Raw genomic sequence first — 68,824 nt, 5'->3', positions numbered from 1 at the left:
TATAAGGCACTTTGAACAATGGTTTCCCACTTGCTCTGAGCCTAAATTTGAGACAAGATTGAGAATCCCGGTGCTTAAGTGAGCAAAGCAGATACTTATTTGACCCTAACATACTGGATCTTAACTGACCATAACATAAAAGTGCCTTTATGGATATCACACAACCTAGATGACAGTATTCTAGATGTCTTGTAGACAAAGAGAAACAGATCCAACTCTCTCTGTGGACGTGGGACTTTTGGTGATGTCCCTGTCTCTTTGTCTCTCTGCAGGCTCTGTGACGTCCGTACACTCTCAGCCGTGTGAGGGGCAGGTCCTGCTGCAGGTGCCCAACCTCTCCCCTCCTCCCCCACTCCCTCCCCCCGCCCTCACCCTGCCACGCATCGCCCCTCCTAGGCCCAGCCCCTCTCCCAGGGCTCTGAGACGACAGGTGGGTGTCTGCTGCACACACACACACACACACACACACACACACACACACACACACACACACACACACACACACACATACAAACACACATTTGATTTCTGTGTTTTATACATTCAGTGTTCTATGCATATGCCTGAATATAAGCAATGACAATTTTCCATTGTGTGTGTGTGTGTGTGTGTGTGTGTGTGTGCATGTTTGCCTGTGTGCCTGTGTGCGTGCGTGCGTGCGTGCGTGCGTGCGTGTGTGTGTGTTCCAGGTGGCGGTTAAAGTGGACTCTGTGGAGTCTCAGAGTTGTGACCCCAGAGAGCAGCAGCAGCAGCAGAAGAGACCAAACCCCTCTCCAGGCAGTGCCCCCCTCCCCCTGCCCCGCATCCTAGCCCCCCTCCGCGACCTCCAGGCCTCCCCCCGCCTGCCCCCACGGCCCTCCAGCCTACGCAGGCCCAGACCCCCATCGCCCCCTTCCCTGAGTGACCCCACAGATGAGGAGGTACGCTACATCACCAGCTCCGCGCGCCAGTGGTGGGGGGGCCAGGAGGGACAGGGGGGCCGCAGTCACTCCCTCTCCCCATACGCCACCCCCCACTCCCTCCATGGTGACCCCGCCTCCCTGAGGAGCAGAGGGAGCGCACTTAGTCTGCTAGGGGCGGGGCTTAAAGATCGTGACCTCAGGAAGGGCTTCAGCGTCGACACGCACGGCTTCCTGGACATGCCTTCCTGTTGCCCTGACGACCTACGCCGACACTCCATTGAGATCTGCCCTCCCCCCCGGTCTCTGGAGGACGAGGTGTTTGTAGAGGGGGGGTTGTTTATACAGCGGGGGTCGCCTGAGACGGCGGCTGGCAGGGGGGACCCTGTCAGGATCCAGTCTGTAGGGGGGGGGCACAGAAAGAAGAAGATGAGCCCTCCATGTATCTCCATCCACCCCCCACCTGAGAGAGACCTCCCAGCCCCCCCAGAGGTGTCTGACTGCAGCATGTTGCTGAGACGCAGGACCCCCTCATATGACCAGCCCCCGCATACACACACGCTGGACCTCGCTGACACACGCACACTCACACCGACACACACACACACACCGACACACACACACACACCGACACACACACGCACGCCGACACATACATGCACACCGACACGAGCAATCACGCCAACACACACATTCACATCGTTACACCCCCATACCCCAACTAATACACACACATTCACGCACAGTCTGCCACACCCACACACCCTAATTCACACTCACACCCCTAGTCACCCACACACCTTACCTCTCTCACACACACGACACCCATCTCTCTGCAGTGAATACATGCCCCTCCCCCAGTTCACCTTCGACCAACCAGAACCCAGATACTTGAGTGGCCTGTCAGCCGTCCTATCAGACAGTGATCCAGCCACACACCCCTCTCCCTTTGACAACAGACTAGAAGGCGGGGCGGGATTTGGCTCGATGAACAGGAGGACTGCACAATGAAAACAGAGCATAGTCTGAAAGAGGAAAGCTGTTGGTCAGAAGGCCCTAAACCTGGTCTAACAAGGGTGTGGCCTGATGAGACGAGGAGCGGTTTTGGAAAAGAGAGGGACCAGTTCAGTCCAGTCCTACTAGACTGAGCTGTAATTATGTGGTGTGTTGAGGACCCGAACCAGAACCAAGCACAGCACACCAGAACTAAAGCCACCCATTTCCGTAGCCAAAGTATTTCTTGACACTCTGTCCCCACGTGAGCCAATCAGGAAGCAGCGTCTGGCTGATGACCTCTGACCCTAACAGGAAGCGGTTGTGATGCGAGCGTGAAGGGACTGGTGGGATATGCAACTTCAGGTTTCCTACAGGAGCTCTGGTTCTCCCCTGCTCCTGGATCACATTGATCAGAGTGGAGGGGAGTGTGTCACGTGTGTGTGTGTGTGTGTGTGTGTACATGCATGCATGCATGCACGCCTGTGTGCAGATGTGTGTGTGTGTGTTTATGTGTGTGTATATGTGTGTGTGTGTGTGTGTGTGTGTGTGTGTGTGTGTGTGTGTGTGTGTGTGTGTGTGTGTGTGTGTACACTTACACATTTGTCTGTTCAGATCCACCTTGTCATGGATTGTTGGCCATGTTATTTCTTCTGCACAGACAGGGAGCGGAGCAGGGCAGAGTGGTGCCTGTGTGTGTTCTGTGTATCTCGCAGTGTAAATAATAAAGAAAATATTGTATTGGTGAGATAAAATAGCTCTATCCATATGCACATATTTTTATAGAGATCTATAACGTTTTTTGCACACTACGATTTGAATTTCAAGTTGGTTGTTTTCCTCTGTTGTCCTCTTGTGAATGTACGTTTTGTTTTTTTACGGAACAGCAGACGGATCGGCTGAGGTCTTCTCAGACCTGCTGAAGACGAGAGGCGTTTTATTTTTCTATGGGGAGGAGGAGGAGGTAGAGCGTGATGTGTTTCTGTAGCCTGGTCCCAGATCAGTGTGTGTACGGCATGACAACGACAGTTGTATGAGTTGATTAAAGCTCACACAGATGTGAGATCAGGCTTGTGTTTCTGTAGATCTAAAGAGAACCAAACTCACCATCTGTAGCCAGAGTGCAATAATAACAGTGTTGATCTGTAGGAACAACCACACCATGTAAAACACATGACTCTACTTGTGTTCGTAGATAGGACTATTTCAATTTAACATCCATTTTTTGAAATGCTGATTCAAAGTATTCGATCCATAGTGTGTGTTATGTGCTAGCTAGTTGACCCTCTGTGTGGGTGCAGTTACGTAGAGGTGACCTAGGCTCACCCGTGCTGTTCTACCCCTGTTAGTGGGTCAGTAACCTGCATCTCTCCAGCACCCCATAGATAAGCCATACTCAGGTCATACCCATCTCTAAGACCACCGTCTCTGAGACCCCCATCTCTAAGACCCCCATTTCTAAGACCACCGTCTCTGAGACCCCCATCTCTAAGACCCCCATCTCTAAGACCCCCATCTCTAAGACCCCCATCTCTCAGACCCCCATCTCTCAGACCATCTCGAACTTCATGAGACCCCCTTCTCAAACCATCTCTTACACCCCCAGCTCTAAGACTCTTATCTCTAAGACTCCTATATCTAACCTCTACTCAGACCCCCATATCTAACCTCTATTCAGACCCCCATATCTAACCTCTACTCAGACCCCCATAGCTAACCTCTTTCAGACCCCCATATCTAACCTCATTCAGACCCCCATATCTAACCTCTACTCAGACCCCCATAGCTAACCTCATTCAGACCCCCATATCTAACCTCATTCAGACCCCCATATCTAACCTCATTCAGACCTCCATATCTAACCTCATTCAGATCCCCATATCTAACCTCATCAGACCCCCATATCTAAGATCCCCATCAGATGTCCGTCTTTTATCCCGTATAGTAATGTTTCCCATAGCAGGTCAGGGCTAATCTCACTAAATCAAGAGATTAGAGATTCTGGGTCCAGGGCTCAAGACTGGGTTGTGGCCAGAAACGTGGTATTGTTTATTTGGTGGGTTGCTAAGATATTTGGACAGCCTTTAGATGGGTGGGTGACAATGTGGAAATGGTTGTGGAAGGGAAGCACTGCTGTCTATAGACAGAACCCCATATTTAACCCCCACAGCCCCCATCTCTAACCCCCCCAGCACCCTACCCGCAGTATCATCTACCCTCTAACAGAATCCCGTCACCCTCAGCGGTGGACAGGCAGTATGCATGCTGAGGATCTAAATATATCCGAAAAAAATACATGAGAAAATATATTATATCAAGTGTTTGTTATTTATTGCTAGAGAGACGTTGCCTGTTTCTCCTTTTCTACCCTGTTTGATCTTGTTGAGGAAAACAGAGGAGTTTTGATGAGATGATGACAATGTCCACAGGTCAACGTGAATGACCTTTCAACCCAGAAGAGGTGCCTCCAGATTTGTGACACTTCTGGGTCGTGTTCAACGCGAAACAGGGGAAAATATTTTGAAACGAAACAAAACGGAAGAAGTTCTTCTACCTGAGTTTGTCCTATAAGACCACAGCTTTTATTTTTGCCCATAGAGATGGATAGACTACGCACCGGCTATCTAGTTTTTATAACTCTATGGTTTTGCCCTTCTGAGCACAACCCAGGTGGATCACTGTCCTGATTTCTGTTTTTGTTTGTACTTGAGACACTGTTTAATTTCATGTGTTTTCCTGCAGAGAAAGTTAATAACCTTATCAGCTATTGTCCTCTCTCTGCGGTTCAATATCTGATTTAGTACAGACCCCATCTCTATTGCCATATGAATCAATACAATTTGGTAGAAAAAAATGATAATAGTTGAAGTGGTTCACATAATTATTTGAACCTTCAGATGTTTTTTTGAGGAAACAATTTTTGACTATTGCATGTGTTGAGAAAATATTTTAAAAAGACATCTGGATGTTTTTGAGAATTTTTTGATATTTCGATTTTCAAATGTTTCCATTTGTAGATTGACTACCTAATTGCACTGGCCTCTGTTTGATTGGTATCTGATGTAATACTGATTAAACAATCCTCCTATTTATTGTCCAATGCAATACTTTATGGGTGACGTGTGTCTACTATGTTATAGGAGGATTTTCATGCCGTTTTGTAGGGAGTAAAAACAGTTTGTCAGAACAAACTCGATTTCCAGGTCTGACTTTTAGACCTGACTCCTCCTCTTGCTATTCTAAACATGGTAAAAACCCACCACAAATGAAACCCTAAAGGTGATTTCTATGAAGAGGAATTGGTGTATATTGTATCTCAATAGGAAATCAACCCTGACAATGGTTTATGATGATGGATGGTGGTTAGGAGTATGTATGAGATTGACATCTAAGGCGAAGCTCAGTGCTCATATCTGATGACTGACTCTGGACATGAGCGACTGGGTGTTTCTAAAACAGCATCAGACTCCAGGACAGGCTATCTGTGGTGGAACCCAACCTTTGACCTATCAGAAGCCTTGTCTTTTTAACCCTTCCGTGACTGGCCCAGACATTTCCCCAAAGCCTTTTATGGAGGAGGAAGAAGGGGAAGAGGAGGAGGAAGGGGAGGAGGAAGAGGTGTGTTCTGGCTGTCATAGACAAGCAAACTGTCTGCAATAATTTCCCACTGGTGAACCCAGAACAGTGAAGGAAGGGAGGGTGCAGGTTTTAAAGGCTATAACAATAGTACTTTTTACATTGTATTGTTGCTGATTATTGTGTAATGATCAAACATTGTCCTGGAGGATGTTCCCTGTCATCTAAAAGATAAAACTTTTTTATTCCTGACAGAAAGTATCCGTTGTGTTTCTTCTGAGAGTATAAGGAGTATACTCTGTGTGTGTGTGTGTGTGTGTGTGTGTGTGTGTGTGTGTGTATGTGCAACTAGCAATGTGGCTGCGGTGTCAGGCCCGGAGAATTGTTTCCGACTGTCTTTGAAACAGAGAGTGGATACAAATACAACTTACATCCAAATGAACCAATTTGAGCCTTGAGTTTACCGCATGACCAGAGGAAACCTGACGACCTGAGGGGTTAATTATTATTTATATATTTTTACTCAAATAGATACTCAGTACAATAGCCGTCACTAATCAAACTAAAAAAACTAACGGTCGCCGGCACTTGCAAAATAAGTGTATGCCTTGACAACAAAAAACTCAGCTGACAACAAAAAACTCTGACAATGTTATAGGAGGATTTGCTGCAGGTTTATTTTAAGTTCAATGAAAACGCAGTTTAAATGTAAACGAAAGTGAAAGTGAATTACGGTGCAAAAGCAGCAGATACAACAGGCCCGTTTGAGAGAGACGCACATTTCAGAGATATTCAGAGGCGGATAAAGTGGCTGATTTCAGGGCTCGAGAGTCTGATTATTATTCTACCGTTTGGGGTAAGCCTACTTCCTCATTAAATAAGGCCTGTCTCTAGCGCGCATTAAGCACACGTCTGACGCAGACACATTCATGTTTGTAAAGGCTTATTTCAAAAACGACATAAGATTTTGAAAACAGGCAACACCTCTAAGTGGATCAGAGTCTTTAATATCATCAGATTGTATGGATCCTGAGGGAGTCATGAGATCCTGGAGTCATGAGCAGCAGGTGAGTAGAGAGTCTGTCTGTAGAATAAAACCTCCAGGTTCAGTTTCACTCCATTAACGATCATTAACACAAATCACATCCAAGACTATGACCAGTCATACAGTTGGCTGCAGACACTATGTTGTTCATGATATCCCTGGAAATAAATCATCCCATTATGTGCCATACATATCGTCAAGCTTTGATGAAGCAAAAGTGAGCCTGATACATAGAGTTAAGCAGGAGAGAGTGGAGTCGTTTGCTGCCAGCTGTCTGTCTATGAAGAGTGACCGATAATTGGAGCCGCCATTAATATTTAAAGGGGGAGTCTGTCCCCCTGATATAAGGTGGGAAGGTTGAGTTAATTTAGTGTGTTGCTATCTAGAGTGTACACTCCATTGAAGCTCAGAAGGGATTATAATATGTATTTATTTTATTATATTTCATCTGCTTAAACATGTTTTTTAGTAGAAATACTGCAATTGCAAGTGTATATCTTGTTTCTATTTAGATAAGCTTTACCTTAAGAACATTATAAGTGTCTTTGTGTATACTTTAGTAGGGTTAAACAGAGAGTGGAGTCTCCTGCTCCCAGCTGCCTGTATGACCTGCACTGCTTTCTACTGTGAGAGCCACGTCAGGCAGCACTACACCGTCCCAGCCCTGCAGAAACACGCCCTGGCCCAGGTCACTGGAGACGGGGGACACAGAGGCTACCATGGCAACACTCAGAAGACAGAGTCAATTTAGGATCTTAAAGGTCCAGTAAGTCATTTTCACCCAAATATCAATGCAGAAGACATTGAATTCTCTGGGCAAAACTGTGACACATAGCAAATGTATTGAATAGCGATAACAGAAACTTTATGAAGTGCCAGTGAAGGAGAGCACTGTAAAGGCAGAACATATACTAGTAGGGCAAGAGGAGTAGAGGTCAGGAGGGTGAGAGATTATATAATAATATCTGCCATTTAGCTGACACTTTTATCCAAAGCAACTTACATTGCAGTGAGTGTCAGTATATATGGTCCCAACTTTGGTTTTACTGTAGTAAAACCAAATAAACACATTTCCAGCCACTTTCTTTGCTGTATCACTTGAATTCATTGTTGCAAACACAATTATGGATATGAGATAGATTATTTTCCATTAAGGGATTCTTTTTGGTTATAAACCAATTTTGTAGTGTGACTGAGATGATGGATGTCCCATCCCCAAGTCTCCGCAGGCCTCAGGGTTGCATTCCTGAGCAATTTTGTTCCTCTCCATTTGCTCAGTTTGGAATGACAATTTGATCCACACCGTGTGTAATTGATTCCTATGCAAATCAGAGGCCCACAAAGATCTGAATTCCAAAATTGCATGAACTACTATCCTTGCATTAAGATGGACTCAATTCAACTTATTGGGTGATTTGTTGATGACATTTTTGCATTTTAGCTCATTTTAAGAGTGTCATAGCAAAGGGTCTGGGACTACTTATGTACATGAGGTATTTCTGTATTTCAATTTTAATAAATTCACTGAAATTTCAAAAAACCTGTTTTCGCTTTGTCATTCTGGGTTATTGTGTGTGGACTGATGGCAAATTCTTTTAATTTAATCCATTTTAAATTGAGTCTATAACACAACAAAATGTGGAAAAAGTGAAGTGGTCTGAATACTTTCCGAAGGCACTGTATATTCAAATGCGAATGTACGCAGTACATGGACTCTCCACCTACTATATTCAACAAGAGACGCTTTTTGACAGCTGGCACATTAAGATGTATGGGCTTTTCACTCAGTTTACTGTAACAGTGGTCAGCCTAATTGTTTGCAAAAGTATCGCAACAGTTGACCACGATGTTGACAATGTGTTTTCAATTAAAAGCTTGTATGGTTCAAATAACACTCCCTTCGCGCGCTTTGCAAGAAAACGAAAGTAAAAGTAACTTCGACAAAGACACGACGCAGAGAGAAGTCGGGGTAACTGCGCCCTTTTTAAACTTGAAGATAAAATTAAGTGCGAATTGGGGTTAAGACAGGCTCAACGGCCTGTTAGCCGTATAATTGAAGGTACGTTTTTATGATTATTAAACGGGGACATTTGTGTCGCCTGGTATACCATTATTTAAAACAATAACGACGTCGTATGTGACCAATTAAAATGGCGACCTAGGATATCAAGTTCAAATGTTATTATGAGACAATTATTATAAAATGTACACATCCAGTTAAAAGTAAACTCGTGTGAGTGTTCAATCATGAGATCCGTTTAGGTTTAGGTAAACAATCGCCTTTCATAAGTGATTTGTGAACCCAGAGCAAACGGTAGCTCTATTTCGTTCGGTCTCTACAATAGGAGGATCCTCTACTATGGTAATATGGTAATACTATGGTAATATTAGCGACACATGATTATTAGGCCTAATTTCAAACCAAGGAAATAATAAGCATTAATTTCAAGCATGAAGTTCAGTATGACTGCATCGATACTACAATTTATAGTATACAACAGGGGTACTCAATTACAATCTGAAGTTCCAGTAAACAAAATGTCCAAAATGGCGAAGGTCCGGATGCAAGTCTTCGGTATCATACCGTAGAGCGGTGGAGTGACACACCGCAGTCGTCCATGTTATGACTGAGGCTGGATGTTTTTCTATCAAATGTTTTGGGAAATACTCATAAAACATTGAATGAAACAAATTAAATGCATTTGAATGATTTACAAACAACTTATTTATTTTGGAACTGAAAAGTTTCTGTGCAAACACAGGGTACTCACCTTCTATTTGCCATGCCGTCTTAAAATAAATGTAATGATGAATTACATTAATAAAAGTAATGATTCCAACAAAAAGGATGAATGAATTACATCTACAAAATTATGTAAATAAAGTGCACGTTTTTGACAGCATTGCAGAAGAACAAAAATGGTTGCACAGTCATATTTATGCAAAAAAATCACTGTGGGTCAATGTACATTTAAAAGTCACTTTGGGCCTGGCATGTCCCTAAATGAAACTGAAGTGCACATTTTCTGGAGAGGTCCACGAGGTAACTAACGGTATGGTTACTTTTCGAAGTCATCTCAGATGGCGAGAGGTACGCCCGTCTGTGTCTGCCCGTCTCCGGGTGCCCGTCTGTGTCTGCCGGTCTCCGTGTGCCAGTCTCCATCTGCTCGTCTTCTGGCTGTTTTTAGGAAATTACGATATCTGCGTATTTTCACGCGATTGCATCAGACGCAACTCTAGAGGCGGGGTTTACTTCCACCCTCCGAGAGCGAGAGAGAGAGAGAGAGAGAGAGAGAGAGACGATCTCGTGCTTCTCGTGCTAGGAAACGCTGCCCGCCCGGACGATCGCACGTCTAATTCTGAAATTAATTGATTGACTTTGGTATCACCAAGACCTTTACTGTTCGGTCCGTATTGAGCCTTTGCTAATAGTCCGCTAGGAGTCGGCCTATTAAGCACACCTGGTATACAAAATGCATTGTATACGTCATGAATTGCACCATTTTCCTTTTTTTTTTTTTTACATTTATGGCATTTAGCAGACGCCTTTATCCAAAGCGACGTACAACAATAGATTTGTTTACGTAAGTGAATCTTCTATCCAACAGTCAGCAATCATAAGACAAAGTAATCAATGCTCACACCAGGGGCCATTGGCAGTCGTAATGCCAGTAGGCTAAACATTTTTAAATTATTATTATTATTTTTTTTTAAATATATTTTATTAGCAGGAGAGAACTTGTACAGGGGGCAGCAGGGGAGAAGAGGTCTCGGGGTTAGGGTTAGTATAGGGGGGGTAGAGAGGGTGAAGCGGTCTTTAGGAGGGACTGTTAAGATGTTGCTTGAAGAGATGGGTTTTCAATCAAATGCGAATGTACGCAGTAAAGGTTTTGTGGACTCCTACTTTTTTGGACTCTCCACCTACTATATTCAACAAGAGACGCTTTTTGACAGCTGGCACATTAAGATGTATGGGCTTTTCACTCAGTTTACTGTAACAGTGGTCAGCCTAATTGTTTGCAAAAGTATCGCAACAGTTGACCACGATGTTGACAATGTGTTTTCAATTAAAAGCTTGTATGACTCAAATAACATTCCCTTCACGCGCTTTCCAAGAAAACGAAAATAAAAGTAACTTCGACAAAGACACGACGCAGACAGAAGTCGGGGTAACTGCGCCCTTTTCAAACTTGAAGATAAAATTAAATTGGAATTGGGGTTAAGACAGGCTCAACGGCCTGTTAGCCGTATAATTGAAGGTACGTTTTTATGATTATTAAATGGGGACATTTGTGTCGCCCGATATACCATTATTTTAAAAAAATAGAGGTTTAGGGTTAGTATAGGGGGGGTGAAGCGGTCTTTAGGAGGGACTGTTAAGATGTAGCTTGAAGAGATGGGTTTTCAATCGACGGAAGATCAGAAGTGACTCTGCAGTCCTGACCGTTGTGGGAAGCTCATTCCACCAGCGGGGCGCCAGGACAGTGAAGAGCCGTGAGCACCAGACTAACATATTTTCATCTGCCCTCCCTGGTTTAAATTACGAATTGACAATTGTGTAAACAATGCAATTACTGTGAATAAAAAAAAAACGAAATACTGCAATATCACACTGTACAATGATATTGATTGAGATAAAAAAAAGGTTTTATTTTTTTCAACCTTTAGGGGGCAAATTATTATGATGTAGCTTTGATAAAATATTTTTCTTTTACTTTGGTCTTTTGTCTTACCAGAGATTCCCCTGGGTTTTGAACTTAATAGTCTATGTTACTAAGTAACAAATCATCAGGAGTTACTGTCAACATATTGGTTCTGAGTTTCCTCTAACATCACCTTAAACCTGCTAAACCAGCTATCTTACTACTAAATGTACAGTACAATAGGCTATTTGTGCCTCCAGTTTGAAGAGATTGATTGTGCAGAAACAGTGAATCAGGTTGACTTGTAAATCTGTCTGGTATGTTTACAAGTGTTAGAGATGGGTTAGGATAGTGTTAGCCTGCTAGAAAGAGACTCTGTTTACATGTATGTGCTTATAAGCTTATAAGATAAATCTTGCTAAGATAAAGGTAAACTTCACAGTATTTTCTACTGTAAATACCATGATGTAATTCTAGCATGACCTCATTATTTGAAATATACTAGAGTAGACTGTCACTGTCTGTTTCCACCTGCTCCACTTACAGCTTATCAGATCCACTTATAAGATAATAATATATGCCATTTAGCTGACGCTTTTACCCAAAGCGACTTTCATTGCAGTGAGTGCCATGCTCTACCAACTGAGCCACAGGGGACCAGCAACCTCCCACCCAGCCCTCTCACTCTCTATATGTATGTTTACAGACTGTCTGAGTGATAACTCTGTGTGACCAGGTTGTAGTCCTGAGGAGAAGATCAATATCTAACATCAGACTGGATCCTGAGGGAGAATGGATCCTGAGGGAGACCCTGGAGTCATGAGCAGCAGGTGAGAGAGAGAGAGAGAGTATGTCTGTATAAACTCTATAGGTTCAGTTTAGATCCAACTAACAATTCTATAACGGTACTCGCAATGACATATTATCAAATGATTATAAATGTAAATTTTGCCACATGCTGAAATGCAAGACCTTGTAAGATGGGATGCAATTTATATTATTTGTTGCACAGCGCCAAGCAGGAGAGAGTGGAGTCTCCTGCTCCCAGCTGTCTGTCTATGAAGAGTGACAAGTCTATGGACCTACCAATATACTTCAAAGGAGGAGTCTGTCCTGATATAAGGTGAGAGAGTTGTTAATAAGATGTCTTCACTAGGGGTGTGCACATGTGTTTGAGTACACAAATACTCTTACCTGGACTCACTAGCTTTCAGCTTGCCCCCCACCCTCCCCCTCACCCCTCACATCCCTAGTATTTGCTGTTGAGAAATATTTGTTTTATCAAACATTACTTCATGACCAAACACATTACCCTGTTTAGGATAACAGTATTTCTGTATGAATTACAGGATCAAGCAGGAGAGAGTGGAGTCTCCTGCTCCCAGCTGTCTGTCTATGAAGAGTGACAAGTCTATGGACCTACCAATATACTTCAAAGGAGGAGTCTGTCCTGATATAAGGTGAGAGAGTTGTTAATAAGATGTCTTCACTAGGGGTGTGAACATGTGTTTGAGTACACAAATACTCTTACCTGGACTCACTAGCTTTCAGCTTGCCCCCCACCCTCCCCCTCGCCCCTCACATCCCTAGTATTTGCTGTTGAGAAATATTTGTTTTATCAAACATTACTTCATGACCAAACACATTACCCTGTTTAGGATAACAGTATTTCTGTATGAATTTCAGGATCAAGCAGGAGAGAGTGGAGTCTCCTGCTCCCAGCTGTCTGTCTATGAAGAGTGACAAGTCTATGGACCTACCAATATACTTCAAAGGAGGAGTCTGTCCTGATATAATGTGAGAGAGTTGGTGAAGCTGCTTTGTCAGACTTCTGCCACAACAAGATGTCTTCACTAGGGCTGTGAACATGTACTTGAGTACACAAATACTCTTAGGACTCATAATCGATTAAATGGTGAAGTGCCTGGACAAGATAGCACCAGCTGCCAAGATAGCACCAGCTGCCAAGATAGCACCAGTCACCTACGTAAAAATGAACTAACTTTCAAATACCTTCTCCGCTGGCAAGACAGCTGTCTATGGTTGCAAACACATTGTATATCGTTGTATGATCAATTATCCAACCTGTGTTAGGACCAAGCTCAAATCTCTTTTTTTTATTTGTTTTTTGCTGAAATGGTTGTGCCCCCTCAGAAATGTAATGTGCCCTGTTAGTTACTTTACTCTGGCACCGGGCCTGGGACAAGATGATCTTTCACATCACTAGTATTCACTGTTGGGATTTTTTTTTTTTTTTTTTTTTTTAAATCTAACATGACTTTAAAACCAAACACATTACACTGTTTAGGATAACAGTATTTCTGTATGAATTTCAGGATCAAGCAGGAGAGAGTGGAGTCTCCTGCTCCCAGCTGTCTCTCTATGAAGAGTGACAAGTCTATGGACCTACCAATATACTTCAAAGGAGGAGTCTGTCCTGATATAATGTGAGAGAGTTGGTGAAGCTGCTTTGTCAGACTTCTGCCACAACAAGATGTCTTCACTAGGGCTGTGAACATGTACTTGAGTACACAAATACTCTTAGGACTCATAATCGATTAAATGGTGAAGTGCCTGGACAAGATAGCACCAGCTGCCAAGATAGCACCAGCTGCCAAGATAGCACCAGTCACCTACGTAAAAATGAACTAACTTTCAAATACCTTCTCCGCTGGCAAGACAGCTGTCTATGGTTGCAAACACATTGTATATCGTTGTATGATCAATTATCCAACCTGTGTTAGGACCAAGCTCAAATCTCTTTTTTTTATTTGTTTTTTGCTGAAATGGTTGTGCCCCCTCAGAAATGTAATGTGCCCTGTTAGTTACTTTACTCTGGCACCGGGCCTGGGACAAGATGATCTTTCACATCACTAGTATTCACTGTTGGGATTTTTTTTTTTTTTTTAAATCTAACATGACTTTAAAACCAAACACATTACACTGTTTAGGATAACAGTATTTCTGTATGAATTACAGGACCAAGCAGGAGAGAGTGGAGTCTCCTGCTCCCAGCTGTCTGTCTATGAAGAGTGACAAGTCTATGGACGAACCAATATTCTTCAAAGGAGGAGTCTGTCCTGATATAAGGTGAGAGAGTTGTTAATAAGATGTCTTCACTAGGGGTGTGAACATGTGCTTGAGTACACAAATACTCTTACCTGGACTCACTAGCTTTCAGCTTGCCCCCCACCCTCCCCCTCGCCCCTCACATCCCTAGTATTTGCTGTTGAGAAATATTTGTTTTATCAAACATTACTTCATGACCAAACACATTACCCTGTTTAGGATAACAGTATTTCTGTATGAATTACAGGATCAAGCAGGAGAGAGTGGAGTCTCCTGCTCCCAGCTGTCTGTCTATGAAGAGTGACAAGTCTATGGACCTACCAATATACTTCAATAGAGAAGTCTGGTCTCCTGATCTTAGGTAATAGTTGAAATTAGAAGCTGTGACAGACTGCAACCAGCTATTGGAGGGACAATATACACATCTAAGACCTTCTAATTTTCTCTCTCTCTCTCTCTCTCTCCTCCCGTGCGTGTGCAGTGAGTTCAGTGCCAGTCTGCTAACTGAGGATCACTACAGATGCTCTGTGTGTTCAGAGGTGCTGAGGGACCCGGTCTCCATTCCCTGTGGACACAGTTACTGCAGGCAGTGCATCAGTACATACTGGGCCCAGCCCGGCCCTGCAGGAGACTATGTGTGCCCCCAGTGCAGTAGGAGCTCCAGAGCCCGGCCTGAGCTCTCCACTAACGCAGCCTTGGCCAGGATGCTCCAGGCTCTCCAGCAGGCAGGCTTCAGTCCTGCCCTCCCTGCTCTGGGCTACGCTGGCCCTGGGGACGTGGCCTGTGATATCTGCTCTGGCCAGAAGCTGCGAGCGGTGAAGACCTGTCTGACCTGCACTGCCTCCTACTGTGAGAGCCACATCAGGCAGCACTACACCGTCCCAGCCCTGCAGAAACACGCCCTGGCCCAGGTCACTGGAGACGGGGGACACAAAAGCTACCATGGCAACACTGGGAAGGCAGAGAGTGTCAAAGAGGTGATGTGATTAACAATGCTCTATTTTGAATGAAACACAGTTGTACTGATTGACTACATTAAGAATAACTGAACTGACTGTATGTGTGTCATGTTTTCTGCTAAGGAGAAGAGTACAGAGAGTGAGACTGAGGAGGAGAGGGAGAGCGTCGGCAACGCTCTGAAGAGGGAGCGTGTCAAAGAGGTGATAAACAACACTATGTTGTATTTGAAATGAGCCTGATTTGATTTCCATAACTTCAAGCATGTGATGTATGTTAATTTCACTCTAGGTTCTGAATTGACTTTATTTTTTGCCATGTTGTTTTTCAAGGAGAAGAGTATGGAGATTGACAATGAGAAGGAGGAAAAGAAGAGGAAGAGGGAGGAAGATGATCTTTTGGAAGTGCTTTGTAAGACGGAAGACGACTGTTCACAGATCAACATCTCTAAAGACTTGGACCAGAAGAACGTCTGTAAAATAAACACAAACTTTGAGCAGCTGATCTCTAAACTCAAACGAGTGAATGAGAACTGTGAACTCAGTGAAGTGATTGCTGAGCTGAAAACGAGAATCAGTGAGTTGGAGCATACAAACTCTGAGCAAAAGAACATCTGTATAAACTTGGAACAGGTGAACTGTAAACTCACCCGTGAGAACTGTGAGCTTAGTCAAGACAATGCTGATCAGATTAAGACCATCTCCAAGCTGAAATTTGACCTTCAGCAGCTGACAGAGACTGATAACAAGAGTAGATTCCAAATGATTGATTTGAATAAAACAACTGAGACTGAGATGGGCCAGAAGAAGCAGTTGAGAAAGATTCTGAAAGTTAATCAGTTAAATTCATGGGAGAACGATGAACTCAAACATGATCTAAATCAGCTCATTGGAGAGCATGATGACTTTTTATCATTTTTGGAAAAAGCACATTATGGTTATGGACCTGCAAATAAGAGTGAAACCATCTCTACAATGCCCTCTGATCCTCAGCTGAAGAGAGAGAGCGAGGCTGAGACTGTGAGAGCACACCTAGAGGTGATCAAGGGAGCAGGTCGGTATCACTTGAGTGACTACACTGAATACACTTATGTTATTAGTACGTTTTACTGTGTGTTGTGTGTAAATTGTTTGATTGATCGATTTGTCGGTTGTGTGATTATGGAAGTGTTGAAAGCAATGTCAATTCTGAAATGAATAATTGAAACAAATAATTGATCACGTGTTCTTTGTCAGGCTGGGTTGAGGTGCCGGCTCTAGGTCGTCCCATTCACCCTGGAATGCTGTATGACTGTCGTTCCGAGTCCCTCAAACCAGGTAAGACAAATAGCCCATCCCCATTGGGACGACCCTGCAGACCACTTGTCTGTTGGTTGGATGTCAATGCACTATTTTGACTTTGTACTTGCCACTCACAATTTGACAGGCCATCGTAAATAAGAATTAATTCCTTAATTGACCCCCCTGGTTAAATAAAGATCAACTGCAGACTCTGTGATATGACATAGCCACAGAATCGCGACTGCCTGCAGAGATGGGTCGTGTAAAGCAAGACACAGCAACCTTTTTGTTACACAATTGTGGTGTTGCACTGCCATGCTTGTGCACTGACAGAATTACTAGTTTGCTTGGGTGAATCTTAAACATCTCTAAATTCATTCAACTTTCAATGGTGACGTTGTAGTGACCTACAAGGGAGGAGAGAGAGAGACATTCACCAGGGCATCTGTGCCTTTAAGAGTGAGGGTGGTGGGCGGAAGTGTATGTGTTTTGGTTCCGGGTGCACTGTCATGCCCGCTCGGTGTTGTTGTTAGTTGTATTTTATGTGGAGAGTAAACAGACTCGACTTGCCTTCGCCTCCTTGTCTCATTGTTTATCACACCTCCACAACGTCATATCGTGGAGTCTACTGTACGTCAAAATAAATAAAACTTTGACAGGAGTAAGTCTGATCCAATGACATATCATATCCTATCATAGCTTTTGTTTGGAATGAAAATACAGTGCCCTCCATAAGTAATTGTACAGATCAAACAATTAACACAAGGTTAAAGAACAGATTGTCAGCTTTTATTTGAGGGTGTTTGTATAAATATTGGTTTCACCATTTTGAAACGACAACACCAAAAGTTATGGGACAATAGGCTTAACGGGTGTTTCTCCCACCATAATATAATTGGTTATTCTTTGTGATTTTGCTTTCTCCTTCATCCCGGAAACGTTTTTTAATGTTTTTATTAACAATTGTTTTTCAGCTATATTAACGACTGGTCACGTTAGGCATGTTACTTGTACTAGTACACCTGTCTAATATCAAAAATATATATTTGATCACGTTCAACAATCTAGCTTATATAGCTATATTTACAGTACCCTATGGAGCTTTCTATACAAGCTTGCTATGTTTGTCTCCAGATATTTTCAGTATCATGGTATTCTTTGATTATAATGCAATCACTTTACCAGTGGATTACCGAAACATACTGCCATAGCAACTAGGGAGTTTTCAGGGCCAAAAAGTCTCCAGATTTCATTTGAATTGAGCAAGTCACTAAGTTACCATGTTTGAAATGTCATGCCCAAGTCATCTCAAATTCTCTGAAGATACGATTACTTAAAATGACTTTGTGATGATTTTTAGCATGACATTTCAAACATGCTAACTTAGTGCATTGACTTGCATTGGGTTTTGGTTAAAAATGTGAATAATTAGCTATTAGTTACAGTGAACCAAATATGTGATTTTGTAATTTGGCTGAAGTATCCCTTTATGGCAAAAATACCTCAAAACAAACAACTGAAGATAGCTGCAGTACAGGCCTGGCAGAGCATTACCAGGGAAGATACCTAGAACCTGGTGGGTCAATGGGTCGCAGACTTATGGCAGTTATTGCATGCAAAGGATATGCGGCAAAATACTGAACATGAACTCCTTAACTTGGAAATAATATGAATTTGACCAAATTTCCCCCTCAAATAGGGGGACTGTGTATAAAAAATGTTATTTCTAAATGGTGAAACCAATATTTTGACAAATACCCTTCAAATAAAAAGCTGACAATGTGTACTTTAGCCTCATATTAATACGCTGGTAAAGTGATTGCATCACAAAGCTGTCTATAGACAAACATAGCCAGTTTGTATTAGAAGCTCCATAGGAGACTAGTAAATATAGCTATTTTAGCAATTTTTTGAGCGTGATAACATATTTGTATTTGATAATGGAGACATGTACTGATACAAGTAATGTGGTTAACGTGACTAGTCACTAATATAGCTGAAAAACATCTTCTTTTTTTTTAAATGCCCAGTTTTTCACACTGTCTCTGTTTCTGGCATGACGCGGAAAGCGAAATAATGAGGACTAGTTTGATCAAGTTTGACAGCCAAATATCTGCATTATCATGCCTGTTTGGGTGTTTCCAGTGACGTTCCTCTTTACCAGCATATTGTTTGATTTCAAATCCAAACTATTGGAGTATAGAGCCAAAAGAAGAAAAAAACTTCACTGTCCAAATATGTACAGAGGGCTATGGAGGTGAAACTATGTATAACTTGCCAACTATAAATTAAACCTTAGCGGTATCACTTTACAATGAGAGAACATTAATGCAGCACTTAACTTGTATCCTCAGACTCCTTGTGGAACTCAGACAGTGTGATCAATGGTAAAACATCCCTTCCATTCACCTCCACTGAGACCCAGTTGATAGAAAGAGACTCCCTGCATGACAGGTTCAGAGTTCTGGGCCTGGATCACCCAATCAGAAACAACTTCCTGTCTGGACTGGTGAAGGTGGGAGGAGCTGCAAAGTATTTAAACCATCCACTCCTGTTAGAGGAAGACTATCTGTCAGACATCAGCGATGTGGCTCTGCAGTACAAGAGAACGACAAGACTGGATCAGCTGACTCCCTGCCTGTTACAGAAGCTGACTCGTCCTGAAGTGATTCAGCAGCAAACAGCCACACATGTGGTCGTGGCTGTGACATATGGAACTCAGGCCTTCCTCCTCTTTGAGACAGACTGGATCAGAGACCGTTGTTTTGTCCTTAAGATAGTGAAGGAGATGATGTCACTGTGCACAGAAGAGGATGGAGCCACTAAACTGACTGATTCTCTGGAATTTGATGACACTGATCTCGTCTGTAAGTACTATAGAGATCATGGAGCACAGAGAGAGGTCAAAGGTTACAGACAGATAGTTACTCTGTGTAAGTCCCTCCCTAAGCTGCTGGGGCGCAGTGGAGAGAAGGCTGTTCCCCTGACAGTTTGGCTCTGTCCTCTGAAGAACCTGCACCCTGCAGCAGCCTGCGTGAGGGAGATCAGTGTAGGCCTGCAGGACTGGGTAGAGAGAGAGATGGTACGCTGCAGACAAGCAGAGAGGAGGTGTAAGATGATTGTTCAGTTTAAGGCTGGGAGTGGCAGTGAGAGGGTTATCAGAGATGCCAAGGAGCTGAAACAGAGAGCTGAGGAGGCCAGAGCCGAGCTCCAGCAACACGTAGCCCAGCTCAGGAAATCTCTGGTGTCTGTGAGGTCTGGGAGAGAGGAGGAGGGAACCGTGATAGAAACGCTGGTTGGACTCCACTCTGTGGTCACATCTGTACATAATTTGTACAGACACATGAATAAAATAATTACAGTAGATGATAACCTGACATTGAATTGGCTGTTGTGATATTTTTAGTCTGGGTGAATGATTGTGTCCACATACTATGAGGAACCTTTTTAGATAAACATTGCCTACACTTTAATCTTGGTGTTTCTGAAAGCTGGTGTTATTCTGGCCTTAGATGTGGCTATATAGGTTTAAGTTTGCGCTATAGAGACACCTCACTGTCACATAAACCTCCCACCACCTGAGGTGGCAGCTGTCCCTGTGCTACCCAGCTCAATGAGACAGCATCGCTTGTGTTCACCAAGAAATGGAGAAGAGTATAAGTGGTTGGCCGTTCCCTCTTAGATGTGTTTGTAAACACACCTAAAACTGAATAATTTTAAATGCTGAGCTAAATCTGTTACACAGGAACGTCTGAGGAACCAAATGACGGCACACAGAGAAGGTGGTGGAGTTTAGCCCGAAGGCGTAATAATAATATAGGAAAAAGGGTAGGGGAGAGAAGGATAATCCAAGTGGGTCGTCGGGGTCCGGTCCGGGGTCGATAGCGGGAGGTCCAGTGATCGGGAGAGAGGAAAGGCGCCATGGGGTAATCCGTGGGGAATAGTCGGGGTTCGGTCCTAACCTACAAACTGCAAGTATACAGGTTTTGACAATAATAGTTTAATAGGGCTCTGAAGCATGCTGTCAAAATGTACAGTAGTTTGTTGAACTGGCTTCCGATTCCGACATTGAAAATCCTATCAGGATTTATTTGAGAAGAGCTAATATAGGTTTTGTGTAACAGAGTTTCTTGCACGTTTTCTTTTCCTCACTCACTGTGAGTATGTAACTTTGTTTTGGATAAAAGCGTCAGCTAAATGGCATATATATATCAAGGGAGGAGGAAGTGCTTGGTAGAGGGAACACAGGGATCCCGCATTGACAATTATTTCCTCAGAAGTATGTCAAGTCAGTCGGTTGAAGTCCAGCGGCAGGAAGTAAACCACAGTTCGCAGGACATCAGCACCCCTGAAGTAGGTCCTAGCACTGAAGAAGACAGAGAGACCAGCCAGCCCAAAAGGGAAAAGATTAGTGCCCAGAAGCCGAGAGTTAAATGGCCAGGGGCTTCAGAAAACAGGGTATGGGAAGGTATCAACAGTGACTTGAGTAGGATTTTAGACAAGTTGAAAGGTACTGCCGAGAGTAAACTGGAGAAAATGGGCGATATTATCTATGATTATGGAGCAGAAAGATTTGGCGTGTCCGAGAAAAAGAAGAAGACAGGTACTGAGGTAATTAAATCTAGGCGCCAACAGGAAATGGATAGACTTATCAGGGAGAGAAGACAGCTCAGGAAACAGTGGAGGAAAGCTACAGAGGCTGAGAAGGAAGGGTTAAATAGGCTGCAGGTAGATGTGAAGGAGAGACTGGCAGTGTTAAGAAGAGCAGAGAGCATTAGGAAAAACAGGAAAAAGAGAGAGCGAGCTAGAACAGCATTTTACAAAGATCCATTTAGATTTGTGAAATCGTTATTTAGTAAGGGGAAAAATGGTAGCCTTAGGGCTCCAAAACAGGAGCTTGAGGGACATCTGGAGGAAGTGCATAGAGACAGAGAAAGGTCTAGACAGCTACCCCTCCCCCCTGACATTCCACCTATTGGAGAGATAACCAGTCAGTGTGACGATAGCCCACCTAGGTGGAAAGAGGTACAAGAGATAGTAAGGCGGGCTAGGGCGTCTTCAGCCCCAGGGCCCAATGGAGTCCCTTACAGGCTGTACAAGAGTGCGCCAGATGTGCTGAGGTTCTTATGGACATTGATGAAGGTAGTCTGGAAGAAACAGGTTATTCCTAGGGCATGGCGTAGAGCAGGGGGAATTTTTATTCCCAAAGAAAGAGACTCTGTAGACATTAGTCAGTTTAGGCCTATAAGCCTTCTTAATGTGGAAGGGAAGGTTTTCTTTAGTGTGGTGGCACAGAGGTTGTCTAGTTACTTAGTAAAGAATAGCTTAATTGACACTACGGTGCAAAAGGCTGGAATTCCAGGCTTCTCCGGGTGCTTGGAACACACCAGCATGATTTGGAATCAAATTCAGACAGCTAGACATGAGAAGAAAGACCTTCATGTGGTATTTTTGGATCTGGCGAATGCTTTTGGGTCAGTACCGCATAGTCTGTTATGGGAGGCGTTTGACTTTTTTAAAGTGCCAGACAGTATAAAGAGGTTAGTTAAAGCTTACTTTTGTGACATTCAACTCTGTTTTACTACAGCAGAGTACACTACAGCTTGGCAACAGCTAGAGATAGGCATTATGGCAGGCTGTACAATTTCCCCTTTGGCCTTTACCATGGCAATGGAAGTCATAATCAGAGCCTCGAAATGGGTAGTGGGTGGGGAAAGGTTGCAGGGAGGGCTGCGCCTCCCACCAATCAGGGCTTACATGGATGACATGACAACTATGACATCAACAGCCCCTTGTACTAGGAGGCTACTGGATAAACTAAATAGCAACCTAGAATGGGCTAGGATGAAAGTGAAGCCAAGCAAGTCTAGGAGTATCTCCATTGTCAAAGGGAAGATAGCTGATAAAAAGTTTTTCATTGGTGGGGAAGTGGTTCCAACAGTGTTAGAGAAACCGGTTAAAAGCTTAGGAAGATGGTATGACGCAAGCCTCAATGACAAGAGTCAATGTGAGGAGTTGAGGCAGGAGATGATTCAAGGCATCAAAGGTATAGATAAGTCAGGGCTCCCAGGCAAGCTAAAGTTGTGGTGCCTACAGTTTGGATTGTTGCCTCGGCTGATGTGGCCACTGACAGTTTACGAGGTTCCCATATCGAAGGTTGAAAAAATGGAAAGGTTGATTAACTCTAATATTAGAAAGTGGCTTGGAGCCCCGCGCTGTCTGACCAGTGTGGCCCTGTATGGAAAGGGCATGCTAGAGCTGCCGATTTCTAGTCTGACAGAGGAATTTAAATGTGCCAAGGCTAGACTGGAAATGACTCTAACCCAGTCAAAGGACCCAGTTGTTAGAAGTGCAGCGCCCATAGTTAAAACTGGAAGGAAGTGGAAGCCTAAAGAGGCAGTGCAACAGGCACAGGCAGCCCTTAGCCATAGGGATATCATTGGGCAGGTTCAGCATGGACGTGGAGGTCTAGGGCTGTGTGCAGGAAAACCTGTGTGGAGTAAGGCAACAGCAGTAGAAAGGAGGAAACTGGTAGTGGAAGAAATACACAGACAGGAGGAGATGATAAGATGTACAAGGGCGGTGGCACAGGCAAAACAAGGCCAGTGGGTAAACTGGGAGAGTGTAGTGAAGAGAAGCTTGAAGTGGAAGGATTTGTGGAGCATGGAGGCAAGCAGAATTAAATTTATCGTAGGGGCTACTTATGACGTACTGCCATCTCCCCAAAATCTTAATCAATGGTTGGGTGAGGATGCTGCCTGCCCGTTATGTTCCAGCGTATGCACACTTAGGCATATAATGACTGGGTGTAGAATCAGTCTTTCTCAAGGGCGATACACGTGGCGTCACAATCAAGTGTTGAAATGTTTAGCTGCTGCAGTTGAGGGAAAACGGCTAGAAGTAAACTCGCTAGCTAGTAGTGGCCAGCGGAAAGACATTGCATTTATAAGAGAGGGAGAGACTGGCGTAAGGAGGCCAGGGCGCAGCTGCGCGCAGGGACAGTTGCGAACTGGCGCAGATTGGAAGTTAAAGGTAGATTTAATTGAACAGCTAATCGTACCGGCTGAAATTGCTAGCACTAATTTGCGGCCAGACATGCTGCTGTGGTCTGAAGCACAGAAGCTAGTTTATATTATCGAACTCACGGTCCCTTGGGAAGACCGGGTTGACGAGGCTTATGAACGAAAGAAAGCTAAATATGCAGAATTAGCGGCAGACGCGACACAGCGTGGGTGGACCGCTTTTGTTCGCCCAGTGGAAATTGGTTGTCGAGGATTTGTGGCCAAGACAACCTATGCACTGCTAACGGAGCTGGGTATTCGCGGACGAGAATTGAAACTGGCGATAAAGAATATGTCGGTAGCAGCGGAGAGCGCTAGCCAGTGGCTGTGGCTGAGGCGGAAGATCAGTAGCTGGGGTTCCCGTTAAAGGTAAGATGCAACAGCGACTTGACTAGAGCATGAGGTAGCATAGCTTGGCATTGTTTGGCTATATTAATGAGAAGGCATCGTGTCATATTGTGGTGGTGAGGGGTTTTGTACTGCCATTGTTTGGCTATATTTATGAGAGGATATCGTGTCATAGTGTGGTGGGGGGGGTTAGTACTGCTAGCCAGTGTAGGCTAGCCATGAAGTTGCACGGACACAAACATTCCCCCACAACATAAATAAAGGGCACACTCACCCCTCCTTTCCCTAATCCGGGACCGTATCCACCCGGGGGCTTCCCCACCTCTAACCCTTCCCTCTACCCTAAATTAGGGTTTGAATCCCTGCATCTACACTTATATAAAGACATAAACATAAACACATGCACACACTATTTAGGCCCCCACATACACCGTTCCCTTACCTTACAGAAAACATTTACCCTAGATAGGGCATCACACACACACACTGATGGGGTGGGCAGGCTGATAGGTTGGTTGTAGGGTTTAAGTTAAAGATAGTATTGAGGTAGTGGTGTTGAGGGGGGTGTTTCCAGGACGCTGGACTACACAGTTAAGCCTTCTCGAGGTGTCGTGGGCCTAACTTAACGAAACACCGGTGACAGAAGGTGCCCACTTGATAACCCCAATGACATGCTGCTTACCTCAGTTGGCTAGAGTAGGTAACCGGTGAATGGTACCACCTGAGGAATGACTCCGTAGACCTATGACGGCGTAGCCTGATGTTTGCTATGGTGTTGCATCGAATGGTGGATATATCACTCGCTTTGTTGGTTTGATTTGGCCTTCTACATCTGTTTTACCTTGGATCATGGCACAAGGGATTATAACATCTTGTCTTGTGTATTAATAAAAAAATATATATATTATGTACTTGTTGTAAGTCGCTTTGGATAAAGACGTCTGCTAAATGTCGTGAATGTAAATGTTGTTGATAAATGATGTACATAAGAATAATAAATGGTGGTAATCACATTCAAAACTACACTTGTTAGTTTGATTTACTTAATTTTTCAGAATTGTCTTACTTATCGTAACCAGATTTATGAAACATATTTTATTTAAGTTCCTAATATATGCATCCCACTCAAAAAGCTTTTTTTGAGTGCAATGATAATAGTTCATGTGATTTGAGAATGAATATATGTGTTTTTATAGGGTCTCTGAATTGCATAAAATCAATTACACACTGTGTATTGACTCAAGACTGATTATATTCAAGACATTACAGATTTTTGTATTCACGGGGTATTTTGTTTAGATCAGTGACAAAAACAAAGTCAATTTGAAATAAAAATCCCAAAAATATCAAATTAAAAGTCCAGAGAGCTGACTAGTTACTGAAAGTACTGAATATGTGCGATAAAGAGTTCTATTTCTGTCTTTATTGATTAAGTTCCTTTGTTTTTGCTTTGTCAATGTACTATAAGATGTCTTATCATGCCAATAAAGCGGATCAAATTGAGTCATCCTGTTTCTTTAAGTCCACATGCAGTAGATGATTCTCCTCAACAGGTCAACCCACATAATATTTCACTTATTAACCTGTATAGTTGTTTGTTTTCCTTTGTTCATCTTAGACATTGTCTTCGCCATTCTAGTGCGACGCTGATTCGACTGAACTATTCAATTCAATTCAAAGGGCTTTATTGGCATGGGAAACAACCGTTTACATTTCCAAAGCAAGTGAAATTACAAATAAACAAAAATGAAATAACCACTAACTAATGTAACAGTAGACAGAAGAGAAGGGATGTTGTTGATCCCAGAAATGTAATGTTAGGGTGAACTATCCCTTGTGAAAGTCCTGTGAAGTGATTACTGATGTATCTGCAGCCTGACTCGTCTCTGGACACACAGGTCTGTTAAACACGCCAGATAAAAGAGCTTAGCTATCTGTGTCACCAGAACCTCTGTGTCAGAGTGTGTGTGTGTGTGTGTGTGTGTGCGAACATGAGTGTGTGTTGTGAAACTGCATTTCTCAACTTCCTTAATGAGAGGGGGTCACCATAGCAACATTGTTTTTTTTAATCTGGCCCCGGTGGTATCTCTCCAGACCAGAAGAATCTCATCAGAGAACAGAACACTGTGATGTCACTATCAGAGAGGGGGATTCTCTTCTTGCTCTCACTCTCTCTGGGTCAAAGTAGAGTTTTTCAGCTTTAATTCAATGTTGTTTTTTTCAGATTGGGTTAACTATTTAGAAAGTACATGTTTGAAACATGATGGAGGAGAGTACAGAAGGACTTGTGTTCCTAACAATTGAAAAATAGCCGTGGAGGACTTGCATCCTGTCTTCTCAGAACTCATTGGAGAAGGTCGGAGGGGAGGAACCTCAGTCCTTCTCCTCCAATAAGTTCTGAGAAGAGAGGCTGAGGACGTGAGGAATAGAGGAAAGCCTTGAGATTTGGCTTCTGAATGGACAAATGTGAACTTTGACCTTTTGTGTAATGAAAGAATACATTCCATCTATCCAAAAGGGGACCAAGACAGTCAACCAGCTACAATCAAGCTGACCATATCATTTTCCAAATATTTTATTTCATTAAAGAGATGTGCATACCTCATCAAATTGCAGACACTGTGTTTATTTACTTTCAGTACATAAACATATCATGAACCTTACACAATGAACAATCAATCCTTTTTGACAATGTACAGAGCAAAACATCTCATCCAAGTGAAAGTGAATTACGGTGCAAAAGCAGCAGATACAACAGGCCTGTTTGAGAGAGACGCACATTTCAGAGACATTCAGAGGCGGATAAAGTGGCTGATTTCAGGGCTCGAGAATCTGATTATTATTCTACCGTTTGGGGTAAGCCTACTTCCTCATTAAATAAGGCCTGTCTCTAGCGCGCATTAAGCACACGTCTGACGCAGACACATTCATGTTTGTAAAGGCTTATTTCAAAAAGGACATAAGATTTTGAAAACAGGCAACACCTCTAAGTGGATCAGAGTCTTTAATATCATCAGATTGTATGGATCCTGAGGGAGTCATGAGATCCTGGAGTCATGAGCAGCAGGTGAGTAGAGAGTCTGTCTGTAGAATAAAACCTCCAGGTTCAGTTTCACTCCATTAACGATCATTAACACAAATCACATCCAAGACTATGACCAGTCATACAGTTGGCTGCAGACACTATGTTGTTCATGATATCCCTGGAAATAAATCATCCCATTATGTGCCATACATATCGTCAAGCTTTGATGAAGCAAAAGTGAGCAATGTTTTTTTGCCTGATACATAGAGTTAAGCAGGAGAGTGTGGAGTCGTTTGCTGCCCGTCTATGAAGAGTGACCGATAATTGGAGCCACCATTAATATTTAAAGGGGGAGTCTGTCCCCCTGATATAAGGTGGGAAGGTTGAGTTAATTTAGTGTGTTGCTATCTAGAGTGTACACTCCATTGAAGCTCAGAAGGGATTATAATATGTATTTTTTTTATTATGATATTTCATCTGCTTAAACATGTTTTTTAGTAGAAATACTGCAATTGCAAGTGTATATCTTGTTTCTATTTAGATAAGCTTTACCTTAAGAACATTATAAGTGTCTTTGTGTATACTTTAGTAGGGTTAAACAGAGAGTGGAGTCTCCTGCTCCCAGCTGCCTGTATGACCTGCACTGCTTTCTACTGTGAGAGCCACGTCAGGCAGCACTACACCGTCCCAGCCCTGCAGAAACACGCCCTGGCCCAGGTCACTGGAGACGGGGGACACAAAGGCTACCATGGCAACACTCAGAAGACAGAGTCAATTTAGGATCTTAAAGGTCCAGTAAGTCATTTTCACCCAAATATCAATGCAGATTACAATACGCAAACACTGACCTAAAAATAACTAAAGTTCTCAAGCAGTGACATTGAATTCTCTGGGCAAAACTGTGACACATAGCAAATGTATTGAATAGCGATAACAGAAACTTTATGAAGTGCCAGTGAAGGAGAGCACTGTAAAGGCAGAACATATACTAGTAGGGCAAGAGGAGTAGAGGTCAGGAGGGTGAGAGATTATATAATAATATCTGCCATTTAGCTGACGCTTTTATCCAAAGCAACTTACATTGCAGTGAGTGCATACATGTCAGTATATATGGTCCCAACGGGAATCAAACCCACAACCTAAGTGTTGTTAGCACCATGCTCTACCAACTGAGCCACAGAGGACCAGAAGTATTCAATCTCTGAAGACAGAGTGAGGATAGAGGGGTAATATGGGGCTAAAGGGGTAATATGGGGGGGCTAAAGGGGTAATATGGGGGGGGGGCTAAAGGGGTAATATGGGGCACACAATAGGTATGGATTTGCCATCATTGAGGGGGCAAAAAAATCAATAGCAAAACGTGCACCCAGAAAATTATTGCGACGACGCAGTTTTTCAATAGGTCTACTTTTCATAGGACAGAATAGCCTGTCGATTAAAGTGCAGTTAAATACACGCTTGGTCTGCTAAAAGCTTAACTCACCGGTATCATACACTAAGTGAGGCAATTCTCTTCAGTTGATGCACCCAAGACACTCTAATCCATTGACTGTTAATATTAATTTATTAATTATATTAATAATTATTAGTCAGTGTGCTAACCCTTTGCACTCAGCCACATTGTGGGAAATCCAAATAAACACCTGTAGTAAAACCAAATAAACACATTTCCAGCCAATTTCTTTGCTGTATCACTTGAATTCATTGTTGCAAACACAATTATGGATATGAGATAGATTATTTTCCATTAAGGGATTCTTTTTGGTTATAAACCAATTTTGTAGTGTGACTGAGATGATGGATGTCCCATCCCCAAGTCTCACCAGGCCTCAGGGTTGCATTCCTGAGCAGTTTTGTTCCTCTCCATTTGCTCAGTTTGGAATGACAATTTGATCCACACAGTGTGTAATTGATTCCTATGCAAATCAGAGGCCCTATAAAAACAAAGATCTGAAATCCAAAATTGCATGAACTACTATCCTTGCATTAAGATGGACTCAATTCAACTTATTGGGTGATTTGTTGATGACATTTTTGCATTTTAGCTAATTTTAAGAGTGTCATAGCAAAGGGTCTGGGACTACTTATGTACATGAGGTATTTCTGTATTTCAATTTTAATAAATTTACTGAAATTTCAAAAAACCTGTTTTCGCTTTGTCATTCTGGGTTATTGTGTGTGGACTGATGGCAAATTCTTTTAATTTAATCCATTTTAAATTGAGTCTATAACACAACAAAATGCGGAAAAGTGAAGGGGTCTGAATACTTTCCGAAGGCACTGTATATTCAAATGCGAATGGACGCAGTAAAGGTTTTGTGGACTCTCCACCTACTATATTCAACAAGAGACGCTTTTTGACAGCTGGCACATTAAGATGTATGGGCTTTTCACTCAGTTCACTGTAACAGTGGGCAGCCTAATTGTTTGCAAAAGTATCGCAACAGTTGACCACGATGTTGACAAAGTGTTTTCAATTAAAAGCTTGTATGACTCAAATAACACTCCCATCGCGCACTTTCCAAGAAAACGAAAGTAAAAGTAACTTCGACAAAGACACGACGCAGACAGAAGTCGGGGTAACTGCGCACATTTTAGAACTTGAAGATGAAATTAAGTGCGAATTGGGGTTAAGACAGGCTCAACGGCCTGTTAGCCGTATAATTGAAGGTACGTTTTTATGATTATTAAACGGGGACATTTGTGTCGCCCGATATACCATTATTTAAAAAAAATAACGACGTCGTATGTGACCAATTAAAATGGCGACCTAGGCTATCAAGTTCAAATGTTATTATGAGACAATTATTATAAAATGTACACATCCAGTTAAAGTAAACTCGTGTGAGTGTTCAATCATGAGATCCGTTTAGGTTTAGGTAAACAATCGCCTTTCATAAGTGATTTGTGAACCCAGAGCAAACGGTAGCTCTATTTCGTTCGGTCTCTACAATAGGAGGATCCTCTACTATGGTAATATGGTAATATTAGCGGCACATGATTATTAGGCCTAATTTCAAACCAAGGAAATAATAAGCATTAATTTCAACATGAAGTTCAGTATGACTGCATCGATACTACAATTTATAGTATACAACAGGGGTACTCAATTACAATCTGAAGTTCCAGTAAACAAAATGTCCAAAATGGCGAAGGTCCGGATGCAAGTCTTCGGTATCATACCGTAGAGCGGTGTAGTGACACACCGCAGTCGTCCATATTATGACTGAGGCTGGATGTTTTTCTATCAAATGTTTTGGGAAATACTCATAAAACATTGAATGAAACAAATTAAATGCATTTGAATGATTTACAAACAACTTATTTATTTTGGAACTGAAAAGTTTCTGTGCAAACACAGGGTACTCACCTTCTATTTGCCATGCCGTCTTAAAATAAATGTAATGATGAATTACATTAATAAAAGTAATGATTCCAACAAAAAGGATGAATGAATTACATCTACAAAATTATATAAATAAAGTGCACGTTTTTGACAGCATTGCAGAAGAACAAAAATGGTTGCACAGTCATATTTATGCAAAAAAATCACTGTGGGTCAATGTACATTTAAAAGTCACTTTGGGCCTGGCTGGTCCCTAAATGAAACTGAAGTGCACATTTTCTGGAGAGGTCCACGAGGTAACTAACGGTATGGTTACTTTTCGAAGTCATCTCAGATGGCGAGAGGTACGCCCGTCTCCGAGTGCCCGTCTGTGTCTGCCCGTCTCCGTGTGCCCGTCTGTGTCTGCCCGTCTCCGTGTGCCCGTCTGTGTCTGCCCGTCTCCGTGTGCCCGTCTGTGTCTGCCCGTCTCCGTGTGCCCGTCTGTGTCTGCCCGTCTCCGTGTGCCCGTCTGTGTCTGCCCGTCTCCGAGTGCCCGTCTGTGTCTGCCCGTCTCCGAGTGCCCGTCTCCATCTGCTCGTCTTCTGGCTGTTTTTAGGAAATTACGATATCTGCGTATTTTCACGCGATTGCATCAGACGCAACTCTAGAGGCGGGGTTTACTTCCACCCTCCGAGAGCGAGAGAGAGACAGAGAGAGAGAGAGAGACAGAGATAAGAGAGAGACAGAGAGAGAGAGAGAGAGACAGAGAGAGACGCTCCAGCGCTGGGAAACGCTGCCCGCCCGGACGATCGCACGTCTAATTCTGAAATTAATTGATTGACTTTGGTATCACCAAGACCGGTACTGTTCGGTCCGTATTGAGCCTTTGCTAATAGTCCGCTAGGAGTCGGCCTATTAAGCACACCTGGTATACATATATATATATATATATATATATATATAGATATATATAGATATATATAGATATATATAGATATTTTTTTTTTATTTTTTTTATTATTTTTTTTACATTTATGGCATTTAGCAGACGCCTTTATCCAAAGCGACGTACAACAATAGATTTGTTTACGTAAGTGAATCTTCTATCCAACAGTCAGCAATCATAAGACAAAGTAATCAATGCTCACACCAGGGGCCATTGGCAGTCGTAATGCCAGTAGGCTAAACATTTTTTAATTATTATTATTATTATTATTTTAAATATATTGTATTAGCAGGAGAGAACTTGTACAGGGGGGTAGCAGGGGAGAAGAGGTCTCGGGGTTAGGGTTAGTATAGGGGGGGGGGTAGTGAGGGTGAAGCGGTCTTTAGGAGGGACTGTTAAGATGTTGCTTGAAGAGATGGGTTTTCAATCAAATGCGAATGTACGCAGTAAAGGTTTTGTGGACTCCTACTTTTTTGGACTCTCCACCTACTATATTCAACAAGAGACGCTTTTTGACAGCTGGCACATTAAGATGTATGGGCTTTTCACTCAGTTCACTGTAACAGTGGTCAGCCTAATTGTTTGCAAAAGTATCGCAACAGTTGACCACGGTGTTGACAATGTGTTTTCAATTAAAAGCTTGTATGACTCAAATAACATTCCCTTCGCGCTCTTTCCAAGAAAACGAAAATAAAAGTAACTTCGACAAAGACACGACGCAGACAGACGTCGGGGTAACTGCGCCCTTTTCAAACTTGAAGATAAAAATTAAATTGGAATTGGGGTTAAGACAGGCTCAACGGCCTGTTAGCCGCATAATTTAAGGTACGTTTTTATGATTATTAAATGGGGACATTTGTGTCGCCCGATATACCATTATTTAAAAAAATAGAGGTCTCGGGTTTAGGGTTAGTATAGGGGGGGTAGTGAGGGTGAAGCGGTCTTTAGGAGGGACTGTTAAGATGTAGCTTGAAGAGATGGGTTTTCAATCTACGGAAGATCAGAAGTGACTGCAGTCCTGACCATTGTAGGAAGCTCATTCCACCAGCGGGGCGCCAGGACAGTGAAGAGCCGTGAGCACCAGACTAACATATTTTCATCTGCCCTCCCTGGTTTAAATTACGAATTGACAATTGTGTAAACAATGCAATTACTGTGAATAAAAAAAACAACGAAATACTGCAATATCACACTGTACAATGATATTGATTGAGATAAAGAAAAACGTTTTTATTTTTTCAACCTTTAGGGGGCAAATTATTATGATGTAGCTTTGATAAAATATTTTTCTTTTACTTTGGTCTTTTGTCTTACCAGAGATTCCCCTGGGTTTTGAACTTAATAGTCTATGTTACTAAGTAACAAATCATCAGGAGTTACTGTCAACATATTGGTTCTGAGTTTCCTCTAACATCACCTTAAACCTGCTAAACCAGCTATCTTACTACTAAATGTACAGTACAATAGGCTATTTGTGCCTCCAGTTTGAAGAGATTGATTGTGCAGAAACAGTGAATCAGGTTGACTTGTAAATCTGTCTGGTACGTTTACATGTGTTAGAGATGGGTTAGGATAGTGTGAGCCTGCTAGAAAGAGACTCTGTTTACATGTATGTGCTTATAAGCTTATATGATAAATCTTGCTAAGATAAAGGTAAACTTCACAGTATTTTCTACTGTAAATATCATGATGTAATTCTAGCATGACCTCATTATTTGAAATATACTAGAGTAGACTGTCACTGTCTGTTTCCACCTGCTCCACTTACAGCTTATCAGATCCACTTATAAGATAATAATATATGCCATTTAGCTGACGCTTTTATCCAAAGCGACTTTCATTGCAGTGAGTGCCATGCTCTACCAACTGAGCCACAGGGGACCAGCAACCTCCCACCCAGCCCTCTCACTCTCTATATGTATGTTTACAGACTGTCTGAGTGATAACTCTGTGTGACCAGGTTGTAGTCCTGAGGAGAAGATCAATATCTAACATCAGACTGTATGGATCCTGAGGGAGACCCTGGAGTCATGAGCAGCAGGTGAGAGAGAGAGAGAGAGAGAGTATGTCTGTATAAACTCTATAGGTTCAGTTTAGATCCAACTAACAATTCTATAACGGTACTCGCAATGACATATTATCAAATGATTGTAAATGTAAATTTTGCCACATGCTGAAATGCAAGACCTTGTAAGATGGGATGCAATTTATATTATTTGTTGCACAGCGCCAAGCAGGAGAGAGTGGAGTCTCCTGCTCCCAGCTGTCTGTCTATGAAGAGTGACAAGTCTATGGACCTACCAATATACTTCAAAGGAGGAGTCTGTCCTGATATAAGGTGAGAGAGTTGTTAATAAGATGTCTTCACTAGGGGTGTGAACATGTGTTTGAGTACACAAATACTCTTACCTGGACTCACTAGCTTTCAGCTTGCCCCCCACCCTCCCCCTCGCCCCTCACATCCCTAGTATTTGCTGTTGAGAAATATTTGTTTTATCAAACATTACTTCGTGACCAAACACATTACCCTGTTTAGGATAACAGTATTTCTGTATGAATTTCAGGATCAAGCAGGAGAGAGTGGAGTCTCCTGCTCCCAGCTGTCTGTCTATGAAGAGTGACATGTCTATGGACCTACCACCAATATTCTTCAAAGGAGGAGTCTGTCCTGATATAATGTGAGAGAGTTGGTGAAGCTGCTTTGTCAGACTTCTGCCACAACAAGATGTCTTCACTAGGGCTGTGAACATGTACTTGAGTACACAAATACTCTTAGGACTCATAATCGATTAAATGGTGAAGTGCCTGGACAAGATAGCACCAGCTGCCAAGATAGCACCAGCTGCCAAGATAGCACCAGTCACCTACGTAAAAATGAACTAACTTTCAAATACCTTCTCCGCTGGCAAGACAGCTGTCTATGGTTGCAAACACATTGTATATCGTTGTATGATCAATTATCCAACCTGTGTTAGGACCAAGCTCAAATCTCTTTTTTTTATTTGTTTTTTGCTGAAATGGTTGTGCCCCCTCAGAAATGTAATGTGCCCTGTTAGTTACTTTACTCTGGCACCGGGCCTGGGACAAGATGATCTTTCACATCACTAGTATTCACTGTTGGGATTTATTTTTATTTTTATTTTTTTAAATCTAACATGACTTTAAAACCAAACACATTACACTGTTTAGGATAACAATATTTCTGTATGAATTACAGGACCAAGCAGGAGAGAGTGGAGTCTCCTGCTCCCAGCTGTCTGTCTATGAAGAGTGACAAGTCTATGGACCGACCAATATTCTTCAAAGGAGGAGTCTGTCCTGATATAAGGTGAGAGAGTTGGTGAAGACGCTTTGTCAGACTTCTACCACAACAAGATGTCTTCACTAGGGGTGTGAACATGTGCTTGAGTACACAAGTACTCTTGCTCAATTATTATTATTATAAAAAATTTTTTTTTGCTGAAATGTTTGTCCCCTCATAAATGTAATGTGCCCTATTAGTTACTTTCCCCTGGCACTGGGCCTGGGACAAGATGATCTTTCACATCACAAGTATCCACTGTTGAGAAATGTTTTGTCTTGCTCCCAGCTGTCTGTCTATGAAGAGTGACAGGTTGATGGAGATACCCAATGAAATTTGTGTGCAGTAACATTTGCAGAGCAAATAATCTTCCATGATTATCAAAAATACACTCAAGTCATGGTCTTTCAAAGTAATAACATGGTTTTATTTCATATTGTCCTCATTGTCATTATAGGCAGATTAATAATTACATAATAATATATATAGTATAGTCATTTCTATGCTTTGCTATGTATGAATGTTGTAAAGATTACAGTGGGATTAAACAGAGAGTATGTATACATTGTTGTTGAAAGAATTGAAAACCTAATTTAGACTGGAAGAAATCCTATTTGACATGTGGTATGTAGCACCAAGCAGGAGAGAGTGGAGTCTTATCTTATAATATGTATGTACATAGAGGCTCTAATTGTGTGTGACTTTCAGGATCAAGCAGGAGAGAGTGGAGTCTCCTGCTCCCAGCTGTCTGTCTATGAAGAGTGACATGTCTATGGACCAACCAATACTCTTCAAAGGAGGAGTCTGTCCTCCTGATATAAGGTGAGAGAGTTGGTGAAGACGCTTTGTCAGACTTCTACCACAACAAGATGTCTTCACTAGGGGTGTGAACATGTGTTTGAGTACACAAATACTCTTACCTGGACTCACTAGCTTTCAGCTTGCCCCCCACCCTCCCCCTCGCCCCTCACATCCCTAGTATTTGCTGTTGAGAAATATTTGTTTTATCAAACATTACTTCATGACCAAACACATTACCCTGTTTAGGATAACAGTATTTCTGTATGAATTACAGGACCAAGCAGGAGAGAGTGGAGTCTCCTGCTCCCAGCTGTCTGTCTATGAAGAGTGACTGGTCTATGGACGAACCAATATACTTCAAAGGAGGAGTCTGTCCTGATATAAGGTGAGAGAGTTGGTGAAGACGCTTTGTCAGACTTCTACCACAACAAGATGTCTTCACTAGGGGTGTGAACATGTGCTTGAGTACACAAGTACTCTTGCTCAATTATTATTATTATTATTATTATTTTTTTGCTGAAATGTTTGTCCCCTCATAAATGTAATGTGCCCTATTAGTTACTTTCCCCTGGCACTGGGCCTGGGACAAGATGATCTTTCACATCACAAGTATCCACTGTTGAGAAATGTTTTGTCTTGCTCCCAGCTGTCTGTCTATGAAGAGTGACAGGTTGATGGAGATACCCAATGAAATTTGTGTGCAGTAACATTTGCAGAGCAAATAATCTTCCATGATTATCAAAAATACACTCAAGTCATGGTCTTTCAAAGTAATAACATGGTTTTATTTCATATTGTCCTCATTGTCATTATAGGCAGATTAATAATTACATAATAATATATATAGTATAGTCATTTCTATGCTTTGCTATGTATGAATGTTGTAAAGATTACAGTGGGATTAAACAGAGAGTATGTATACATTGTTGTTGAAAGAATTGAAAACCTAATTTAGACTGGAAGAAATCCTATTTGACATGTGGTATGTAGCACCAAGCAGGAGAGAGTGGAGTCTTATCTTATAATATGTATGTACATAGAGGCTCTAATTGTGTGTGACTTTCAGGACCAAGCAGGAGAGAGTGGAGTCTCCTGCTCCCAGCTGTCTGTCTATGAAGAGTGACAAGTCTATGGACCTACCACCAATATTCTTCAAAGGAGGAGTCTGTCCTGATATAAGGTGAGAGAGTTGGTGAAGACGCTTTGTCAGACTTCTACCACAACAAGATGTCTTCACTAGGGGTGTGAACATGTGTTTGAGTACACAAATACTCTTACCTGGACTCACTAGCTTTCAGCTTGCCCCCCACCCTCCCCCTCGCCCCTCACATCCCTAGTATTTGCTGTTGAGAAATATTTGTTTTATCAAACATTACTTCATGACCAAACACATTACCCTGTTTAGGATAACAGTATTTCTGTATGAATTACAGGACCAAGCAAGAGAGAGTGGAGTCTCCTGCTCCCAGCTGTCTGTCTATGAAGAGTGACTGGTCTATGGACCTACCACCAATACTCTTCAAAAGAGAAGTCTGGTCTCCTGATCTTAGGTAATAGTTGAAATTAGAAGCTGTGACAGACTGCAACCAGCTATTGGAGGGACAATATACACAGCTAAGACCTTCTAATTTCTCTCTCTCTCTCTCTCTCTCTCTCTCTCTCTCTCCTCTCCTCCCGTGCGTGTGCAGTGAGTTCAGTGCCAGTCTGCTAACTGAGGATCACTACAGATGCTCTGTGTGTTCAGAGGTGCTGAGGGACCCGGTCTCCATTCCCTGTGGACCACAGTTACTGCAGGCAGTGCATCAGTACATACTGGGCCCAGCCCGGCCCTGCAGGAGACTATGTGTGCCCCCAGTGCAGTAGGAGCTCCAGAGCCCGGCCTGAGCTCTCCACTAACGCAGCCTTGGCCAGGATGCTCCAGGCTCTCCAGCAGGCAGGCTTCAGTCCTGCCCTCCCTGCTCTGGGCTACGCTGGCCCTGGGGACGTGGCCTGTGATATCTGCTCTGGCCAGAAGCTGCGAGCGGTGAAGACCTGTCTGACCTGCACTGCCTCCTACTGTGAGAGCCACATCAGGCAGCACTAACACCGTCCCAGCCCTGCAGAAACACGCCCTGGCCCAGGTCACTGGAGACGGGGGACACAAAAGCTACCATGGCAACCACTGGGAAGGCAGAGAGTGTCAAAGAGGTGATGTGATTAACAATGCTCTATTTTGAATGAACACAGTTGTACTGATTGACTACATTAAGAATAACTGAACTGACTGTATGTGTGTCCATGTTTTCTGCTAAGGAGAAGAGTACAGAGAGTGAGGACTGAGGAGGAGAGGGAGAGCGTCGGCAACGCTCTGAAGAGGGAGCGTGTCAAAGAGGTGATAAACAACACTATGTTGTATTTGAAATGAGCCTGATTTGATTTCCATAACTTCAAGCATGTGATGTATGTTAATTTCACTCTAGGTTCTGAATTGACTTTATTTTTTGCCCATGTTGTTTTTCAAGGAGAAGAGTATGGAGATTGACAATGAGGAGGAGGAAAAAGAAGAGGAAGAGGGAGGAAGATGATCTTTTGGAAGTGGTTTGTGAGAATGGAAGACGACTTTTTCACAGATCAACATCTCTAAAGACTTGGACCAGAAGAACGTCTGTAAAATAAACACAAACTTTGAGCAGCTGATCTCTAAACTCAAACGAGTGAATGAGAACTGTGAACTCAGTGAAGTGATTGCTGAGCTGAAGAACATCTGTATAAACTTGGAACAGGTGAACTGTAAACTCACCCGTGAGATCTGTGAGCTTAGTCAAGACAAAGCTGATCAGATTAAGACCATCTCCAAGCTGAAATTTGACCTTCAACAGCTGACAGAGACTGATAATAAGAGTAGATTCCAAATGATTGATATGAATAAAACAACTGAGACTGAGATGGGCCAGAAGAACTCTGAACTCCATCAGCAGTTGGGAGAGATTCTGAAAGTTAATCAGTTAAATTCATGGGAGAACGATAAACTCAAACATTATATAAGTCAGCTCATTGGAGAGAAGAGTGAAACCATCTCTACAATGCCCTCTGATCCTCAGCTGAAGAGAGAGAGCGAGGCTGAGACTGTGAGAGCACACCTAGAGGTGATGAAGGGAGCAGGTCGGTATCACTTGAGTGACTACACTGAATACACTTATGTTATTAGTACGTTTTACTGTGTGTTGTGTGTAAATTGTTTGATTGATCGATTTGTCGGTTGTGTGATTATGGAAGTGTTGAAAGCAATGTCAATTCTGAAATGAATAATTGAAACAAATAATTGATCACGTGTTCTTTGTCAGGCTGGGTTGAGGTGCCGGCTCTAGGTCGTCCCATTCACCCTGGAATGCTGTATGACTGTCGTTCCGAGTCCCTCAATCCAGGTAAGACAAATAGCCCATCCCCATTGGGACGACCCTGCAGACCACTTGTCTGTTGGTTGGATGTCAATGCACTATTTTGACTTTGTACTTGCCACTCACAATTTGACAGGCCATCGTAAATAAGAATTAATTCCTTAATTGACCCCCCTGGTTAAATAAAGGTCAACTGCAGACTCTGTGATATGACATAGCCACAGAATCGAGACTGCCTGCAGAGATGGGTCGTGTAAAGCAAGACACAGCAACCTTTTTGTTACACAATTGTGGTGTTGCACTGCCATGCTTGTGCACTGACAGAATTACTAGTTTGCTTGGGTGAATCTTAAACATCTCTAAATTCATTCAACTTTCAATGGTGACGTTGTAGTGACCTACAAGGGAGGAGAGAGAGAGACATTCACCAGGGCATCTGTGCCTTTAAGAGTGAGGGTGGTGGGCGGAAGTGTATGTGTTTTGGTTCCGGGTGCACTGTCATGCCCGCTCGGTGTTGTTGTTAGTTGTATTTTATGTGGAGAGTAAACAGACTCGACTTGCCTTCGCCTCCTTGTCTCATTGTTTATCACACCTCCACAACGTCATATCGTGGAGTCTACTGTACGTCAAAATAAATAAAACTTTGACAGGAGTAAGTCTGATCCAATGACATATCATATCCTATCATAGCTTTTGTTTGGAATGAAAATACAGTGCCCTCCATGAGTAATTGTACAGATCAAACAATTAACACAAGGTTAAAGAACAGATTGTCAGCTTTTATTTGAGGGTGTTTGTATAAATATTGGTTTCACCATTTTGAAACGACAACACCAAAAGTTATGGGACAATAGGCTTAACGGGTGTTTCTCCCACCATAATATAATTGGTTATTCTTTGTGATTTTGCTTTCTCCTTCATCCCGGAAACGTTTTTTAATGTTTTTATTAACAATTGTTTTTCAGCTATATTAACGACTGGTCACGTTAGGCATGTTACTTGTACTAGCACACCTGTCTAATATCAAATATATATATTTGATCACGTTCAACAATCTAGCTTATATAGCTATATTTACAGTACCCTATGGAGCTTTCCATACAAGCTTGCTATGTTTGTCTCCAGATATTTTCAGTATCATGGTATTCTTTGATTATAATGCAATCACTTTACCAGTGGATTACCGAAACATACTGCCATAGCAACTAGGGAGTTTTCAGGGCCAAAAAGTCTCCAGATTTCATTTGAATTGAGCAAGTCACTAAGTTACCATGTTTGAAATGTCATGCCCAAGTCATCTCAAATTCTCTGAAGATACGATTACTTAAAATGACTTTGTGATGATTTTTAGCATGACATTTCAAACATGCTAACTTAGTGCATTGACTTGCATTGGGTTTTGGTTAAAAATGTGAATAATTAGCTATTAGTTACAGTGAACCAAATATGTGATTTTGTAATTTGGCTGAAGTATCCCTTTATGGCAAAAATACCTCAAAACAAACAACTGAAGATAGCTGCAGTACAGGCCTGGCAGAGCATTACCAGGGAAGATACCTAGAACCTGGTGGGTCAATGGGTCGCAGACTTATGGCAGTTATTGCATGCAAAGGATATGCGGCAAAATACTGAACATGAACTCCTTAACTTGGAAATAATATGAATTTGACCAAATTTCCCCCTCAAATAGGGGGACTGTGTATAAAAAATGTTATTTCTAAATGGTGAAACCAATATTTTGACAAATACCCTTCAAATAAAAAGCTGACAATGTGTACTTTAACCTCATATTAATACGCTGGTAAAGTGATTGCATCACAAAGCTGTCTATAGACAAACATAGCCAGTTTGTATTAGAAGCTCCATAGGAGACTAGTAAATATAGCTATTTTAGCAATTTTTTGAGCGTGATAACATATTTGTATTTGATAATGGAGACATGTACTGATACAAGTAATGTGGTTAACGTGACTAGTCACTAATATAGCTGAAAAACATCTTTTTTTTTTTTAAATGCCCAGTTTTTCACACTGTCTCTGTTTCTGTCATGACGCGGAAAGCGAAATAATGAGGACTAGTTTGATCAAGTTTGACAGCCAAATATCTGCATTATCATGCCTGTTTGGGTGTTTCCAGTGACGTTCCTCTTTACCAGCATATTGTTTGATTTCAAATCCAAACTATTGGAGTATAGAGCCAAAAGAAGAAAAAAACTTCACTGTCCAAATATGTACAGAGGGCTATGGAGGTGAAACTATGTATAACTTGCCAACTATAAATTAAACCTTAGCGGTATCACTTTACAATGAGAGAACATTAATGCAGCACTTAACTTGTATCCTCAGACTCCTTGTGGAACTCAGACAGTGTGATCAATGGTAAAACATCCCTTCCATTCACCTCCACTGAGACCCAGTTGATAGAAAGAGACTCCCTGCATGACAGGTTCAGATTTCTGGGCCTGGATCAGCCAATCAGAAACAACTTCCTGTCTGGACTGGTGAAGGTGGGAGGAGCTGCAAAGTATTTAAACCATCCACTCCCGTTTGAAGAAAAAGTTGTGTCAAACCTCAGCGATGTGACTCTGCAGTACAAGAGAACGACAAGACTGGATCAGCTGACTCCCTGCCTGTTACAGAAGGTGACTCGTCCTGAAGTGATTCAGCAGCAAACAGCCACACATGTGGTCATGGCTGTGACATATGGAACTCAGGCCTTCCTCCTCTTTGAGACAAACTGGTTCAGAGACAGTTGTCATGTCCTTAACACAGTGAAGGAGATGATGTCACTGTGCACAAAAGAGGATGGAGCCACTAAACTGACTGATTCTCTGGAATTTTATGACCCTAATCTCGTCTGTAAGTACTATAGAGATCATGGAGCACAGAGAGAGGTCAAAGGTTACAGACAGATAGTTGATCTGTGTAAGTCCTTCCCTAATCTGCTGGGGCGCAGTGGAGAGAAGGCTGTTCCCCTGACAGTTTGGCTCTGTCCTCTGAAGAAGCTGCACCCTGCAGCAGCCTGCATGAGGGAGATCAGTGTAGGCCTGCAGGACTGGGTAGAGAGAGAGATGGTACGCTGCAGACAAGCAGAGAGGAGGTGTGAGGCGATTGTTCAGTTTAAGGCTGGGAGTGGCAGTGAGAGGGTTATCAGAGATGCCAAGGAGCTGAAACAGAGAGCTGAGGAGGCCAGAGCTGAGCTCCAGCAACACGTAGCCCAGCTCAGGAAATCTCTGGTGTCTGTGAGGTCTGGGAGAGAGGAGGAGGGAACCGTGATAGAAACGCTGGTTGGACTCCACTCTGTGGTCACATCTGTACATAATTTGTACAGACACATGAATAAAATAATTACAGTAGATGATAACCTGACATTCAATTGGCTGTTGTGATATTTTTAGTCTGGGTGAATGATTGTGTCCACATACTATGAGGAACCTTTTTAGATAAACATTGCCTACACTTTAATCTTGGTGTTTCTGAAAGCTGGTGTTATTCTGGCCTTAGATGTGGCTATATAGGTTTAAGTTTGCGCTATAGAGACACCTCACTGTCACATAAACCTCCCACCACCTGAGGTGGCAGCTGTCCCTGTGCTACCCAGCTCAATGAGACAGCATCGCTTGTGTTCACCAAGAAATGGAGAAGAGTATAAGTGGTTGGCCGTTCCCTCTTAGATGTGTTTGTAAACACACCTAAAACTGAATAATTTTAAATGCTGAGCTAAATCTGTTACACAGGAACGTCTGAGGAACCAAATGACGGCACACAGAGAAGGTGGTGGAGTTTAGCCCGAAGGCGTAATAATAATATAGGAAAAAGGGTAGGGGAGAGAAGGATAATCCAAGTGGGTCGTCGGGGTCCGGTCCGGGGTCGATAGCGGGAGGTCCAGTGATCGGGAGAGAGGAAAGGCGCCATGGGGTAATCCGTGGGGAATAGTCGGGGTTCGGTCCTAACCTACAAACTGCAAGTATACAGGTTTTGACAATAATAGTTTAATAGGGCTCTGAAGCATGCTGTCAAAATGTACAGTAGTTTGTTGAACTGGCTTCCGATTCCGACATTGAAAATCCTATCAGGATTTATTTGAGAAGAGCTAATATAGGTTTTGTCTAACATAAGACTCAAAGTTTCTTGCACGTTTTCTTTTCCTCACTCACTGTGAGTATGTAACTTTGTTTTGGATAAAAGCGTCAGCTAAATGGCATATATATATATATATTATGTACTTGTTGTAAGTCGCTTTGGATAAAGACGTCTGCTAAATGTCGTGAATGTAAATGTTGTTGATAAATGATGTACATAAGAATAATAAATGGTGGTAATCACATTCAAAACTACACTTGTTAGTTTGATTTACTTAATTTTTCAGAATTGTCTTACTTATCGTAACCAGATTCATGAAACATATTTTATTTAAGTTCCTAATATATGCATCCCACTCAAAAAGCTTTTTTTGAGTGCAATGATAATAGTTCATATGATTTGAGAATGAATATATGTGTTTTTATAGGGTCTCTGAATTTCATAAAATCAATTACACACTGTGTATTGACTCAAGACTGATTATATTCAAGACATTTCAGATTTTTGTATTCACGGGGTATTTTGTTTAGATCAGTGACAAAAACAAAGTCAATTTGAAATAAAAATCACAAAAATATCAAATTAAAAGTCCAGAGAGCTGACTAGTTACTGAAAGTACTGAATATGTGCGATAAAGAGTTCTATTTCTGTCTTTATTGATTAAGTTCCTTTGTGTTTGCTTTGTCAATGTACTATAAGATGTCTTATCATGCCAATAAAGCGGATCAAATTGAGTCATCCTGTTTCTTTAAGTCCACATGCAGTAGATGATTCTCCTCAACAGGTCAACCCACATAATATTTCACTTATTAACTTGTATAGTTGTTTGTTTTCCTTTGTTCATCTTAAAGACATTGTCTTCGCCATTCTAGTGCGACGCTGATTCGACTGAACTATTCAATTCAATTCAAAGGGCTTTATTGGCATGGGAAACAACCGTTTACATTGCCAAAGCAAGTGAAATTACAAATAAACAAAAATGAAATAACCACTAACTAATGTAACAGTAGACAGAAGAGAAGGGATGTTGTTGATCCCAGAAATGTAATGTTAGGGTGAACTATCCCTTGTGAAAGTCCTGTGAAGTGATTACTGATGTATCTGCAGCCTGACTCGTCTCTGGACACACAGGTCTGTTAAACACGCCAGATAAAAGAGCTTAGCTATCTGTGTCACCAGAACCTCTGTGTCAGAGTGTGTGTGTGTGTGTGTGTGTGCGAACATGAGTGTGTGTTGTGAAACTGCATTTCTCAACTTCCTTAATGAGAGGGGGGTCACCATAGCAACATTGTTTTTTTTAATCTGGCCCCGGTGGTATCTCTCCAGACCAGAAGAATCTCATCAGAGAACAGAACACTGTGATGTCACTATCAGAGAGGGGGATTCTCTTCTTGCTCTCACTCTCTCTGGGTCAAAGTAGAGTTTTTCAGCTTTAATTCAATGTTGTTTTTTTCAGATTGGGTTAACTATTTAGAAAGTACATGTTTGAAACATGATGGAGGATGGAGGAGAGGACACGAGGACTTGTGTTCCTAACAATTGAGAAATAGCCCTGGAAGACTTGCATCCTGTCTTCTCAGAACTCATTGGAGAAGGTCGGAGGGGAGGAACCTCAGTCCTTCTCCTCCAATAAGTTCTGAGAAGAGAGGCTGAGGACGTGAGGAATAGAGGAAAGCCTTGAGATTTGGCTTCTGAATGGACAAATGTGAACTTTGACCTTTTGTGTAATGAAAGAACACATTCCATCTATCCAAAAGGGGACCAAGACAGTCAACCAGCTACAATCAAGCTGACCATATCATTTTCCAAATATTTTATTTCATTAAAGAGATGTGCATACCTCACCAAATTGCAGACACGGTGTTTATTTACTTTCAGTACATAAACATATCATGAACCTTACACAATGAACAATCAATCCTTTTTGACAATGTACAGAGCAAAACATCTCATCCAACCTTTCCCCTGCCAGTATAACAATTTATACAAAATAGCCTGCAGAACATAATATGTTTGGTCTGAGAAGAGAGATGATACCAATCAATATGTGATGTCACCAGTTGAACTTGAGATAACGTTGTTGTTGGCATGGCAATACATGAAGAGGAAATAATGCTCTTTAATGGTGACCTTATGCTGGACTGTCTTCATGAAGATATAGACTAGCTTGTGAAGAAGGATAAATCGTGGAGACACTTGCTCAAACTACTATTTACAAAGTCAACAATGACAATGCATTCTGCATGCATTTCCACTGTCTGCGTGTGGAGGCTCTACTTGACCCTGTAGAGCACTTTCCTCTGCATGCGGTGCTGCAGCTCTCCCCTCCTCATCATCAGGTGGAGGACCTTGAAGATGGCCTGCTCTGGATACTTCTGTATACGGGAGGGGGGAATCGGGGGAGAGGGAGAAAAAGAAATAGTGAGTGGACAATCAGGAAGTGCATCATGCTAACACAGTCCAACATCCCTAGGGCCCAGGGCCCAGTATTTCAAAACGTTTAATCTGGGTCAGAATTTTTGCTATCCAGGATCAGAAAGAGCTCGCTGATTTCCCCAATACTACTCAAAATCAGCCAGACAGATCTGACCCTGGATAGCAAAAAGCAAAATCCATTCTCATCTGGATTAAAAGTTTTGAAATACTGGGCCCAGACCCAAGTAGGCCTCTCTGTACTCCTAATAGACCTGTCCTGGGTGAAACCGGATTTAAAATAATTTCAAATGTTTTCAGTGTTTGCTTGAGTCTGCCTGGAGTGTCAGAGGGGCATGGGTTAGCACTTATGGGACTATTCCATTGGTTCAATTGCATCAGGCAAACACAATCGAGCACAGATAAGTATTTGAAATGCTTATGGAAACCAGGTGTGTAATGGACTAGTGTAACTAACGCACCTGCTTGGTGAAGTCCTGGACGATGCTGTGCTCCGACACCTGGGAGCCAATGGCAAAGCGTCTCTTCAGTTGCTTCTCGATGCGTGAGATCATCTCCTGGTCCTCCTGAGTCGTGAAGCCCTCCACACCTGCAGATGGGGGAGGGGAGGGGGAGGGGGGGGGTGTTAGGACCCAGCATTACCAAAACTCTCAGCTGTGATAGGCCTAAACATGTAAATGACAAATGCATGAAAAAAGGAATGAATGGCAAGAGTGGGCTTCCATTTATCTCATGAACAACACAGACACACACCTGAGAGGCTTCCTGACAGCGCAGCGTCCAGTGTTGACACCTGGAAGAGCCTGAGGGCCTCGTCCACCTCCTCCTCGCCAGCCACCGCCTGCAGCTTCATCTTAGCCAGAGACTCTGCGATACGCACCACCGCCTCCAGCTGCCTGTGGGGGGGGGGGGGGGGCAATAGAGGGTTGGTGAGCTTTAGAACACATTTCAGGGCCCGTCTGTGAACAACCCCTTGCCCTGCCTAACCCCTAGACACTAGTACCCCTACCACTATCACTTTACCACTCAAAGCTTTTCTCCAACAGCCCAATTCATACTCTTCAGAGTGATTGTACAAACCCATTAGAGGTCAGGCTGCACACAGCAGGCTGCTAACACTGATCGTCCAGTACCACTCTGGTGGCTACCCGTAGGGGGCTATGGGTTGTCTCTGGACAGACCCACGGGTTCTCCAGGTGTTCCTAATACATTTACATTTATGGCATTTAGCAGACGCCTTTATCCAAAGCGACTTACAACAAATACATTTGTCTAAGTAAGTGAATCATCTATCCATCCGTCATCATAAGAAAAAGTAATCTATGCTAGGACCAGGGGCTACTGGCAGTCACAATGTACCAATGTACTGTGGAGTATGGATATACAGGAGGCAGCGTCTCGGTACCTGACAGTGATGGGGATGGAGGCTCTCCTGTCGCTCTCTCTCTCGTGCTCCCTCGCCCCGCTCCTCATCACCACGTATCGGTTCTTCAGCTTCTCAGCCGCCGCCGCCGAAAGACGAGGGCCGCATTTCCTGTCAGGACACATTTGACCATTACACACCGACGCCGCCAAGCAACATGTGGATTTGGTTGTCGTTGGAGATACTGCATTATGACTGCCTAGATACTGCCTGAGGAATTATTGACTTGTTTTTTTCCCCCCTCTTGTAGTTCCAGTTGCTGACTGTCTGGAGTGTGGAGGCGCATACAGCGCCACCTTGAGGATCAGCTTTGAATTACAGGTTGATAGTGACAGGTCAGGTGATCCAAGACTTTCTCAGATTCCTAACTGACTGGTGCTCCTGCAGAGAAGGATGTTTTAGGTATGTAGACTCACATTCTGGCGTAGGCGATGTACTTCTTCAGCGTGGCCAATGTGATCTCTCCCTCCACTCCTTCAGTCTGGGTCTGAGCACTGAGGTGGACGTTCATGACGTGGCGAGCCAGGGTCTGAGGGAGGAGAGGGGGGAGAAGGGGTTAACACACTGGGTCTGAGAGGGGGAGAAGGGGTTAACACTGGGTCTGAGGGAGGAGAAGGGGTTAACACACTGGGTCTGAGGGAGGAGAGGGGGGAGAAGGGGTTAACACACTGGGTCTGAGGGAGGAGAGGGGGGAGAAGGGGTTAACATGTGTGCTACCAGGGGTCATGTTCCCTAAGGTCTAGGGTCAGTGGAATTTTATCTAAACTACAATTCAATATTTGCAAATACGGCATTTGCTTTCAATGCTAAGTAAACTGAACCAAGTTTAGATACAAATTACTTCCTGAAGTAATTAATTGAACCCTGGTTGGGTCCCAACAGCAGAACAAGGCAGAAAGACAGCGGACTGTTCCCTCACCATGTCTCTCTCCTGGTCGTGGTGGTCCTTGATGATGAAGATCATATCAAACCGAGACAAGATGGTGGGCATGAAATCAATGTTGTCCTCTCCCTTGGTGTCGTCCCAGCGACCGAACACAGAGTTAGCTGCCGCCAGCACCGAGCAGCGTGAGTTCAGGGTGGTGGTGATGCCAGCCTACGGGGGGGGGGGGGGGGTCAAAGTTCAGATTATCAATCGACCGCAACATGGTTAACTGAATCTACATATCAACTTCCAATTAGTTATTTTTGTTTTAATTGTCCTCGTATTTTAATAGTCAACACAATGTGTTTCAGGATGTGAACAGCAATAAAGTTATAATCATTGGACGACCATTTCCGTTTCCATTACCGGGCAGCATCAGCCTTCAAATCAGACGTTACCTTGGCAATAGAGATGGTCTGTTGTTCCATGGCTTCGTGGATAGCGACCCTATCGTCCTCTCTCATCTGGGGGGTGCAGAGAGACACAGTTCAGAGTTCACTCAACAGTGGGCGGTATTTCAACTTCAGGAGTTTATTTACCAATTCAACACAGTTCCACAAACTGTGTTGAAAACTCTCTCAAAGACCAAGTCTTCTTTCATCTTTGCTTTTATAGTTTGATCTTTGTTCACAGCTTTTGTTTCAAGTTCTATAGCTGTTATACTTTTATTCTACATGTGCTTTTTTGTGTTTTAAAAAGAAAAAAAAAGAAAAAAAAAATGTTCTCAGTTTTTACCCATTATTCCTGTAAAGAGCAACATGTTGCATCTGTGTATGAAATATGCGCTATATAAATAAAGTTTGATGGATTTCATCTCATCCAGGTGCTCTTACCTTGTCGAACTCGTCGATGCAGACTACGCCACCGTCGGCCAGCACCATGGCTCCTCCCTCCATGATGAAGCCGCGTGTGTGGGGGTCCCTCAGGACAGACGCCGTCAGACCAGCAGCGCTGCTGCCTTTACCTGAGGTGTACACCTGGGGGGGAAGGGGGGGGGAGAGAGAGAGGGAGAGAGGGATGGAGGTAGAGAGAGAGGGAGAGTTAACATTTATGCTAAAATGAAGAGCTCAGCAGAACAAGACTTAACATGCTCAAAACCTGTATTTTCAATTACTAAACTACGCTGCTTTAATTCAGGCATAGTGTTGTGAGAGGGAGAGTTTGCTTGTATTTGTAGTGAATTAATTAACATTTGAATTCCCTTACGACATCATTACACTTTATTCTGAATATACCAATGTCTGTGTTAATGTGACTGCTTACCCCGATGGGAGAGCACCGCTCCACAAACTTGAGCAGCTGAGACTTGGCTGTTCCAGGGTCTCCCAGCATCAGGAGGTTGATGTCCCCTCTCCGGGTCAGTCCGTCGGGCAGTCTGAGGAAGAAGAGGAGGAGGAGGAGGAGGAGGAGTGAGCACACAGAGGAAAAGCACACTTGACAAGAAATGCTTGCGCACTTTTCCATGTACAGCAGGCTACAGTTGTCTTTGTTTTGTACATAGTCCTAGTTTGTTTTGTTTCAGCTTGCCTTATTGGCATTTTGAATTCAATGGGACCACCTGGTTAGAGAAAGTTTTATATATATATATATATATTTTTTTTTTTTTTATTATTATATATTTTTTTATAAAGTATCTAAGTATCTCAATATGGAGTTCTTTGAAGACACAATCAACTCCGTCTTTCAGGCCACAACACCAGCAACCCCACCTCTTCCTGGAGCCCCCGAACAGCAGACAGGCGATGGCCTTCTTCAGGTCATCACTGCCGTAGATGGAGGGGGCAAGGGAGCGGGACAGGGAGCCGTACAGGTTGGGAGAGGACGCCAGCGCTCTCAGCTCCTCCTCCTCCTGGGGGGTGACGGACCCGGTGGCGGCTCCGCGGCCTGAGGGAGACGCCAAGGATTGGATTAGACACAACTTTATTGACATTTCACAAAAACACAAAATCATCATCAGTCTAACAACGCCTGCCCCCCCCCCCTCTCTCTCTGCGTACCTGCTCCCTCTGTGTCCACCATGATGCCCACGACCCGCAGGTAGGAGGCACGGATGCCAACGCCGGCACTTTTCTCCCGGCCCCGGCCCTGGGCCTTGGCTGCCGCCACCTTCTTTATGGAGTAGATGCCCATGATGGTCACTCTGTTCCCAGGGACCACGCGGTCACACAGGTACCTAGCCGGGGGGGTAGACAGGGGAGGAGGACGTGAGAATGAGTGCAGTAAATAAACATTGTTTATCAGGCGGTGCTATCTGAGGTTTGTGTGTCTGTGTGTGTGTCTGTGTTTGTGTGGATGTAAGAGTGTGTGTGTGTGTTTTACCTGTCACAGTAGAGCTGCAGGTGACGGGGCATCTCTCCGTGTGGCACAGCATCGGGAGACTCCTGCAGACGGAGGGTCTGGAAGTCGACGCAGACGCAGCGGTCGGGAATGATGAAGTATGGATCTATGGGACACTTCACCCTGCCAGCCTGCTCACTAAGAGGATGGGAGGGGGGGGGGGGGGGTTAGAGATTTAAGACAAATACACACAAACACCCACTTATGACACAAAGGAGAACACTAACACACACTCCAATAATGAAGAGGAGCTAGCTCGCAAGTCACACAAACACACTATGAAAACAAGCTCTCTTTCTCACACACACACACAGTCCAAGACTCACGTGTTGCACTTGCGGGGCAGAGCGTAGCCCTGCAGGCCTGGGGGCAGGGGGATGTTGCTGATGACCCCGCGGCAGCCCCGGCACTGCAGACACATCCTGGTGGCCTTGGCCCTCACGGCCGTGGCAGAGATGATGATGCCTGGGACCTTCACCAGCCTGGACACCTGCTCCGACTGCCAGGGACGGAGGGAGGGAGGGAGGGAGGGACAAAGGAGAGAAAGTTCAGAGTGAGATAGGTGGTATATATGATACATATGATGATCAAATAACTATCTAAACATGAATTTTAGTGACGGTTTGTCACATTTCCTCTCATTACAGGTGGGATATATATGGACAAACAAGGGTATCAAACATACTTAGAACAGAAAATGACCTCCACACACTTACTGTGCTGCCTCTTCAAAGACACAATAAGGATCAGTACAAGGGCCAGAGCCATGTGCTAGTGTGTGTCAGTGTATTGCCTGATGAAGGTCTTTGACCGAAACGTTGCACTTGTTCAATTGTTCATTTGCAAGTAGAGACAGTGTGTGGGGGTTGGGGGGGTGTATGTCTTACCTTGAGGTTGCGGATGGATGCAGGGTGGGCGTCACTCTTCAGCATGACCTGGATCTCCTGCACCGTCTCCTCCCCCTTTGGCCGGGGCCTGGTCACCTCATCAGCCACCTCCTTGGCCGCCTCCTCCAGCTGTCAATCAAAGCATCTTGGGTCAACTCAATGTTAACTCGAGGCCAGACTATTAGCATAAATTAGCTCTCAGCTAACTGTCACATTTACACTGATGCAAAACGCATCAACAAATCACTTATCCAGAAAAGTAAATACAAGCTAGTCATTAGGATATCCATGAAGCTTTTATGCACAAAATAATTATATTTTGGTGGTGGACTGATGAATAATGTTTGAGTAAAGTACTTTAATTAAATGTGTACTGTCCCTGTCAACTTAATTGCCAAATAAATCGTATACTTATATAAGACACCATAGCCACTGACTGTACAACGTGTGCTCAACCATAACCCCACAGTCACATCATATTGTTGTCTTATAATCAACTTGCATATTGCTCCTGTTAACTGTCAAAAACAACTCAATCCGTGTTGGCTTACAACATAACAACTACCCTACTGTCCTGTTAGCAAATACCCTTCACATTCATGTTAATGAACTACATGATATTTTCGTATCTTAGTCATAAATGTAGGCAACATTAGACACATCGCATATACTCAGATTACAGAACATTGTTGTACATAAAGGCAAATACAGTACGACAGTTTACATAAAACACGCATGCATTTCTCTCACCAGGGGCAGGTTCTCCGTGGGCAGCTTGTACAGGCAGTCTGACAGGTCCTCGTCAAAGCTGGCCAGATCCTCCATCTCTACCTCCACCCAGTAGTCGCCCAGAGTATAGCGTCTCTTCAGGTCATCTCTACAAAGCAGCAAGCAACACAGGTCAACAATCAATGATTCTTGAATGATTAATGATTGAATCATGGCTGCGATTATCACAAAATACAGTAGCTAGCTACAAGATGATCAACACTGGTTTGAGTAGGTTAGCTAGCTTTTAGCTGTAAAAGCTAAGTTGGCTAACTAACTTTAACTTTGCCAGTTTGTCAATGTTACCGATCAACTAGTCTTGACACTTCAATCGTCTGATCTTCTTACCTGTATTTGTATGTGAAACCGGTGCGATCGGTTCCAACCCTGAACTGCCGAAGAAATTCACGGAATCGTTTCTTGATTTGGGTCCGTTTCACTCCACCTTCTTCCCCGTGTCCCTCGCTAGCACCTCCGAAGCTGTCACTGTAATACACTCCTGGATCATCGAAACCAGACATGTTGCACCTAGGAAATCTACAAAGTGCTAGTAGTAAAGTACGGGTGTTTAAAGTGCAATATTGTTCGTTGGTTGAAAGCGCAACACTTATCCAAGTGGAGGAGTTCGATGAGCTGCTGTTCACAATGGATCCCACGCCGGCAGTTTCGCGGCAAAACGTTGCGTCATTTTCGCGCGAGGTCCATCCCCTCGCTTTGTCATTGGTAGATCGGAACAACTGGTGGTAACGATTGGCTGAGTAGGTGTACAGGAGGCGGGCTTTGTATGAATATGGGTGGGACTTGCAAGAATTCGTGGCGCGAAAAGAAAAGAAAGAAGTAGATAGGAAGTTATGGCGGAGCACGGTTCCTGCATCTTGTGTTTATGTTGTCAATCACAAGTATATCACTGATCACAGCAAGTGACCTACACGACAAAACGAATACTTTTAAGTAAATCATCTTCACATATTTATCAAACATGGAAAAGAGCAAATGAGATTATCTATCTATCTATACATTGAACAATCATTTATACAGGCTACATCTAGTTAGCCTAACATTAACAATCAAATAACTCAGTCAGCAGTTTGTAATAACAAACTTTTTTTATTATTTATTAGTTCAGCTGAGAAAAGCTAACACAAATAACCTTGACCACAACTTTGGTAACCTTGACCTTCAACTTTAATAATACATTATCTTTGTCACTGTCATTCATAGGTCTTCCTGTAACAGTCCCATGCTCTGTGACCATGATCCATGGTCTGCCCATCTACAAACCGCTCTGCTTCTCTCTCTTGTACTATTGGCGGCAAAATCCTCCAAGTCCTTGGAATGTGCTTAAGATACAACACCATGCTTCCTGCCTGTCTGAATAAAGGCCTCCACAGTTCGGTCGATGTCCTGGTCAGTATGAGCTGCTGAGATCTGGACCCGGATCCTGGCTTTGCCCTTGGGTACCACGGGGTAGGAGAACCCGATCACATACACTCCTGGAGGAGACAAGGAAGAGTGAGTGGGCTTGAAGCATGGAGGCACACAACACACAAGACACTCTGAGAAAGGGTTTTTACGCATTCAAATGTAACTTGTACGCTGTTGTTTTTAACTTGTATTATGTCACTTGTTTGTTGTCATTGTTTCATGGATCCTAGGACTCTGTGGAAATCAGTGACACTTGTTACTGAATGGACTATCCTTGTTAAATAAATAGAAAATGAAGTGTAATCAAGCGGTGCTGCAGACTGGTGGTCTGATCCATGGTGGCACCAGAGCCCCTCTTGTTATTCTCTGCTCCCATTTTGTGAGGTAGCGGATTACAAAACACCAATGTCTCCCTCTGCTGGTTAATGTGTGTCAGATCATTTGTAACTCCACTCTGTATTGCCATAAATCAATTTGATAACGTATTTCTAAATACAGTACAGAGAGATTGTGATAATATACATATATTATCAGCCTATCAGTGAAGTGTGTCTCCCACGACACAGGCATCTACCATTAAGCCAAGAGAACATCCTCAAGGTCAGAGGGCGACACTTGAGTTTATACGTGTCAGACAGGGCTACATCACCTCCGCTACAGCTTGAACTATCATCTCACCTAGCTTCAGCATGTCGTCAGCCATCAGGGAGGCTAGCCGGGCGTCCCCCAGCATCACAGGGCAGATTGGATGGGCATTGCCCGAGATGGTGAACCCAGCCTTGGTCATGGCATCTCTGAACCTGAGAGCAGAGGAGAGAACAATAACAACAACAGCAGCAACAACAACACAGTATGAAAGAGGATACTACTGTTCATTGGTATTCATTATGTAATAAAAAAATGCCTTCATTTTGCATAGTTGCAAAATGGGCCCCTGAGGCAGCAATGGGTGTTCTTGAAAGGTTTCAAAAACATGGGTGGAAGGACATAGTCCAGATAAGGAACAAAACAGTTCCTCCCACAGTCCCTATCTCTTACAAGACGTCAACTAGCCAACTCTGACACATTAACATGGAACAGATATGTTGATTCATGTGTACTGCCAACCAAATTGCTCGATACAAAAATGAAAATAAAATAGCCACACAATTTCTCTTCTCAACACGGCCCCTTGCATGGCTTTCATACACATAGATAAAAAACAAACGAACATGGGAGGCTTATCTGTTAGTGACTATGTCAACATTTGCATAAGCTAAAGGGAGGGTGTCTACCACATTCACCTACCTACACCCCCCCCCCCCCCCCCTCTCCGATTCTCACCTCATAGTTTTGGCCGTCATGCTCTGGGCAATCTCATTGGACGCGAGGAGCAGTTCCACGGCGCGGGTGGAGCAGCCCACAACAGGAGGGGGGAGGGAGTTGGAGAAGAGGTACGGGCGGGAGCGCTGTCTCAGCAGGTCAATCAGAGGTTTAGGTCCTACTGTGTACCCGCCTGAGAGAAAAAATGGAGAAATACATACAGTAAGCTGTAGCTTCATAGCCTATTAACAATGAAATCAACCTGGCCTGACGCTATGAATACAGATCCTGATCATTGCATATTATCCGGTTCATTATCATTCACTGACATTCTCCATGTGGTACAGTATGTTATGAGTATGTGTATGGATGTTATTGAACAAAATTGTCCCCGTTTTAACATGTAAGCTGTACTGAACCAATTTCCTAGCAATCTTTGATTGGTATGCCAATAAAGTCTTGAAGCTTGAGCATACATACAGGTTACAAGGATAGAAGCACACCTACCAGCTGCACCTCCCAGAGCTTTCCCCAGGGTGGAGTTGACAATGTGAACCTTGTCCATCACCCCCAGCAGTTCATCTGTACCTCTGCAAACATTGAATTACAATATGGGGTGCGTCCCAATAGTCTATCCTCTACTCCTCGCATCCTCCCTCCTCGCCTCCTTCTCAAAACGCACTGGATGAGAAGACCCAAGGTTCCTCCCCTTAGATATTCTCCTCCGATGCGTCTTGAGGAAGAAAGGGAGGAGAAAAGGACGGGAGGAATAGAGGAAATACTACTGGGACACTACAGTATCAGCATTTATGGCCACAAACCGTCCGTCTCAAGTATTAACAGTGGAAATGGAGGATATAGCATTTTGGAATGAAACTCTTCAGGTGTTAACAATCGGAGCCAGAAACACACACGTGTTTGATAGCATTCCTCATTCCATTCCATGCATTACAATGAGGCCTGTCCTCCGATTTCTACCTCCACCAGCCTCCACCGAGCACTACGTCATATGATGTGATGACCAGTGGATTCAAAATCTATCATTACTTCTCCTCTTTCTCTCCATCCTTCACTCACCTGCCCCTTGGGCCCATGAAGCCTGTGGCGTGGCATTCGTCGATGAAGACCATGGCTCCGTACTGCTCCGCCAGCTGACAGATGCCCTTCAGGGGCGCCACATCGCCATCCATGGAGAACACGCCGTCCGTGACGACCAGGCGAAGACGGGATGACTGGGGAGGAGAGCGCCGTGGTCACCAACGATGTAAAACCCAGTCCATTAGCTGAGATCAATAGGCCTAGGGCAACCAGCTCATGAACCCCTCTCCCCCTCTCTTGGGTTTCAAGCTTCATGGAATTCACGAGGGTTCTGCATGATATGCTTTATGACACTACGGCTGTGTTCTAATATCCACACTAGCATACCCAGGGTTCTCACCTGGATTTTTTAACGAAGTGCCGCTGGATTGCATCGTCAAAACCCACTTGCGTTTATTCAGGTCAAAATGCGCAAAAAAATCACAGCTAAAACGCTGCATTAACTGAGGAACACAGTGCTTTCACTTTTGCTTTTCACAATGACATCATTGACAATCACAGATAGTTACTTTATCATGACTGAATATCAGTTTCATTTGTTGTTTAATGTTTACATAGTGGGTGGCAGAGCCAAGTTGACAAAGTGGCACCGCGCCCTTCTTACATGCCTCTGAGAGAACCCCGACACCATATAGGATGAAGCAAAGTATCGGTAGAACATTCTCAGTGGTGCCAAAGCGGACATTGAAACACAGCCTATGAGTTCATGACAGAAAGATTCAAGAACAGCTCAGCAGTTCCATTCCATCACGTGTTGGCGGAAAATTAATTTGTAATTGCAGAGATGTCATCGTAAGGGAGGACAGGGTTCGGAAATCCGCTCTCTGCAAGACACCGCAAATGCAGCCCATCTTACTCACTTCCCCTCAATCAGATCCCACATAACAACTCTCTCAGGGAGATGGTGTATTTCTATGTATAGGATAGTGGAACAGTCACAGCTGTCTCTTCACCTGGGCCTCTTTCAGCTGGGTCTCCAGGTCATTCAGGTCCATGTGTTTGTATCGGAACCTCTTGGCCCGACACAATCGGATCCCGTCAATGATGGAGGCATGATTCAGCTCATCAGACAGCACTGCGTCGTCTGGGCCCAGCAGCACCTGATAGAATAAAATCGAATAAAACGTTATTGTCCATCCAACGATAAAAACAACAACAAACATCATCATCATATCATACATATTATCTCATCACATCATAGAAGCATGTAAATTAAAAGTGTTGGGGCCTAAATGATGATATCGGATGATGCACCTGACTGCTGGAACAATCTACAAAACACATTACAGTTCTGGTGCCGCTCAGACAATTTAAAATGTTGATTGAGGACCTCTTTGGTGAAGGATGTGATTGTTCCTCTTGATATAACATATAATGTTGTGGTTTTATATGATGTTTCATTTCTGTATTTTACTGTGTTGTATATTTAATGTGTTGTTCTGAAATCTGAAATATTTTGTATAGTGGACAAGGTGCACCTGCAAAAGAGGCCTTGGTCTAAGTGTGTTTTCCCTTGTATACATAAAGGTTAAATAAAATGATGATGATGATAGTAGTATGAGAGCGATATAATCACAAATCACTGTATCCGAGAGGGTCAAGAACCTCAAAGAGCCCAGCGTTGGCGTCGAAACAGCTGGCATAGAGGATGCAGTCCTCTCTCTCATGGAACTGGGCCAGCTTCTGCTCCAGATCTTTGTGGAGGCTCTATGGATCACATTTAAACAGAGCAAGAGGAGCCTCAGAGAGTCAGACAATCACAGAGCAATCAATCAATCAATGTGAACTAAATACACAGGGCCCAATAAAATACCCGAACCATACTGTGCTGGCGCCAATATATTTTCCTTTCACATTGTCCTTTCCAGCACCGATTCAACAACTATGGTGGATGAGTCATCAGTCATCATACAGCTCAGCTCGGTTCGGCCCTGTGGTGTGAATTAGGGTATATCGTAAATAAGCAGTCTTTCAGATTACCTGTGTGCCACAGATGAATCTTACTGAGCTCAAGCCGGCGCCAAACTTCTTCAGGGCCTCTATCCCTGCCTCAACCACCTGAGGATGGCTGGACAGGCCCAGGTAGTTGTTGGCACAGAAATTCAGTATGTCTGCACAGAGAGAGAGAGATCAGATTGATGTCAGACAGAGAGTAAAACCTTTAGGTAAGCATTTTTAGGCATTTTAAGGGCACAAAGTGATACCACAACGACCAGTGACCTTGTATGACTGCAGGACTGAGTAGGAGAAATACAAATCACATTGCTGGGCAGCGGGCTGTCATTGCGGATTTATTGGCAAGAAGTGAAATAGCATTGTCGGAATAATAGAGCTGGATGGAGCATAACAAAGAGGGGGAGATAAAAGACTGAATACAGACAATGAATACAATGCTGTTTTTTTTTCTGAGCAGATGAATATAGCAGACTGCTAGGCAGCTATACTATGAAGGGGTCATGGCCTGCAGTCAATGAACCATTCAGAATCAGTCCCGTCAGTCAGTCTCTTCTCGTATTGTAAACGTCTACTGGCGTTTTGGTAGTGGCATGGACCTGATCCTAACCACCACAGATTATAGGGTATATAGGCTATAATACAGAGCGTTGTCATGGCGGATAGGTCTCCCGGTTACGTGTTAATGCATAACTCATACATATACATACTAGCAGGTCATGTTTTTCTTGTGAGCTTTGCAAAAGCAACCCACCCATTTCTAGTCAGGGAGAGGAATGGAAAATAGTACACTTCGCGATAGCTAACGCGTTAGCTTTCTAGCTTTAGGTTTAACTGCTACCAGTCTACACTGCACACTGTACACATGCAACAAGTTTGACATCTCTGGACAACTTGCTTTGCAGAATTCCTGTTGCTGTCTGCCAACTTTTGTCACATGTTCCTCGTGTCACACGAGGACAGCAATGTACAGTGATAAATACATAACTTGCAAATTGTATGAAAAGCATACAATTGGCAAGCGACAACTCACCGCCAGGACTACCGTCCACGTTGATGTGAGGACCCTGCTTAGACACGATTATTCGTTCTCCTTTCCACGTTCCCCCGGATCGGATAGTCTCAAGTTCATTCTCCAGCACCTTCATGGCCTCGGCGACAGCAGCATACCCCCGTTTCGAGATGGTTGCCGAGGGTCGCAAAATACCCCTTACTGGGGTACTGAGACAGCGGAAGAGAGCTGTTCGTAGAGGCATGTTGAATTTCTGTCAAATTCTTAGCAGGTAGCAGAGAGAACGACAACACAGAAGTCTAGCCGTGGCTTAACGTAATATACGTAACGTCAGTCACTCATGTGGGCGTAGCGTGGAGGACCAATCAAAAGCTATGGGAGTTTTCTGCGTCGAATCATGTTTCAAAACAAAATCATAGCATTTTAAGAACGTTGCCATCTGCTTCTGGTGATTTGGTTATATCTGGTTAGTGTGGACAACTTTAGATAACACTATAAAGTCTAAACAGGGCAGCAATGAAAAACAGTAATGTTGACAGAAAGGTTATCAGTACAGTTGTGGTAAACTGCAAGGAAACATACTTAGCCATTTGAAATTAATTTCCATGTCAATTTTGCTGTGTACACACAAAGAGAGGAGAGAGAAATAGAGCGCTTGTTTGTTTCTAATGTCATTGGAAACAGCTAAACTTGTGTGCCAATTGTCCATAGGCCTATGTGGTTTGAACCAGGGGAGGCTGGTGGAGGTAGAAATCAGAGGACGAGCTCATTGTAATGCATGGAATAGAATAAGGAATGGCACTGTAGATACACTGACATTTTCCCACAGCCATAAAAAACAATGAGCCATATAGCATGAGCAGACTTGCAGCAAAACAAGTTTAATATTGCAATAAATCATCATGACAGTCTGTAACAACAAGTGCTTCAATACTTTAAGATCATCAGAAACAAAACTTTGCTCATCCATAAAGTTTCTGCATTGTTAACTACAAATGTGATTCATGATGAACATGACCGTTTCTTAACTAACCATTCCTCCATATGACGTTAACTTTTGTTATAAATGTTGTAGTGTTTCCCTACTCTTTCTCAGGCATGTCTGAAAGGGCTGGTTTCGCAGACACATATTATGTCTAAGTCCTCGACTAAATAACATTTTGAATAGAAAATCTCAATTTAAGATGCATTTTAGTCTAGGATTAGGCTTAATTTGTGCCCAGGAAACCAGGCCAATGTCCTGCAACCAACAACATTCAATATCCATTTGAAAGTAATCTAACATAATTCTCAACAACAGAAATGAGACTATACATCAATGTGCAAATGTTTGCATCCGCGTACGGATACCCAGTGTCAATGGAAGATGTAAGTACTTATCATAAAGCACTCACTTATCAGTTAAAATGCTTAGTCCAAAATAATTTAGCCTTAAAATAGAAATTAAAAGACATGATACAAATATCAGATTAAGACCTTAACCCAAGAGACTTGGACCAATAGCAATTTACCTGAGTGTATCTGAAGCACACCCCTCTCTTCATGTGTGTTGCTTCCCCCATTTAATTGGCCGGCTGTATGTGTCAATCAAGTCCCCTGCCCTCACACTATTTAGCAGAACACCATTGGTCAAGAGGCAGGTTGCAGCGTGGCCTACGGCTGTGAGTGGTTGGTGTCAGAGGAAGATGCTTTCAGGGATGGGAGTCGCTCCGCTGCTCTCGCTCTTGATGCCAGAAACTTGTCAAACTCTGAGGGGAGAAGAACGTTTTTATTTATTTTATTTTTTTACCCTAAGTGGGATACTTGGGACAACCCAACTCTGACATCAACCCATTAAAATTGAGGTTTAAAACGGTTAAGGTTAGGGTTTGGGGTTAGTATCGTCACAAGGATCCCATTTAGCATTTACTGTTTGCTTAGGTTGGCCTTGTTTGCTACTGTAGTTTGTTTTATTGAATTAATGAATGAATGAATGACTGACACATTTAAAATACACAGAGTTGCCTCAGCCATTAGGGTACTACAATACAAACATAAAAACAATGTGTACTGACTTATTTCCATTATGGTCCTCGTTATAATAGAGTATTGTTAATGCTCAATACTTTGAATTGTACAAACAAACAAGCAAGTGAATCATAATTCAAATGGGAGAAGGAATAAGGAAGAGAAACGTACCCTCGCTGGTTACGCCCTCCGAATCAACCATATCATCCTCCTATTCCCCACAGAAATAAAACATAAACAAAAGCCAAGATTCGGTAAAACTGGTATTTTTTCCAATATCATAAACACAGAAACGTTGGCTTTTAATTCAACAGGTTGCATATGAGATTAGATTAAACACATCTTAAAGAGCTACAGGAGGACTGTGACATCCCAAGGGTTAAAGTACAAGAACATACATTTGCATGTGTACCTTATAAAACCAAATGAGAAAGGAAATGCCGGTAAAAGACATACAACTCAGTAGGGCTCAAATATCATTGAAAAGAAGCAGTGGCATGTCAATGGGGACAAACCTCGTCCACTGCCAGCCACTTCTCAATGTCATCCATCACCGTAGTCTGGCTCATAGGGACCTGAGGGGTCAGACGAGAGGTTAGTGTAGGTCAAGGTACAGTAGGACACCATTGGCAAAACCAGTTGAACGTTTCTCCCAGATTTTCCAAGCGAAGACACAAAGAACCCAAAAGCAACTAGTGTTCACCCAAATATTTACATTTCAATTCAAACAAACTGAAGTCTAACCATTTCAAAGAGGGGGGTGACAGAACCACCCCACCAAAGTAATGGTCAGGGCAACACAGAGTGTGGATTGAAATGTGCAAGCACAGCAATTATTCAGTGGAGTCATTTGGTTTTGGTAAGGTTTTAGATGTCCCAATGCAGAGCACCACCATCTGTCAGTTTGCGACACCAAAGCAAGGACTACTTATAACATCAATCCAGAAGCAAAAGATGAAATATCACCCGTACTGCGCGACAACACAGAAGACATGGGAGATCAGGCACATCGCAAAATAGAGAGCATGAAACCATCTCAGTATTAAAGGTAGACACTGGCATATAGAATATAGAACATAGACACAAGCTCGTTTCACTGCCCTTCACTTATACTTTTTTTCTTTACATGTCCCTCTGTTTCTTATTTTTTTGGTCCCATTTCTCCAAAAACGAGCCTAAAAGTAAACTGCTGGCTGGATGAGAACCAAAGATATTGGAATTCTACCAAAGACGCTTCCCAACTGCACAAGAACACGTTTGACGCATGGACTCTGTTGTATCTCCGTTTTTTTTAAATTCTCCGGCAGCGTCGCCCTGCTCGTTTCTGCTGCATCATATCCCAGAGTCTACCTTTAAAGATAAAACATATACATCGGTATATACAATCATAACATGCTTGCATGCAGAACACCCCATCATAACCCCAGTTCACAGAGTACTGTAGCACAGCCAATGGCACGGCACGTTTCTGACTCACTACCGGCCAGCCAATCAATCAGACCAACCATTCCCTTTTCCAGCATCCAATCAAATTGTGGCGAGGAGCCGAGGGGGGTGGAGTCTGGGCTGTCATCCTTTACACACACAGACAACCACGTATTTTATTCACGGACAAACAACAGCGTGAAGGGCTTAGACATCCTATGACACTGAAGCACTGACTTATAAACAAACAGACAGACAGACAGACAGACAGACAGACAGACAGACAGACAGACAGACCACAGATGACCTTTTACCATACACAACAATGTCGACACAAACAGACAGACAAAAGATACACACAGGCCTACACATTAACCAGAAGACACAGGCCTACACATTAACCAAAGGACACAAGGTTATTGCATGCTCTACAGAATTCGTACACACATTAGTGACACTTAGCAACACTCCACAGGGCACGAGAGCTCCAAGAACACAACCAACCCTCCTCTCAACGAGCTTCCTAACCACCACAAGGCCTTTAGGAACGACCCTGGCTTGAATAATTCACTGAGATCCTATGTTGTTTTTAATATATCTGCACTCCTGCCCACATAATTGCCCCTTGTGGGAGAAGCATTTTGAATGGAACTGAGAAACTGACCGCTCCAGTGTTCTGTAGCCTGCTGTTCGGAGCTTGAGATAGGGCCAGACCATCAGCTGCACCGTCATTCCACTCACTGAAACAAAAACATATATATATATAGATAAAATATATATATAAAATCAAATTATATATATATATGCTTTGAAAACTACATATAATATCCAACAATACCACAATAACATCTGAATGTGTATCCACAAATAATAATTGAATATGGCGATATGGTATGAACCAATCAGTTGGTAAACACACGTACACACGTGTGCGCAACTCAACATTTGTTTTAAATATACAACACACCGCTCGGTCTATACTGTATAGTTAACGTAAGGTTAAGGTTCTCACAGCCTTTGCACCGTAAGCTCCCTGTTTATATCAGCTAGCAGCTGAGGGCCAGTCTCCTTCCTGAGAGAGTGGCACAGATATCTAAAACAGATTAACAACACTGACTGAACCGATCAGCTTCACTGGAACAGGCCTTCCCTCTTAAACCATTTCACCACATCACAATGGCCTGGAATGCGTTCACCTCGGCCGGGTTCCATTCCAAAAATGTGTTCCCTCCATTCTGCCCTCATTCACTCCCCTTCACAGATCTGCATGGTAAATGGTAGCTGCATAGGTGTAAGCAGCATAGGTGTAGGCTGCACAGTGAGGACTATCCAGTCCTATCAGATCTGTGAATGGGGAGTGAACAACTTTCTGTAAGAGGGAGTGGTAGAATTGAACCATAGCATTGGGAGCACTTCCGGCTAGCTATGAGTGATCGTGTCTCAGTGACATGTGATACTATGTCATACAGCACTCAGCCAGGAGGAGACTGTCAGTCTCCCATTCTCAAGCTGCTTCATTGTCCTTCACCCACTATCTCCATCTCGGTCTGAACAATATGTACTCTGTTTGTATGAATACTGTGTGTGTGTGTGTGTGTGTGTGTGTGTGTAGGCAAAATATGTGCTTTGGTTCAGGGTTTCCTGTACCTCCGTCTCTGTTGAGTCTGTGCAATGCTCCTTTTCTGTACGAAAGAGTCAAAGTCATCCTCTTCCTTCGTACCTATGAGGGACAACAGAGAAAGAGATAATGAATGGAAGGTTACTGTGTGTTCACTACAGGGGAGACAAAAATCACACGGGCCCATTGTAATGCATGGAATGGAATGAGGATTAATGCATTACAATGAGCCCGTCATCCCGATTTCTACCTCCACCAACCCTCCCCTGGTCCACTGATTTTGAGAACATTGAGTTAACTTGATCAGCTCTACCACAGGAGCACTGTGTAGGCACTTACTTAGTCTGGTCATCTGACTCGACACAGTGTCCACTGCTGATTTGCCGAGGAGATGGCTGTGGGCGGGAGCAGCGGCAACTTCTGATTGATTGACAGGCTTGGTTGCAGGACTGAGGTCGATCAGGTTGACATAGGTTGGGCTCTGGGAGAGGAAGACAATAGGGAGGAGGTTAAACAGAGGACATCAAATACCTGTTTGAACAATAACTGAAAAGCAGGGTAGAAAAAACAACAAAGCCCATCAATCGTATCCTCACCTGCTGTTTTGTGTTTTGACCATTTGTCATCTGTCTCTCGAACCTGGACAAAGAGAGGACACGCTAGATATCACTCAGGTATCACTGGGGAACTGGCTAAGGGTTTTGTTGACGACTGACATGTCTTGAATGTCTAGAACAGTCGATAAACCGTACCTCTGGTAGCGAGTGAATGTGGCATTAATGTCGTCGTTGGCAGCCAGCAGCTCCTCGATCACCTTCTCCTCACTGAGTCTGGGGACTAGCTCCACTATCCTGTCCTGCAACTCCTTACACACTGTGTACAACTGCTGCTGACAGAGAGAGAGAGAGAGAGAGAGAGAGAGAGAGAGAGAGAGAGAGAGAGATGGCAAGAGAGAGAAAGAGAGGCAAAGAGCGAGAGAGGCAAAGAGAGAGAGAGAGAGAGAGAGACGCACACAGACACACACAGAGACAGACTGTCAGTAAACACAGATGAGATTAGACAAACATATCTCATGGGGGCGGAAGCCTCCATGTGTCACACCCATGAAAGGCTGCCAGACAGCAACAATCTAACCTGAAGCAGCTCTGTGTCTGTGTGCCTGGCCGAACCTGGATCCAGTTGACTCATCATGTCTGACATCACTGTCAGATTACCTCGTACCACTCCCAGGTCAGCCTTCAGCTTCTTCAACTGAATGGGATTCAATGAAGTCCACACACACACACACACACACACACACACACACACACACACACACACACACACACACACACTGTGAAAAAGCATCTTAATACAGCATCGGAAACCTCAAAGTCTGGGAGAATGGGACAATAAGATTAGTGGAATAAGTAACTGCACAACATGAACAGCATACACACACAAAAACACACACACGAAGATTGGATTACATAGCAAGGCCCTTCGGGGAATTCCGCCCACAAACATGCCAAGAGATCATCGCGTCACTGAGAAGCCCTGGCCACCTCATTGGTCCGGACAACACAGACCACGCCTAGTGCCATCATGTCTCCACATGCTGTTAGAAGCAGTGTTGTCACCTGGTAGGGTGTGAAGGAGATGGGTCCCTCCTGGCTCTGTTGGGGTGCAGTGTGTTGGGGTGATACAGGGGGAGGCTTGGGGGAAGAGGGGGCAGCAGACCCGTGGTCAGGTACACTCTGATGGACAGAGCACAGGTATGGACGTGTTAGTGAGCATCAATGGAGACGCAGAAACAGTTGTAAAAGGGGGTAAGTTAGTGGTAAGTCGCAGGAAACAGCATGCATAGCCATTGTGACACGGAACGCGTGTCAACGAGCGTGTGAGGCACGGAGCATAGCGTCGCGGTCGCAAGCGATGCGGATGAAGTGATTACCCTGTCTGGGGTGTGGATGGGGGAGTAGGAGCCCTGCAGCTCTGTCATGGGGAACTCCAGTCCCTTCCTCCTCAGATCCTCGTACACCGACACCACGCCCGTCAAGGCCGGGGAGCTGCGGAAGGCATCGGCCCACGCCTACACAACACAGAGCCACACATCAGGCACATGACTGTGGCACAGGGGAGGCTGTTGGGAGGTAGAAATCGGAGGACGAGCTCGTTGTAATGCATGGAATGGAATAAGGAACGGTATCATCGTACCATGCCATGCATTACAATGAGCCCGTCCTCTGATTTCTACCTCCACCAGCCTCCCCTGCTGTGACGCCACTACACTAACTTGCTAGTGGCTTACCGCTGGACTTTAGCAATACTTGAAGAACACATAACTGTTGCACCACAATGTACCCTCTGGCACATGACTAACTCTACCCTAACTCACACTACAGAGCCAAACCGAGCCAAACCGAGCTGAGCCGTACCATAGTTGTTGAAGCAGTACTGGATGTTACTATGTCCAAGGAAAATGTCAGCGCCAGCACAGAATGGTTTCAAGTTGGCCCTGTAGTGTGTTAAGCCTCTTCAAGACCATCCGTCACCTGCGTAAGGCTTTGAGAATACCGTGTGAGACCACTGCTCACCTGTATAAGGCTCAGCACCCTGTCACGCAGAACCAGAGGGGGGTTGTTCTTGGGGAGGATAGTCCTGACCAGGACCCCTTCCACAAACTCCCGGGTCGACACCAACACATGGAACCTATGGCCACAGTTCTTCACACACGCCTCCAGTACCTGAGACACACACGGGGGGGGGGGGGGGGGGGACAGACAGACAGACAGACACAGATACAGAGAACACAAGAACGAGAGTCTTTAGTGTCCATGCGTAGAGTAGGGATAGGGACAGAGAGTAAAGACAAAGTAGTAGGAGTGAGGTGACTGGTAGGGGGTAGGACGACTCACAGTTAATGCCAGCATGACCTCTCTGAAGTTCTTGTTTCCCGAAATCCTCTTCTTTATGGCTTTGACTGCATCTTTGGGCCTGTAATTGCGGTCGCAGTCAAACAGTCCGTATCAAACAACCAGCACACAATACTCCAGAGCCTTCAAACGAATAGCCTGTCCCTTATGTCAACAAATGATTGTTGCACTGCACTTTTAAGTCATTGCCTGTTTTTTGTTTTTTTCATGTCTGTCTGTCTGTCTGTCCTTCTGTGGTATGTGTCTAAAGCACCACTGTAACCCTAATAGGAATTCCCCCAAGGGGACAAATAGAGTTGTGTGTAATTGAATTTAAATGATACACACCCCTCCTCTGTCTCGTTGATGATGTCACAGATCTCCATGTTAAGGGCCCAGTCTTCAGACTGTAGACTGGAGCTGGTGGCAAATTCTGGAAACAATGACAAAAATGTGAGGCCTACTAAACCTACTTGAGAGATTCAGCATTTATTATTCAGCTGCATTTATAATAATGACGTTGCTGAACTGCAAATGAAGACACCGAAACATAGACAAACAACCATTAGAGAAATTCTCCAATTAGGCTATTGGTTCCATTCATAAAATGGTAAAGCAGCAACTGAAGTTTTGTTGCAATCAGAGGCAGTAAAACCACAAAAGCCTCAAAGAACACAGTATTATACAGATCACATTACAAAAGTGTCAAAGTACTTTAAAACCCTTGCCATATGCAGCTCACCCAGTGGCACTAATACTCTGCTTGAGGCTACTGTACTCATTCAGGTGCTTCTAAATCATTGTTCTAAATCCCTTTCTGTTTATCAATCTCACTCGTTCTCCCAGCTCTCACTCACTGGTTCATGTGACTGACCTCAGCTACCCTTGGCACACATGTATTCTGACAAATTAAATGTTCTGCCACCATTCCTCTAAAAGGGAGTGGAAAGAAATAGATGGGATTTAAGAGAGTTAAGCCAGAAGAACAAAACTCTCTTCGTTTTTCGCCACCGTCCTCATTGTGAAGACCAAAGGCCATATTGAGCAACTCTGAAAGATGTTTACCCACAGAGGGAATTAACCATATAGCCTAAATACACAAACTTTCACTATGTATAGCTACAGCTGATAGGGCAGGAGAAGGCTATGCCACTTTTAAATACACATTGGTAAACAGTTTGTCATCATGAAACAGCCATGCCTAATGTCCGAACAGGTTTCACTAAATTCACCTCGAAATTAGGCCATGAAGGAGCCGTGCAATTTCACCCCCGCCCCGCCCATAGTTTGCCAAACTGTTGGTCAGTGGCATCATAATGACACCAATTCAGGCAAATCAACTGGAAGATCAAGACACTAAAGCCCGCCCTTATATTGTATCATTGTGCGGTGGAAGTGTCAATCAAGCATTAATCTCTTACTGTCAATCTTAATTACTTACATCACAGGTTCGCTTTATTTAAATTATCTAACCATCTGATCATCGCCGTTTCCTTTTTATAGGCTAGGCGACTCTATCGAACTGTCCCACACATGTAGTGTGCTCTCTGTAGGCAAGTCAGGTCAGTTGCAACAATGTAAACTTGTCTTATTCAAACTCAGTCGCTCAACCAAGACGCTTAAAATGTAAACATTTTAGTAGGCTATACTTGTAGCAATTACCGATTCGCTGGCCAACCGGTGTAGCGAACGGGCTCCCTGTTAAAAACTCCATCTTCCTTTCTGCCAGCCAAACCGATCTGATGATTGTCCTTCGTTTCCTCCCAGTCAGACAGAAGTCGCTCTTGTGAACCAGGCGGAGTCCCCAGTGCCTCCCCACAACAAACTAGAGCACTAGTTGAATTAGGAAGATTACGTCATCTGTTAAAGGGGAACGCGCTAATACACTCTGAACTCTCTACTGTACTCTAATAGGACATTTAGGCCTACATATTGCACATTGATTCTAAAATTAGATTAAGACATTCCTAATGACATGCATGGTTTTACACAATATAAGCCTAGCTTTACCAGAGCAGGAGCAACAACGTTTTCAGTGATGAGTTGCCCCAGTCAAAATATATGTTATTAATATGAAGCAATTTTGTGGTAGAAACATAATAGATACTATTGTGCAAAGTTAAATTTAGGTTTAGGTACTGTAACAAGTATGGTCTTTCTGTGGTATTCATAGTCTTATTCCGCGTTCTGCCACAAGGCGGCACTGTTTAATCGCATATGAAGGCAAGTCTCCCATGTCAGACGTGTTACCTTCACTGATCGGTTGCCTTCCACAAATGACATACGGATGAGATGGCTCGAGACTATGAGCGGTTGCTGATCTGCGCCTTTCAGTACCTGTTGCATGCCTGATGCCTGATGCGTTATACATGAGCTTCTTATTCAGTCTACACAATGTAATCAGGGGATGATTAGGAGGTCATGATGGTATGAGAGACAGGTTGGTAATTTAGCCTGAACACTGGGGTTACCACCATAACTGTATTAGCCTGAACACTGGGGTTACCACCATAACTGTATTAGCCTGAACACTGGGGTTACCACCATAACTGTATTAGCCTGGACACTGGGGTTACCACCATAACTGTA

General features: G+C 43.4%; 6 protein-coding genes across 27 annotated transcripts in view; 3 read left to right on the top strand and 3 right to left on the bottom strand.

The window, feature by feature from the left end:
• cacna1ha (calcium channel, voltage-dependent, T type, alpha 1H subunit a) overlaps positions 1-3,559 on the top strand; it is a gene marked incomplete at its 3' end in the record, with an annotated part of 59,441 nt that extends 55,882 nt beyond the window's left edge. Inside the window, exons 35-38 of the mRNA XM_083676508.1 lie at positions 273-430; positions 690-1,479; positions 2,780-2,856; positions 3,278-3,559. Of these exons, the coding sequence (XP_083532634.1) occupies positions 273-430; positions 690-1,479; positions 2,780-2,856; positions 3,278-3,559 (1,307 nt within the window). The remainder of the gene's footprint in view (positions 1-272; positions 431-689; positions 1,480-2,779; positions 2,857-3,277) is intronic.
• A 4,927-nt stretch (positions 3,560-8,486) lies between these two features.
• Positions 8,487-21,164, top strand: LOC310809370 (uncharacterized protein). Of its 7 annotated transcripts, none has more exons than XM_083676576.1 (13): positions 8,487-8,572; positions 11,863-11,986; positions 12,169-12,279; positions 12,506-12,616; positions 12,843-12,953; positions 13,493-13,603; positions 14,136-14,246; positions 14,473-14,586; positions 14,707-15,202; positions 15,308-15,385; positions 15,515-16,235; positions 16,418-16,498; positions 18,817-21,164. In XM_083676576.1, exons 2-13 carry the CDS (start codon positions 11,949-11,951, stop codon positions 19,857-19,859), a joined length of 3,126 nt encoding a protein of 1,041 aa, XP_083532702.1. In that variant the 5' UTR covers positions 8,487-8,572; positions 11,863-11,948; the 3' UTR covers positions 19,860-21,164. The 7 variants fall into 7 exon arrangements, with proteins under 7 accessions (XP_083532702.1, XP_083532704.1, XP_083532703.1 ...); XM_083676578.1 differs by having other exon boundaries at positions 8,501-8,572; positions 11,893-11,986; XM_083676577.1 differs by lacking the exon at positions 8,487-8,572 and adding an exon at positions 10,376-10,772 and having other exon boundaries at positions 11,893-11,986.
• Positions 21,165-29,449: 8,285 nt separating this feature from the next.
• On the top strand, positions 29,450-48,468 carry LOC310809378 (neoverrucotoxin subunit beta-like). Of its 12 annotated transcripts, none has more exons than XM_083676605.1 (15): positions 29,450-29,566; positions 33,098-33,208; positions 33,395-33,505; positions 33,732-33,845; positions 34,385-34,495; positions 35,177-35,290; positions 35,544-35,654; positions 36,336-36,449; positions 36,703-36,819; positions 36,958-37,456; positions 37,562-37,640; positions 37,771-38,410; positions 38,593-38,673; positions 46,835-46,919; positions 48,333-48,468. In XM_083676605.1, exons 2-10 carry the CDS (start codon positions 33,171-33,173, stop codon positions 37,130-37,132), a joined length of 1,005 nt encoding a protein of 334 aa, XP_083532731.1. In that variant the 5' UTR covers positions 29,450-29,566; positions 33,098-33,170; the 3' UTR covers positions 37,133-37,456; positions 37,562-37,640; positions 37,771-38,410; positions 38,593-38,673; positions 46,835-46,919; positions 48,333-48,468. The 12 variants fall into 12 exon arrangements, with proteins under 12 accessions (XP_083532731.1, XP_083532730.1, XP_083532732.1 ...); XM_083676604.1 differs by lacking the exon at positions 48,333-48,468 and adding an exon at positions 47,467-47,591 and having other exon boundaries at positions 46,835-46,986; XM_083676606.1 differs by lacking the exon at positions 48,333-48,468 and adding an exon at positions 47,467-47,518.
• Positions 44,011-52,153, bottom strand: mcm5 (minichromosome maintenance complex component 5). Its single transcript, XM_083676583.1, has 17 exons — positions 51,850-52,153; positions 51,484-51,610; positions 50,734-50,862; positions 50,173-50,345; positions 49,829-49,984; positions 49,507-49,682; positions 49,219-49,393; positions 48,773-48,884; positions 48,343-48,486; positions 47,908-47,973; positions 47,504-47,680; positions 47,001-47,113; positions 46,567-46,695; positions 45,915-46,057; positions 45,623-45,750; positions 44,440-45,103; positions 44,011-44,095 (listed from the first exon to the last, which is right to left on the bottom strand). The coding sequence occupies exons 1-16, from the start codon at positions 52,020-52,022 to the stop codon at positions 45,002-45,004; spliced, it is 2,223 nt and encodes a 740-aa protein (XP_083532709.1). The 5' UTR covers positions 52,023-52,153; the 3' UTR covers positions 44,011-44,095; positions 44,440-45,001.
• A 453-nt stretch (positions 52,154-52,606) lies between these two features.
• On the bottom strand, positions 52,607-58,593 carry gcat (glycine C-acetyltransferase). Its single transcript, XM_083676611.1, has 9 exons — positions 58,313-58,593; positions 57,307-57,437; positions 56,932-57,033; positions 56,280-56,426; positions 55,306-55,460; positions 54,736-54,818; positions 54,250-54,421; positions 53,605-53,726; positions 52,607-52,994 (listed from the first exon to the last, which is right to left on the bottom strand). Exons 1-9 carry the CDS (start codon positions 58,533-58,535, stop codon positions 52,843-52,845), a joined length of 1,287 nt encoding a protein of 428 aa, XP_083532737.1. The 5' UTR covers positions 58,536-58,593; the 3' UTR covers positions 52,607-52,842.
• Positions 58,594-59,151: 558 nt separating this feature from the next.
• On the bottom strand, positions 59,152-68,028 carry tom1 (target of myb1 membrane trafficking protein). Of its 5 annotated transcripts, none has more exons than XM_083676591.1 (16): positions 67,898-68,028; positions 66,584-66,668; positions 66,239-66,317; positions 65,918-66,067; positions 65,275-65,412; positions 64,961-65,077; positions 64,476-64,592; positions 64,094-64,227; positions 63,938-63,980; positions 63,681-63,822; positions 63,371-63,443; positions 62,388-62,463; positions 61,804-61,872; positions 60,814-60,873; positions 60,470-60,509; positions 59,152-60,039 (listed from the first exon to the last, which is right to left on the bottom strand). In XM_083676591.1, the coding sequence occupies exons 1-16, from the start codon at positions 67,947-67,949 to the stop codon at positions 59,945-59,947; spliced, it is 1,470 nt and encodes a 489-aa protein (XP_083532717.1). In that variant the 5' UTR covers positions 67,950-68,028; the 3' UTR covers positions 59,152-59,944. The 5 variants fall into 5 exon arrangements, 4 of the variants coding, with proteins under 4 accessions (XP_083532717.1, XP_083532719.1, XP_083532718.1 ...); XM_083676593.1 differs by lacking the exon at positions 67,898-68,028 and adding an exon at positions 67,677-67,823; XR_014554396.1 differs by having other exon boundaries at positions 59,939-60,039; positions 61,776-61,872.
• Positions 68,029-68,824: the final 796 nt, after the last annotated feature.

Source organism: Argentina silus (genome assembly GCF_951799395.1).
Source record: "Argentina silus genome assembly, chromosome: 9".
Taxonomy (NCBI): Eukaryota; Metazoa; Chordata; class Actinopteri; order Argentiniformes; family Argentinidae; genus Argentina; species Argentina silus.
The sequence above is the reverse complement of the archived record's forward strand: the minus strand, read 5'-3'. Positions and strand labels throughout refer to the sequence as shown.

Excerpts from the sequence above, each read along its gene's own strand:
- LOC310809370 (XM_083676576.1), top strand. The coding sequence starts at position 11,949 with ATGGATCCTGAGGGAGACCCTGGAGTCATGAGCAGCAG. Across the intron at positions 11,987-12,168 it reads CCTGGAGTCATGAGCAGCAG|CGCCAAGCAGGAGAGAGTGG; the intron begins GTGAGAGAGAGA and ends TTTGTTGCACAG. Across the intron at positions 14,587-14,706 it reads GTCTGGTCTCCTGATCTTAG|TGAGTTCAGTGCCAGTCTGC; the intron begins GTAATAGTTGAA and ends GTGCGTGTGCAG.
- LOC310809378 (XM_083676596.1), top strand. The coding sequence starts at position 38,161 with ATGATTGATATGAATAAAACAACTGAGACTGAGATGGGCCAGAAGAAC. Across the intron at positions 38,411-38,592 it reads AGAGGTGATGAAGGGAGCAG|GCTGGGTTGAGGTGCCGGCT; the intron begins GTCGGTATCACT and ends GTTCTTTGTCAG. Across the intron at positions 38,674-40,991 it reads TTCCGAGTCCCTCAATCCAG|ACTCCTTGTGGAACTCAGAC; the intron begins GTAAGACAAATA and ends TTGTATCCTCAG.
- mcm5 (XM_083676583.1), bottom strand. The coding sequence starts at position 52,022 with ATGTCTGGTTTCGATGATCCAGGAGTGTATTACAGTGACAGCTTCGGA. Across the intron at positions 50,863-51,483 it reads CCACGGAGAACCTGCCCCTG|CTGGAGGAGGCGGCCAAGGA; the intron begins GTGAGAGAAATG and ends TTTGATTGACAG. Across the intron at positions 46,058-46,566 it reads TCCATCCCCATCACTGTCAG|GCAGCTGGAGGCGGTGGTGC; the intron begins GTACCGAGACGC and ends CCCCCCCCACAG.
- gcat (XM_083676611.1), bottom strand. The coding sequence starts at position 58,535 with ATGCCTCTACGAACAGCTCTCTTCCGCTGTCTCAGTACCCCAGTAAGG. Across the intron at positions 57,034-57,306 it reads GATTCATCTGTGGCACACAG|AGCCTCCACAAAGATCTGGA; the intron begins GTAATCTGAAAG and ends TGTGATCCATAG. Across the intron at positions 54,819-55,305 it reads TTCATGGGCCCAAGGGGCAG|AGGTACAGATGAACTGCTGG; the intron begins GTGAGTGAAGGA and ends CAATGTTTGCAG.
- tom1 (XM_083676591.1), bottom strand. The coding sequence starts at position 67,949 with ATGGAGTTTTTAACAGGGAGCCCGTTCGCTACACCGGTTGGCCAGCGA. Across the intron at positions 63,981-64,093 it reads ACATTCACTCGCTACCAGAG|GTTCGAGAGACAGATGACAA; the intron begins GTACGGTTTATC and ends CTCTTTGTCCAG. Across the intron at positions 63,823-63,937 it reads GTCAAAACACAAAACAGCAG|AGCCCAACCTATGTCAACCT; the intron begins GTGAGGATACGA and ends TTCCTCTCCCAG.